Source organism: Lathamus discolor, chromosome Z (genome assembly GCF_037157495.1).
Source record: "Lathamus discolor isolate bLatDis1 chromosome Z, bLatDis1.hap1, whole genome shotgun sequence".
NCBI lineage: Eukaryota > Metazoa > Chordata > Aves > Psittaciformes > Psittacidae > Lathamus > Lathamus discolor.
In genome coordinates, this window is record NC_088909.1 from 73029277 (window position 1) to 73095782 (window position 66506).

Here is a 66506-nt window from a genome sequence, read left to right on the forward strand (position 1 = left end):
CGGTTGAATGACAGCCTTTGTTGCCTCTATCTGCTCTCTCTCTTTTCTCTCTGTCTCTCTCACATGTCTAATATGCACATGGACTCAAGGTTTTTGAAAAAATGAGAATTTAAAGTCAATACTAGATGCTACATTCTGATTACATTTGAATGTTTAAATTGACAGAATAAGACCATTGCCAGCTTTATTTTACCTGTAAATTAGAGAACGAATTTATCAAATAAGAACTAAAATAGATTTACAATATTGCTGAGAGCAATATTAAAATATTTCAGGTGTTGTCAAGAAGAATGCATGTATACATGCTAGGGCTGAGTTGATCATTCTCCTTTGCTTCTCTATTTATGTTGAGTTTTCCTTTTCCTCTGGTTATATTTCAAAATCATTCTTTGCTTGGGCTTGCAGATGCAGGCAGCGTAGCCTGGTAGGACTGGATTTGCAGTCCTGTGCTGCCAAAGGACATTGTGAGCAGATTAAGAACCAACCACCCACACAGTACACATTCAGAGGCGAGTTGCTTCAGACTGGCCCTAGTCTGCTTCTGAGGGCTGAATAATTGTTAGTGGTTGAATTATACCAGGCACAGGCCAAGTATGCATCTTCTGGTTTAGTGTCATTAAAAAGGCAGCTAATTTTGCTCCTCTGTGTCACTCTTCCATGTAAATAAAGAAGGTAAGTGGAGATGCTCAGGTATATAATTTCAGAAGTGCACTCCTGATACAAACCAAAATCCAAATCTAGATTTGTCATTTGACTTCCCTTCGGACTTCTGAAACTGACTTCAGCAAAAGTAGAATTTGGACAGTAGAGACTTAAGACCCATACCTGCTCTACACACTGCTTTTCATCTCTTTTTAAATATTTGATATTTCATTGTAGGATTGTCATTCTCTAACATTATGTTCATTACCACTCCTAAAGTCTTTCACAGCTGATTTCGTTAGGATTTTTTTTTCTTTTCCTTTACTTGGTATTTATTTTGAATTTTGTTCTTTCTTTCCTCTTCTGAACAGAAAACATGAACCCTTCAGTATCAGGCTATGTAATTGCTGTGCTTGGTGTGTACAGATCACTGTTCCAGAGCTTATCTGGTGGCTGCTGATGGTGAGTGGCCATCAGAGCATGCTGAAAGCGGCACTAGCAGAAGATTGTGAAACACTGAAGCTGCACAGACTGAGAGACCTTATAGGTTATGATCAGTTGGCACACATATCTGCAGAGGGCCTTTATGAGAATAAGCAGCTATAAGAAAAAGAAACAAAGGAAAAAGAATGAAGTGAAACAGTAGACTAGAGAAGGAAAGAGGAGGGAGGAAAACATGCAAGTTTTATGCGGGAATATGAGTACACTTAAAGAAGAGATTTCTTTGCCTCATCTCCTCTTTTCTGCTTTCCCTTCAGTATTTCTTGCTTATCATCTGTTAGAACTTTATTATATACTTAACACCAAAAAGCCAAGTGTTGGCTCTTTGCAAACTGCCCAAGGCCCTGTGTGTTCATATTTTTCCATTTGTAATACTGTTGAAGGATTAGGGACTTAGGTTTCCATGTAGCCAATACAGTAGATTTCTGATGGCCTAAACACACCACCGAGACAGTAGCTCCTCTTTAGAGATATGAAATATGTGCTACATAAGAGCCAGTGGTAAACCAGTGTAATAGAAAAGACTAATGCAAGGAGCAATATTAGGTTTTGAAGATGAATTTTAATATGGTTTAATATTATCCAGATTACATTTATGTAGTATGATGAACAATTCAGTAGTCTAAGAAATACATCTAAAAAAGTCTACTATTTTTAAAGACACAAAGGAGTATCTATCTGGTAATTACTCATAAGTGCTTTTGTTAAGGTCACAAAGACTAGAAAATGCAAAGAGTTCACCATCTAACATTTAGAAGAGCATATAAGTTCAAACTGTACCTGTAGGATATATTGAAAAATCAACATTTGCACAGCACTAGACACTTTCCACTGAAAATAAAAATAGTTTTTTCTCAACATGAATTTAAACATCACTCAGCTATGTACCAGACATTAAGGTTTCCTTTTCTCAGTCAATGACACTAAAATTTTTGACAATATCCTTTATATTGTTAATGTAAGCACACAATTAGAAATCAAGAAGGCTAATGAATAATTTGGGTCACACAACATTTCTGAATTCATATAGCTTTTTCAGATTCATTTGAAGGCATTAAATTCTGCACCTCAAGCAGAATTACGAGTTCTTCTGTGGGATTTTGATTGTGACAGTCTTAACTTCTGTGTATTCATGAAGGCCATATTCTCCCCTAGATAAAAGAGAACCAAAAGCAATATTTATGTTAATGTTTTAATATGATTTTCTGTTCTGCTTTGCAATTGGCCAGATATGTAACAAGCATGCTGGACATAGAAGACATCTGTGCAGCTAGACTGCTGCTGGAAGCATTTGGAAAAGCTACAACTGTCTCCTGAGAAAAGTGGGGAAAAGTGGGAGAGAGCAGTTTTATTTCTGTGGAGGAAATCAGGCATATGTTAGGTCTTCACAAACATGATCAAGTTACTTGCAAAGGCCTTCCTGTAATGTCAAGATTCTTCTCCAGAGTCAAAGAACAGATGCTTTATCTCAAGTAAGTGAAGGACATAATTAATCCACTATGAAATCTCACAGCCAGTAAAAACCACTAGACTCTTTCTGACATTTTATTAACATAATTCCAACTTTATGTTTTGCATGACGAAATGAAGCTTGCTTGTGTGCATAGATGTTTGACATCTGACACAGTAAAACTATTTAGTCATAGTAGATTGTTTCATAGAACAATACAATTCTATTTTTTACTACAGTACAATGTTATTCAATGCTCATTGCCATCTAACTGGATACATATGCATGCAAAACAGAAATCTGTGCTCAGACCTCTCATGCAGTGGAGAAATATTTACTGATTCTTTTCCTTTTCGAAGAGGTATTCTGTCAGCCTATGACATTCAGTAGTTTAATTCATAATGGTATTATCATTTAAAGAATGATAATTTTATTCAGAGAACTTTATTCTGGGGTTCAAAGAAGTCAATGACTTGACATACTAACTTCCTGATTATTTCAGTACAGTTATTTCACACGTATTTCTGCCTCTCTCAAAACTAATTGCCAGAAATATTCTTTCCAAGACAGACATCTATCTGGTACTAGATATTTCCTTGATCTTTAGCAGAAATATTCTTATTTGTCCACTAATTATGATTTTGAAACAAGCATTGGGAAAAACTTCATTTGCACAAAAGTTTACTTCCTTCAAAATGCACTGTTATAGACAATATTAATCTTTATGATAACCTATTATAACTTTTCTGTTATTTTCAGCAAATAAATCCCTAAAATATTTCTGCAAAAGGATGTAATTCAGAATTGATGATCTCCCAGTGTTTGGCAACCAGCAAATGCAAAACATTCCTTGCTAACAATGAACTAAATTGTGGGTGTTATTTCATTTTGATATTTTCTAAAGCTCTTAGCATTTACAGAACTCTGTCTCCCTTTAAGTCAGTGGGAGCTTTGCAATCAGGTGGAGATTGAGCCCAGGGATGAGCAAACATGAAAACCCTAGCCTTTACCTCTTGAAAAAAAGAAGAAAAACCCAACCCAAACCAAACAAAAAAAAAAAAAAAAAACAACCCCAAACCCAGAGAAAAAAAGCTCTGAATCACCTCACTTGCACATATATTTTTAATTACTTCCATTATTCTTCAGAAGTACTAAGCATTTGGCTAAACAAAAGGGGAAACTTACCATTTCGGTTTTTATGCATTGCTTAAAATATACTTTGATTTTCCTAGATGAATGGTATTTTTAACAAAGGACAGCTTGTGATTCATGTTCAAAAGAAAAAACTAAACCCAGAAGACATAATTCTACATAATGCAATGAAGATGTATCATATTAAATGTTTCATGATTTAGCACATTATGTGAAGATCAAGATGAATTCAGGTAAGACAACGCATGATTCAAATTGAAACTAGACTGAACCTGAGAGATTTGAAAGAATCTTATTAGCTTATAATTTCTGTACACTTCACCAATCTGAAAAATACAGATTATTTTTGTCATAATTTCTGGTCAACCTAGGACTTAACGTAAAAATGTTGTCACAAGACTTTTAAACTGAAAATTTAGTTTATATCAAGGATTTTTAGATGTCTAATATTTTGAAAAAGCTAGCACTGAAAGGCAATTCCACAGACTACACCCATATATAAATTTCTGCAAATCACACTTTCCATATACATTAAAAAGCTGTAAACCATAAACACAGTTTTGCATATGAGTAGGATACAAGATACTAAAATTGGTCATTTGGAAAAAGTGTGTATCAAAGTGATTTTCTTATCTGTTTCATGGAGTAATACTTTGCTTGACATTGTCTTCCACAACATGAAGCATCTAAATGCTGTATAGACTAATTTGACAAAGTATTGAAGTGGGCCTCCTGGTTATGAATGTTTAAAATTGAGTTTTGGAATTTTACTTTGTAGTTCCTATGAGTCTACATTTTAAAAACTATTTACTTACATTTCTCGTCCATTTCCTGACATCTTAAATCCTCCAAAAGTGCACTGAGCAGATATTGCACTGTAACAATTAACCCTGGAAGAACAGGAAAGTTACTTTGGACAGTATGAAACAATTTTTTAGCTTCTGAAAAATCAGTGGGTTTCTGTTGCCTGTAAAAAAAGAAAACCCTACGGTGATATTAACAAACTATTTCTGAATAATGTATTTTCAAAAGTATGTGTAGTTAAACGTTCAGAGGAACAACAGAAACTACATTTATTAGGGTTATAACAGTCATATTTTTCTGATAGTTATGATAAAATTCTCTCCTAACTAGTGCATAAGCTCTTAAACTAAAGACTAATCACAGTTACATAAATCTTCTGCAGGTACATATTCAGGAAGGTTTGTCTGGTTGTACTCAATGTTAAACCATATTAAGCATTAAACAACTGTATTGTGATTGAGAACAAAATACAATAATGAGTAAGAAAAGAATTTCATAGGGGAATTTACAGTATGAAGAGTTTTCACAGAGTGTGTATCTGCTTCTTGGCTGAGAATCACAGAATCTCTTTTTGTCTTGCAGCACTGTCAAATCAGATATTCTCTATTTCCATATCTTATAATTTCTTCTTCTGAAACCAGTCTACTCGTTTCATCAAAGGAGGTTCTACTCACAGTTGAGGATTCCTAGACAGACCATCAATCACATACCAGTAAAACTGAAAGCTACCACTTTTATTTTGATCTTTCTTGCTTTTAAAGAATACCAAGAGGTAATGAGTTCAAACAGGGGAAGTTCAGGTTAGATATGAGGAAGAAGTTCTTTACTGTGATGGTGGTGAGGCACTGGAACAGGCTGCCCAAAGAAGTGATAAATGCTCCATCCCTGGCAGTGTTTAAGGCCAGGTTGGGCAGGGCATTGGGTAACATGTTTCAGTGTGAGGCATCCCTGTCCATGGCAGGGGGGTTGGAACTAGATGATCTTAAGGTCCTTTCCAACCCTAACTATTCTATGATTCTACAAATTCTGAAGTCAAAACTTTTCCATTATTTTTTGAAAGTGTATGTTTTCAGGTCGCAGGACCTGGGTTGGAATTTGTGCTGTTTGCATATTCTTTTGGATAAAATATAGATTGGACACAGGTTTTGCATTCAAGTAAAAATTAATTGTTTTCATTCTGATGCATTCAGAAATAACTGTAGGGAAATGCAGGTGTTAGTGTCAGTGATAGCTGTTAGACTCAGTCTGCTATTCTTCCAGGCCTTCACTCTTGCATCAATTTGCCTTTCCAGGTCCATGTAGGTTGGCTTTTTCTTTTCCATTGCTGCAAATAGTTGTCCTTCTAATTGTAGTAGTTCTCCCTCACTTGTGTTTCCTTCCTTTTTTCAAAAACATTTGGTCAATCTTTTGCATCACAAGTGGATGTTCTACACACTGCAGAAAGCAATCACCACAAATTATGTACTGGGCTATCCCCAGATCCTGAATGGAAATCAAACTGGCACTGTCACTGTATTTTGTTTTGTCTCCTTTCCTTATTAGCAAGTCAATTTCCCTTTTCAGACAAAGTTTACAGGACAACTTTGTGAAGACTTACAAGAAGTTTTTATGACCAATCTGGTGGCCTTCTATGATGGGGCTACAGAACTGATGGACAAGGGTAAAGCAGTTGATGTCATCTACCTGGACTTGAGCAAAGCGTTTGACACTGTCCCGCACAACATCCTTGTCTCTAAATTGGAGAGATATCAATTTGATGGATGGACAACTCGGTGGATAAAGAACTGGCTGGATGGCCGCACACAAAGAGTTGTACTCATTGGCTCAATTACCAGCTGGAGACCAGTGACGGGTGGTGTCCCTCAGGGGTTGGTCGTGGGACCGGTCTTGTTTAACATCTTCATCGCTGACATGGACAGTGGGATTGAGTGCGCCCTCAGCAAGTTTGCCGATGACACCAATCTGTGTGGTCCGGTTGATACGCTGGAGGGAAGGGATGCCATCCAGAAGGACCTTGACACGCTTGTGAGGTGGGCTGATGCCAACCTTATGAAGTTCAACCATGACAAGTGCAAGGTCCTACACCTGGCACAGCCAGAGATTGGGCAAAGGAGAGATTCAGAGCATCCCTGCAGAGAAGGACCTGAGGGTGTTGGTCAATGAGAAAATGAACACGAGCCGGCAGTGTGCGCTCGCAGCCCAGAAAGCCAACTGTATCCTGGGCTGCATCAAAAGGAGCGTGACCAGCAGTTCGAAGGAGGTGATCCTGCCCTTCTACTCTGCTCTTGTGAGACCTCACCTGGAGTATTGTGTGCAGTTCTGGTGTCCTCAACATAAAAAGGACATGGAACTGCTGGAACGAGTCCAGAGGAGGGCCACGAGGATGATCAGGGGACTGGAGCACCTCCCGTATGAAGACAGGCTGAGGAAGTTGGGGCTGTTCAGCCTGGAGAAGAGAAGGCTGCGTGGAGACCTCATAGCAGCCTTTCAGTACCTGAAGGGGGCCTATAGGGATGCTGGGGAGGGACTCTTTGTCAGGGACTGTAGTGACAGGACGAGGGGTAATGGGTTAAAACTTAAACAGGGGAAGTTTAGATTGGAGATAAGGAGGAAATTCCTGTTAGGATGGTGAGGTACTGGAGTCGGTTGCCCAGGGGGGTTGTGAGTGCTCCATCCCTGTGAGTGCTCAAGGGCAGGTTGGATGAAGCCTTGGGTGGGATGGTTTAGTGTGAGGTGTCCCTGCCTGTGGCAGGGGGGTTGGAACTAGATGATCTTGATGTCCTTTCCAACCCTAACTATTCTGTGATTCTATGATTTAACAGTGTGTTAAGTGTGTTGAGGTAAGGGGAAGAGAGACATAAGAGGATGGTAGGATGGCATTAATCTACCTCCCTAAAGATGACAAGGAATTGAAATATAAAAATATACCACCAAAAGAGGTCTTAGAATGTCCTAGAACTACTGCCATTGGGACCTGCAGTTCTGAAGGAAGTATTATAAAAGCCACTACTTACCATACAGTTCCAGCCTGAAGAGCAGCTGCAAATGTGAGTGCCTTATCAATGTCTTTGGTAAAAACTGCTGCTGCTAAGCCATAGGTAGTATTATTTGCCCTCTTGATAACTTCATCTACGGTTTTAAACTTCATGATTTGTTGAACAGGTCCAAATATCTGTTTCAGACACATGTAAACATATGAACTGGACTAGAATAGCTTACTATTGTGAATAATGTACATTTCTAAAATATATTTCTGTCAGATTGCCCTATTCCTAAATTCATTCAGTCAAGAGTGTGCATCTCAGAACAGAGTTCTAAAAAGGATTATAAAATCACATAAAGATTTTTGTAGCATGAAACAAATCAAGATAGCCTATAGTAAACTACTAATAAATAAATAAGTAAACAAAAGATGAAAACAAATGAAAAAAAATGAAGACACCACCATAAAGGTAGTTAGCATGGAGTCACAGTGTGCTACGTATCTATGCTGCTTATCAACGAACTTGTATTGGTAAACTGCAGTTTTAGAGCTGGGAAAGATGTTCAGCTTTTCCTTCTTCTAAACTTTCTATTAGACTTTCATCTCTGCAGGTAGCTGCACACCTGGGCATGTACACCAAGTGAAACAACTAATTCTGCTTTCTATATGGGTGTTCCGAGAGGTTGTGGTGCCTCAGGCTCATCTTTCCCACTGGCGTTGCTTTTGTGTTCTCAGCCAGAGGTGCCCATGTCCACCACACAGTGCCAAGGTTGTGTAGAGCAGGGGGACATTATCACATACAATTTCTTCTGTTCCATAGATCGTGAGCTTTCCACTTTATTTTCCTGGGAAAGGTTTAGTGCTAGTTTCTAACTAGAGTTGCAGGGATTGGTTTACACTGCTCAGAGAACCATTGAACACTCCCCACTGTTCAGGCTGTGAGCTTCAGAACCCAGATATTCTTTACACTGCCTTAGCTCTCTGGGATTTCATTGTTCAATACACTCAAAATAGCATGAGGAAAGCAATTCTTGTACTGCTGACCCAGAGGAAACCAACAGATCTGCAAAGAAACATACCTCTCTCAGTTTCCTGTCTGCCTCCCAGTATTTCTCTTACTGCACTCTCCCGTTTTACAGCTCCCTCCTAATCACAATTAAATCTAGGTACTCTGCTATTCCTTTTAACTCAGCTTTTTGACTTTTGCTGAACTTGGTATGTTGAGCAGATGCGTCAGCAGTACTGATGGCTATTAAAAGCAACACCTAGATTTGTAATAATTTTGAAGGGGCTTTCTAGTATGGAGAAGTATAATGGACATCAATTGCAACACAATTGCAGCAGTTATTAACCAAGATGAATGTAAAAAAAACCCCACACAGCAGTGGCCATGACTGGACTTCAAGGCTGTGTTTACAGAACTGTTTTTCTGAATGATGTATCAGCCCTGTACTTGGAACTCTCCCCTTTTCCTTGCAAATAATCACTGGTGTCCTGGCACTGCCACCTTAATTGTGTCCAAACCCCAACTTTTGTGTCCCCTTAGCCAGTGCAAAGAATTTACAAGCTGTGCCATCAAGGTTTGCTTCTCTATTACAGGTTACTGTGTCTCTAACATGTGAGACATAGGAAATATTGGTGATGTAAATGATTTGAATCCCAACATTTCTTCTTTACTGACAGATTAAGCTGTAACCTTTGTTGGCAGGCCAGCTCCATGCTCCTGTACCTCACCACCACTGAGTTGGTGAACCAGGCATCAGAAACTAAGAAAAGCATTTTAAACACCACCATGACAGAACAAAAGATTTACTCAAAGCATTTTTATGTAGCCACTTGATCTTCTAAATGAATATTTTGTACGGAGATTTAAATGGATAGTCTCCAGTGAGAGTACAGGCTGCCAAGACTTTATTTACCTCTTCTTTGGCAATGCGCATGTCATCTGTAACGTCAGAAAAAACTGTAGGCAGGATGAAGTAACCTTTGTCTCCCCATGAACCTCCTCCACATTCCAGTTTGGCTCCTTCTTTTTTCCCACTTTCAATTAGCTCCAGGATTTTTTGAAACTGCTCCTTATCAACCTAAATGAAAAGAAATTACAGGGGTAAAACCAGCACACACAATAACAATGGTTCTTCTAACTCATTGACCAAAACCTAACAATGTTCCAGCCTTTTTAACTTACATGTGCTGAAGTGGAACAGCTGGAGAGCCCTGTAAGTATTCTTGTCACTAGCTTCTGAAAACTTTGCAGGCTTTTCTCAAATAGACCAGTAATCAGGAATTCTGACATAGGAGAATCAGCTATAGAGGGACTGATAGCCTGCTTTTCTTTAGTAGAAAAAATGAAAAAACATCTCTCAAATGACTGTTTTATACTTTTCCCAGTACTTTTGCCAACTGCAAATAGTTCATCAAAATAAAAATTGCTGAGCCTGATTCTTCAAAAATAACAGAGGGCTTGATCTAGCCAGCAAGACTCTTCTGACCTTCACTAGATATGGTAAAGTCAACAAGCAAAAGTGCTGGGTCCTGCATTTGGGCCGCAACAGCCAGATGCAATGCTACAGGCTTAGGGAAGATTGGCTGGAAAGCTGCTTCATGGAAAAGGACCTGGGTGTGATAATTGACAGCTGAACATGAGCCCTTCCAGAATTCATTGACAAAGTTCATTGACAAAATGAACAAAAGAGAATAGGGGAGCAGAAAAAGGTAGCATATCGTTTCCTCGCCTCCCCTCTCCAAATCAACCAAACAACAGTTAAGGTCTGAAGGGAAATTGTGTAAAAGATTAACACTCATGTGAAGAAAACGTTAATGGTAAAGCATGTTCAGGAAAAGCCTCTAACAGCTTTTTTTTTTTGTTTGTTTTTCTTCAATTTGTACCATTTTCATCATTCTTTTCTTCACCCTTGCAGGGTTCAGCCCTTCAAGCACTGGCTCATGAAGATACTGAGACTACTCTTAGAGACTCTCACATAGAAGCTTTTTCTCTGTGATCATACTCATCAGTCAGGAGGGTAGGCACACCTTGTTCTCTTATTCATACAATAAAAAGTTCATATTTCAGTTTAAGCAATAAGTTTTACTAGGATCAGAGAACCCAGCAATATTTTTAAAGGTTCTGAGGAATCTTGGGTGTGTATTAGACTAAACAGCTATTCAGCTAAAGCTGAGATAAAAGCTAATATTTACAAAGATCTGAATTTATAGGGATATTTATACAGAGGAGATTTTTAATTTGCAGAGCTTCCATTGTCATTTTGCTTTGAAACAGTTGCCTAATTCCATGACGAAGACATAAAATTTCTGCTGCCCTGGTGGCCAGTTATTTCTTTGGCATAAACACCTTGTAGAGAATAGAAAAATTTAGATGACACAGCTCACACTGCTGTCAGTTGTTCCTTTATTATGATTATCATTATTTTTCTTAATAATGTGTCAATTAGCACATATATGATTTTTTTTTAATTCCTGCAGGGCCCTTGGGTCTTCTTTGGTGCCCACTGTGCAAAGCATTATCTACACTTGCTGCCTGAGGCAGGTTCTGCAGAGGGCCTGTGAGCTGGAGGATAAATATGGCTTTTAGGTAGGCTTTATGACTAAGCAGCATGGTGAATATACCTGGTACAGGCTATAATTTTCTTGCTTCTAGAAAAATTATGCCAAACACAACATTTGAAGATGAAGAGATATATTTAACATAATCGCCACAAAACAATGCACCTAAATGGCATAATTACAATTTTCCATTAAATGGAATCATACCAGTTCCAGAAAAAGAAACTGTGACAACCTGTGTAAAATTTAAGATTTCTTCTAAAGCTTGCTGAGAAAAAAAAAAAGAGCTCAAGAATGGCAAATCGTGGGATTGGAAGAGAAAACAGTCTTCATGTACTTTCAAATGTTTTCATTAATGCTTTTTTTCCCATGTTTAACATTCCTTTCTTTGTTAGTAAAAGTTTACTTTCATCTCTCATTTAAACTGTTAGCATTAATTTCAAACTCAGTAAAGCCACAATAACATAAGAGTGGTTTCCTATTAATTTTATATTAGCTGCACACCAGACTGCTGGAGTTTACTTAAATCTTTCTACCCTCTGACATTTAAGTTTATTCAGCTGAACCTGTTAGCTTGTTAGCAAGATACACTGCAGGACACCAAAATACTATTTTTAAATTATCCAAAATTTGAGGGGCTTAGAATGCAGTTTTCCAATTTACTTGGTATCTTTGATTACATAAAATGACTGTGATACCTTACACGGAACACGTTACATTATGATATGTGTGGGAGTGGCTTTGTCTCCAGCCTTTGCCTTGTCTCAAATAGAATTCCTTTATTCTGCGACAATCATATATGTGCATAATTGCTCTGCCAAGAAAGTATATACTCTCTAGTACAGACTGATACAGGAAAGAGACTCTAGATGGAAACAAATTAAACAATGCTCTAATGTGATCCACTGAATCCACAGAATTGTGATAGCTGTGCTTTTTAATATTGCATTTTAGCATTTATTTAATGGGGAAGCTGTTGGTATAACCTTTCAACATAAACAGCAAAAAGTAAAAAAGTTATGCATTTTAATTGTGTAATATTCTGTAATTGTCAGCACTGTAGTGAAGCACTAACACTTTGAAAAGGGGAAAAAGACAGTATTAAATTTTATTTCCTCAAGCTACTCACAGTGGCCGTATTTGAATATAGTGTTAGGAATTTCTGACATGGGTGACCATGCTTGCACTTTAATAGCTGTTGCACTGTAACTTTCTCAGAGCATTTCAGTTCTATATAATTGTTCCCATTCCCTAATAAAAGCAACTAGAAGAGAGAAAGAAATTTCATCCGTAGGCCTATGATAGTGTCACAGGAAGCCATGTCTTGTGTTTCATCCTCTTGGTCTTCCAGACTAATCACTAGATGACTGCACTTACCTTGAAGCTAATGCAACAATAGGCATAGAAGTAGATTAAACTGTGCCGTCACATCACAATTATATTAGAAACACATCACATTACTTACTTGAGGGCCTTGCTGTACACCAGGCAACAGAGGATTTCCAAGAGTATACTTCTTTGCTCGTTCAATGCTTCGTCGAACAAACTCGTCATAAATAGGCTCTTCCACAAAAATCCTAGATCCTGCTATACAACACTGTCCCTGGTGGTAGAACACACCAATATGTGCAAATTCCACAGCGGCATCCACTGCAAAGAAATGCAGAGTTCATCAGATTGTAAACTTGACTGGTCATAAATTCCTTGCAAACCATTGTCACTCCATCACTTTTCCCTTTTCAGCGCTTCCTATTTTTATGGTGCTGTAACACAGATAGTCATCCATTTACTTTTGTCCAAAACTGCTTTTAGTAAGAGTAGCATGGTGCACCTAGGGAAACACACATTCAGCTGCTCTTTGTGAAATGTAGATTCAACTTTATTTATCTTATTAGCAGTGCCAAGAGGAGTATTTAACTAGATAGTTAATAAACCTGTATAACATCTATCTAGCTGCTTTTGGTTCTGCATTCATGTTCTATTCGGGTGGACAGGTTGTCAGAGATTCATATCCATTCATGAGCCACCAATTTTTGGTGTCAGTCTAACTTAAAACTACAGTGTGACCAGAAAGCCTTAAAAATTACTGCTTCATTAAACATATACATATGATTTATTAACAAAGAAAAAAAAAAAAACACGTGGTAATTGCAAAAGTAGTAGTTTTATATAACAAAAATATTACTAACAGTCTGCATCCGCAAATATAATGTTAGGACTTTTTCCTCCAAGCTCCAATGTAACTCTTTTGAGATTGCTTTTTCCTGCTGCTTCTTTAATCAGCTTGCCAACCTAAAAGGTATGGAGAAGACAGATTTATCTCAAAAATTTTGTTATGACCTCAATAACAGTTCTCTGAGTTCCTCAAAAGTGAAAATCAGTTCACAGTTGTCTACTATCCCAGTAACTGTATAAATAAATAAATAAATAAAAAATAAAATAAGAGAGTACAGCTAATTTGTGGTTTATGCACCAGGAATACTTCCTAGAAGAGTCAGGGTGCAGGTGACTTGCAGTCTGTGAATCAGTAATGCTTGCTAGAATAGTTTTCCCCTAGACACACTTGCGTTAACTACCAAAGATGTCTGATGCTTTTTTGGTTATCCACCATTCTACTTGCTTGTATCTGTAATATGAGTAGGCACTGATTTCTGCTTTGCCAGTTGCTCCTATTAGGTTGAAAGTCCTCTGGTTTATACATGGGAAAGCCCTTTGATGCACAAAGTATATGAGAGAAAAAGCAGATATCTACACTGCCTGCATGGCCAAATCTTCCTTATTCCAGAATGTCCCTTAAAGGAAAGAAGAAGAAATGAACATTGTGAGGCAGAACCCCTACCCTGCTTCTTTCCATTGATGACGTAATTAAAGCAAATACCTAATATGAATTGTCCTGGTAAAACTATGAAGGGAAAACATGCTTGTAGCCCTTGTGGTTTTGGTCTGTAACTGCTCATGTGGCAAACATCAGATATTTTCCTCCATCTGCCAGCCTTCCTGCCTTAATTTCTCACTGCTAAATTTCACTGTCTTTGGTGAACAGGAACATCACTGAAGTGTATGATTACACCCTCTGGTCCACCTGCCTTTGGAGGTGCAGGGGGCACTGGGAATTGCAGTTGTTACTGTCCATTGGAAACATCTGTAAGTTATTTCTCAGGTATCAGGTTTTGGGGTTATTGTCTTTTCCCTTTACTTCAGAGCTAAAGGTTTCTAAATGTAAACACAGCTCTTGCACTCAGTGTGTACTGACCCTTGACATGAGACCACGATATTTATCATTGGAGTGTATATCAGACAGGAGACCAGTTGGCAGCTCTAAAATCAGTTATTTCGGAGTTAAGGTTAGGGGAAATTAACAGTGACCTTTCTTTCAGTTATTAAACTGATACATATTCAAAATCATTTCCAAGACCACCCAGCTGATAATTAGGATCACTCAAATACCAAAAAGCCATCACCTCACCTAGGTGCGTGCAACAATGAGATTTCTGAAGTACTCTCCTACCATTCTGTTTTCATTAAAATTAAAGAGAACAGACCACAGACTGTTTCACTCTTTGCATTTTAAGAAATAATTATTCTTAAAAAAAAAAAAAAGCAAACAAAAAGTTATGAAGAAGTGGTGGGGTTTTTTTTTTGTTGTTTGTTTTTTGTTTTTTTTTTTAAAGGACAAGACTTAAACTAGCTTTGGTACATTATAAGCTGTTGTATCTCATGGATTGCCTTTATTTGAAGGCCTTTCCTGAAATAAAAACATTGTTTAAATGTGTTTGAAGTTAGTAATAACCAACAAGTCATTAAACAGACTTTGTTTAACAAATCAGCAGCCAAAAGAAAACGAAAAGTTAAAACAGTTACATAGAACAATGTAGACATTAAATCATTACTGGCAGAGGGGCATATTTCCTACATATAGTCTCTTGCTGTCATTATAGTACCTCTGTAGAGCCTGTGAAAGCTACTTTATCTACATCCATGTGGTGAGAAATTGCTGCTCCAGCGGTGGGTCCAAAGCCTGGCACAATGTTCACAACTCCAGGTGGAAATCCAGCCTGAGTTGGAAGAGAGAACACTGTAAATTTTAGGAAGGATAATAACAGAACGAACTTCTCTCATATAATCTTCCCTTTCCAGTTCTCTATTCAGCTTTTCTTAGTCATACAGTTATTCTTAACCCTAGAGCCCCAAATGTGTTTATTCTCACCCGATTTCTGCCCTCTTTCCCTCACTTGACTTTTGAGCTATTGAACTAGATCTTTTTTAAAAAGCAGAACATTTCATTTTAGTTCTTTTTAGCGCCATTGCCAAGGAATAAATTTATTTTTATTTTGCTCTTCCAGTCAAACATTGAAGTAAAACAAGATTGTTTAATTTCATGTCTGTTTCATCAAAGCTATTTGAATCATCCTGTGTGATTGCTAACTTCTGCTCATTATCCCTCATTCTATGTAACTTAATGACCTGCCAACTTACACTGAAATTCTATCAAGAATAATGATGGAAACAGTATTTCAAATTCCATGCCCTTTCTTCTTCCTCTGAACATGGTTTGAAAGTAGAGTGGGCAACATGATCATCTGAAGAACAGAAGAGGCAGATAGGCTACAACCATGAAAAAACTGGCTGAGATATGGACAGTTCAGTAGCTTACCTTTTTATTTTTTTTTTTGTTTTTGTTTAAAAAAGGCTTTTTCTATGAGCCACCAATTCTGTGTTTGCCATGTTCCATTCATAAGCAAATTAAGTTACCTTCTTTCAAGAACTTGTCAGGCAAACTTCTGCTGGTGTGTGAACTGGGGCAGGATTTCTTGGCTTATGAAGCAGCTATGGATCTCAATGGCACTCAGAGACCAAGTTTAGAATTAGAAGGCCAAAAGGATGTATTTCCTGTGTTATCACTTAAATGAGTCTCTTTTTAACATTAATCAGGACTTTGGAATTACGTGCAGAGGTTCCATTTACATTTAGAAAATGGTGGATTTGAGCCAGGGAATTAAAGTTCCTCAATTTCATGTAAGCTAAGAATCATCTTGCCTTTTACTAAGAATGTTCTAGTGTTATACCAATCACTACCACTCTGTAACTCTTTAACTATGCATACAGGATGATCACATTCCCCCTTATGAGCTCTCTTTTCAGGAAATCAGACTATCAAAACAAATATTTAGTCCAGCTTGGAGCAGAATTGAGTTACTTTCCCTGTGAAGTTGCTTTTTCAGAGAAATAAACTTTCTTATACATACTATTAAAAATAGATATTTCTGATATTTCTTTTAAAGCAATTCTTCCTCCCCAGTATTATCTAACACCATTTACTATATGATGCAATAACAAGGAGGACATGACTCCTTCCTGATAATCATTTAGTTTCTGTAAAATATTAACACATAACTGGTCAGTATGCTCTGCTGAATCATTGTTTTGAAGCAGAATCATAAAATATGCCAAGTCATTTCCATTAACTCTGTTCAAAGTTACTGCACTGGTGATTATTGACATATGTGCTGACTCTTCAAACATGTTAGATTACAGTTGTTGATTTTATTGGGAAGCAAGATAGCTAAACTATTTAAATGTTCTTCTTTGGGTATTTGCTAGGCTGGGCATAATAGTCAATGAAACTTTGGAGACACTGTAGAAACTACCACACTCCTTGTGTTCAAGAGCATAGAGTGTATTTGCCCAGTTTCTGTGTGAAGAGAGTTCACAAGTTTGGCGTCGGGCCCTAGTTCAATTTTACAGCTCCCTGTTAATAATAAACCTGGGTGGGAAAAGTTTGTTCAATAAAAAAAAAAAAAAAAGGAACAAGAAAAAAAAAAAGCTGTACAAACAGGTCCTTTTCTGTGATAACTATGTTAATAAAGTCAGTGCCACCCACCTCTAAGTACTCTGCTCTTGACTGTTTGCTTTTGACTCTGAAAGGTACCATGCTTTTGTAATACAAATATGTTTGCTAAGGAATGGAGTTTACTAAACTGTGATTGTGAGGGTTTTTTTGTGTGTGTGAACTAGGCTGAAAGATATGCATGCTTTTGCCCTGGGTTGGCTTCACTGGTTTACACTAGGGTAAGTTCCATAGTACAAGGCTAGACACGCAAGAAGTGCTTGCAGAGGACAGCCTAGCTTATATTACCTCTGTGGCATTTCAGCTGCAGTATACGCTTACATTTCTGAGAAGAGCAAAAAAATCTGTTGTTGAAGACTTACCTCTTTAATTAAGGATCCCATGTAAAGGGCAGTCAGTGGAGTCTGTTCTGCTGGTTTGACAACCACTGTATTTCCACAACAAAGAGCAGGGGCGATCTTCCAGATGAACATAACCAATGGGAAGTTCCACTGAAAGACAGATGAGAAGGTATATCCTATTTCTAATACATCACCAAAATGCCTTTGCTTTTTCTATGATAATAGTGCAAATTGTCAACTGGGTCATTGAACACTTTGTTGTACTCTTTTCAGAAAGAAGATTTTGTGAAAAAGCAACTGGCAAGCCATGCCATACAAAGACCAGTGATTTTGGCATATGTTAGTCCAGGGGATCCAAGGTCTTAGTTAAAACCTCATAAACAATGCGCGTTCTCCTCTAACAAAGCTTTATAGAAAGGTGCTGGATTAGAGGTGTAATTGGGAGCTTTGCTATCTTAAATGATCACATCACTCATCAATCCAGTTTTCTAAAGGAGATAAATAATGAGTAATAATGCTGCCCCTGCCCTCTTTCCTGCAGGTTTCACTGGCAATTCCCTTTTGAGGACAGTACAGCCAGACTGCAGAGAAATGGACTCCTTCGGGCTGCATATTCAGCAGTACAAGGGACAACGTGGCTGAGTGGAAAATGGGTTGTCCTTTTCAGAATGTTTTTGACGGTGTTGGAAGCACTGAGCCCATGAGCCTCAGTACAAAAGACACAGTAGACTTACCTTTATGAAAGTGGCGGAAAAGGCAGTTAACAGTTGACTATTATGTCAGAAAGGCTTGGAATAGTTTACATGCAACTGTTCTTTATCTATTTCCTTACGTCATTTCAGTCTCACCCCACCCCAAAAAATAAGAGGAGAACAAGTGACACAGAGTAAGATATCACAGGGTTTTCTGGATCATCATCATTAGAGTGGAACTGAATGTGTGAAAGGGAAAAAGAAATGATGAGTTAGCAGAAGTGTTTTGCAGCATTCACATATTCCTCAAAGTTTTGGGTTTATGTAAAAACATCCAGCTTAGTGGATTGACAATTCAGTGGAGAAAAAATAAAGATATGCTTGGAAGTACTTGAACATCTTTTAAGTGAAGCTCGTGTTTGTACTAACTGCTTATAATTCTTGGATGCAATTTTATTTTGAAGTGGTCACATCTAGTGTTTAATGTAATTTAACATATCTTGACTTTGAGTGCTTTATTTAAAATATCTTGTGTCTGACCTACAAGAGAATCTAAACCAGCAGAATCCCAAGCTCTCTAAGATGCTGGATCCAAACATATTCCACTGATGGTCTCTAAATCAGTGTGGTGGTCTAAAGGGATAACAAATCTGCAAGCTCAACTGAAAGACATCAAGAATATGTGTGGGACCCACGTCTGAGCAAACCTGATAGACAAGATGACTATTTCAGAATCTGGTAAACTGCTGAGCAGGTCAGGTCAGGTTGCTCACACCTACAAAGAGGTGTGTGGATTAGGTGTACCTCGTGTATATAAGCATTTTCACAGCAACCCACTGAAGCTGTGTAGACCTCACAAAAAAAACGTTAATTTAAAAGTTGAGTTCCTCGGTGTTTTGGATGTTCAGACTCAGGCAGGACTTTTGAATCTTTGCTTAAAAGAAGTGTCTTCAAAACTGGGAATTCAGACTCTCCAAGCAGGAGCTTAGGAGCATATGGTTCAGTATCACTGTGCTTATTGGACACATTCTTTTGTCTGGATGCAGTTCAAAGCAGAGTGGATATTCCAGGTCCTAAAGAGCTTTTTTGCTTATAGGTTGTAACTGCTACCCTCTCCTACTTGTTTGTTTCTAGTTCTTTCCTTTCCAACAAATCACAATTCTTCTTTCAAACTAATCCATCAGTCAAAATTTTGAGGTTGAATTTCCCTCCATATACACGGAGGAAAGAGACAAAGCTGGACAAGACTGATCCATTAAAATCTTTATGTTGCAGAATTTGGTGAGTACTCAGGATATCCTTTGTCTTTCAGGACCTGAAAATTTCTGATTGACAATGTTTCAGAAATGCAATTACATAGATAATATTCTGACAGCATTTCTATTTGTAACACGAACATTTGTCTTTCGCATAAATAACTCCAACTTACAGGAATAATTTGGCCACACACACCAATAGGCTCATGTCTTGTAAATGTAAAAAAGTCTCCGTCTGGGGGGAAGAAGAAATAAATTAGACATTCAGACAAAGTATTTGTGAGAAACAGTTAAATCAGAAAGAAGATAAAGTTGGATACCAAACTTGGCTGGAAACAATTTTACTTATAAACGGTATTTTCAAAATCTTAACTGTGCAAAAAAAACCCCCAACCATAAAGTACATCTGAATTCAATATCTACTTTCTTCCTGGCTCCAAGGTTTGATTCTGCCAGTCTGACTGAATTTTTGCAGTGATAATTGTGGTTCTCAGTGTGGTATGCACAGCACTCCAATGAACATTCTTCATTTCTTTTATCACATTTTGGGGGGGGGAGGGGAGGGGGGAAGTGCTCTTTTAAAAGCTACTTGCAGTCCTGGGTACATATCAGACTTTTTAATACTAGCTGTTGGCTTATATAAAATTCATCAAGAATAAAATTCTCATTGATTCAAATAAACGTGTTTCAGTAAGCCTAGTATAGAGATCTACGTGATGCAAAAAATTGGGAGTATTTATCACTCTGTTTTTTCTTAATTCCTTCTTTATTACCATTCTTCTTTTTGTCCTTCTGAGAGAAGGCAGTTAGAAACAATGTTTTCATAGAGCTACTTAATAGGAGAGGGAATGGAATGAAATTTCAGCTAGATAAAGGAATAGTTTCCTGATTCCTGCCTCTTCGGATGCTTCTTAATACATTATCCAGTAGCTGAAACAAATATCAGTTTGTTCTAATTTTAGCTTTATTAAGCAAATACCTGGTTTTAATTACTGTACCACTGCATAAACTACACACTGCTATGCAAAAGTAACCTACTAGACTTCTTAGATGTATGTACACACAAAAACCTTCTGGTGAATAATCAGTACTTATCAGTCAGTGGTGCAATAAATAAATAAATGTGAATAACTGCACTAAATGTTTAAAATTAGGTATGTGCTAAATCTTAAATAATCTATATGAAGAAGGAAAATATTTTCCATTTGATTATTATTTTTTTTTTGGTATTGCACAACTTTAGAAAAAGGCAGTTTTTCACAGATCATAGAATCATAGAATAGTTAAGGTTGGAAAGGACCTTAAGATCATCTAGTTCCAACCCCCCTGCCACGGACAGGTTCACCTCACACTAAACCACGCCACCCAAGAATGTGTCCAACCTGGTTTTGAACACATCTGGTTTCAGTTCTGTACTTTTGTTATCTCAAAACTACTCACCCATTGGTACAGTACGCCCATGGATTTTATCAGCCCAGCCTGCACAGTAGCGTAATGTTTTGACACAGGCACCTAAATCCATTAGATAGGCAGTGGAAAAGAGTTTCCCACCATCAATGGCTTCCATTGTCTGCAGACAACAGCAATTACAAAGTTAATATCAAATGTTGATAATGGTTCTCATGCTTGTACTTTGTCATTTAGATTTCAGTTTTTGAGCTCAAAGGTTTTCAGTGTTAGCACAGACATTTAGATTAGTTGCCATCTGCAGGATACATAGCATTTGAAAGACCCAAGGTAGACATTTACAAATGAGAAATTTTCATGATGTTTCATTCACATTTATAATGATGAGATGTTCCTAAAAAACCAGTAACATTTCCCACACCTGAATCAGTTATTCTGTTATAGTTTATACTGAACATTCTACAAGCGTAGATGAAAAGGTCAGCTAGGAGTGCTGACCTCAGCCTGTGCGCACTGACACCCAAAGTACACACTAGTTTCCTGAAAAGAACTGGCACATTAATTTAGGATCCTGTGCTGCATAATTATCAAGGAACATCTTTCTAGATGCTTAATAAATGCATGATTAGCAACTCACATGAGCAGGAAGACTCAAATAATGGGATAAAATACCTTGAATGCATGTTGAGTGTTTGATGTGCAAGAGAAAGTTCTGAGCTATCAAGAGCACTTAACCAGGAAAAATTCATTATGAAAAATAAATACTTGTAGAGAAGAGACTCTCTTTTATTGACTATCTACTGACTGAGTAAACTAACTGATATTATTTGCATCTAGGCCTGACTCTCCAGGATCATCATGCCAGGGAGATATAAGCCTTTAGAATAATAATCAGACAATATTCATTCAACATATAACTTTTCAGCTGACCAATTCTGTTCCACCCACAGAGACACCAGAACTAAATAGGGTTGATTTCCAGCCAAATCTAGGGAGTATGGTTTGGATTAGTGGCTTTTCAATACCCCTAATTTTGGGGACATATAGTTAAATACCATGTGCAGTTCTGAAAGAATGTTAACAACTTATTGACACTGCTAGAATTTTTTTTCTCAAGTTTTCTAGCACACAGACACTGGAGACATTCATCTTTGTTAACAATTTTTTAGGAACAGATTGTTCCTACTCAGTAGGAAAACCCCAAACTATAATTGCAAGATCTAATCAGATCTTAGAAATATTTTCTTTTCTAAATTTGTTATATTTTATGTCTGAGGGTTTTCTTAACATTTTAGGCTGAGTCTACAGGCTGATCCTGCAATTACAGTGTTTCACCAACAAACTCCTCTGTGAAGTCTGTAGTTTTAGTTAACTGGAAACAATGCAGATATCATATTTGTGAAGAGAACAGAACAAACAGAGAAGTCTGAGATGCTTGATAGTTTTTAACAACAAGGAACTGATTAAATGAGATACACCCTTGACATTCCAGGCAATATGTTTGGTACTGCTTTTTTCTGTTTGGACATGGGAGAAAATTCTTCCCTTTTCTCAAACTTATGAACATTATATCTTTGAACATCACAACAGACTGAAACCTAGGAAAAAAAATCTCAGTGGCTCTTTGACTTTTTCTTCCAGTAGCCTGCCTATAAGGTTGGATAGCCTCTGGAGTTTCAGGAGAGACGTCTTATACATACCTTACTACATGAAACACTGAAATGGAATGATTTTGATCCTGACCAGATGCACAAACTCAGGAAAATACCTTTGCAATGAGCTTTAGGGTTCTGTTTTGACCTCTATTGTTTGCAAGCCTATTTGCTATTCTGTAGTAGTAGTTCTACGTTTAGGATAAGTTGTGAGTGGAGAAAATCTCTCTTCATTTTGATGAAGTCTGAAAAATATTTCATTCAAACACACCTCATTTAGAAGGGGAAAGTAGTCAACAATATGAGTAAGGTGTAGGAAATAAAACAAAGTCACTAAAATAAAAACTTAGGAGGGGCCCAGGAGAAGAGCTCTCTCAAAAGATTTTCTCTTTCAACTCCAGTATATTTAGCATTGCTAGGAATATATGTTCTAGCCACCCAGGTTTTCTCCTGAGAAACTAGGTGATTATTAGTCTTATCAAGGTGACGAGTTTCGTTTAAAGAAATAACTCTGTTGAAGAAAAATGTAAATTGGAAAGCTGCAGACTTTGGAATTGAAGAACATAACCTTAATTTCTTTGAATTTTCATCTTTATTTTAAAAACCTGTTTGGAACACATGCAAGTATCTTTCTATCCTACAGCCCATAAAGACAATAGAATGGGCAATAGATTTTTGCAGATTTTACATCTTTTGAAAGTTTTAATTTTTGAGTTTATCAGTGGTGCAATTTGTTGTTAACAGCTAAATGCTTCAAACTGTGACTAGACAAGTCAGTATAATGATCCTGAAGGCTGGGCACTCTCTTAAATTTTTGACACTGTTGGCAGAAAACCAAGTTTCATCTTCAAAGAGTGCTTGAAGTACCAACGAGATCACCTTAATGGTCGCATCATATGTGGGGTTTCAAACAAGGGTGAGGGGAACACTACACTATCAACTTGCTGTTGATTTCTATTTTAAATTTTCTTTCTTCCATAATGCACAATCAGTAGGTGGTGGTGCTATATCTCGTGTGTCTGCTGTTAAGAATGGCAAAATGGCCAATACACAGTAATCGGTAAAGACAGGACATCACTCCTCACCACCCATGTTCTTCCTACTAGAAAATAATCCATTGCTGCCTTTGGTTCCAGTTAAGGCTTTCTGCTCACTGCCAGTTGCAAGCAGGAGTTAATAAAGGGCCGATGATAACAAAATGTGTGGCCTTGGAAATCAAAATTTCTCCTAGTCCTGACCTATACCATCTGAAAATGCTGAGTCAGGCTTCGAGTTCAGGCCTTAGTTCAGCCTTTGGTTTGGGTGTGTTAAACACGCAGTCCATGTTAATGTGTCTTTAAGAATTAATAATTGAACTTGCATCAGTTGTAGGCGGCTAAAATATCTTGAAGTTAATCAAATACTCAAGTAATTTTTGGATGTGGGGTGCTAATAGACCAGAGTGTAAACCAATTTAATGAGGTCCATTTACAACAGAGATGAAAAACAAGTACTGAGACAGCCCGACTCCAAGGATTTAGCAGTTATGCTTGCTTATATCTTCTTTAAGAATCAGACATAGGCTTTTCTCCCAGTCTTTTTGTTCATGTATCATACTCACAGCTAAAATCAGCCGATCTCTTTCAACTAAGTCAGCTAGTTTATTCAAGAGTCTTCCTCGCTCTGAAGCATCCATTGTACGCCAGGGTGACCCAAGCTCAAAAGCTTTTCTAGCTGCTTTAACAGCCTTGTCTACATCTGCCTGTGGGGAAAACAGAGAAACTTTTATAATCAATAATTGATTCTGTCACCACTCTTGTTGGTTGTTACATGTGCAAGGTGTTTTGCAAGATAAATAAGAGACACTAACACCAATCTAAAAAAAATAATAGTACAATAATATTAACTATCTGGGTTATTTTCTTTCAAACACTTTTGCTATCATTTCAGCAATGCGAAGATGTATGAAAATCAGATGGGTTCTCAAAGCTTCTAAAATAAAAACACATTAAGGATCTTTATTTTTAAAATTTAGATTTTCAAATCATGTACTTGCTAGTGTCTGTAATCAGGGATATACCCACCAATTACACAGCTGATCAAATCTTTTCTATGCACAAAGATACCCAAATCTGCAAGTTAAATATTTAAGTACTCAGCTTTACCTAAAGGTGGTGGTGTGATGAAGACCAGGTTAGAAAAATCTGTTCTTTAGGATGATTCATAAACCAAACACCAGTTTCCGATTGAGGAAAACAAATCAATGCATTTGGTTTAGCAAGCTTTAAGGAATGTTTTATTTAAAATAATTTAAACAATTGACTAATTGATGAGGTTTAAAAGGTAAGACTACGTATTTCAAAGTCTAAGCATGGTCTTTGCAATGAGCAAGCTAATGTGTCCTTTCATTAATATTTTTTATAGCTTAATTTATGATTTGCCATTTGGATTTTGCTACAGAAGGAAAATCTACAATGAATAATATAAAATGCTTTTCTGTGCAAGTCTATTTCAGGAAACAAAAAACCCCAAACAGTTAAACATCTTTTGAGAAAAGGCTTTTAGTACTTCGAAAAATTCAATATTTCACAGTTCCTGTAATTTCTTTTTTTCCCAGAAAAAAATTTACACAAAAAGGAGGTTTATTCTTTTTTTTTTTTTTTGTTGGAAATTTAAAACAGATCTGAAAGTAAAAAAAAAAAAAAAAAAAAAGAGGAAACTATACATGGCACATTTCTGTGAGCAATTTCTATGCATTGTGTGAAGGATTTGTTTTGAACTTTTTTTGTACAGCTGGTTGTTAGAATGTCCTCCAGGGAAATCACTATAAAAGTTGAATAAGTCAGCAAATTTGACAAAGTCAGCACCAAAGTTGGTTGTGCTAATTGTGAACCAGATCTTGAATCTTTAACTGATTCTGTAGCCAACAACTAATTTTTTAAAGCCAGGTATGGGGTAAGTGGCTTAGAAAGTCCAGCACAGACCTGCTAGGCAGGAGAGGTCCACAGAACTTCCCAGAATTCTTTCCAGAAGTCTGGGAAAAGATAGTAAAGTTCTCCACAAATTGTCCAAAAACCCCCTACAGAATCACAAATAGGTTCTCCACAAATAGTAATAGTCATTACCATTGGGTAAAACCGACCAGTCACATACATCAGGATGCTGCAATAGTTGCTGCAATCTATGAGATTAAAAAGAATTTCTTTTCTTCAGAATCTATCACAGTGTTGTGAAATACCTCATCACCTATCAGTGACCCAGAAAAGTGCATTCGATTGATATTTATTTCATTCAACTATTTTCTCATTTCTTTTTATCATAAGAATTCTACAGCTTTGCAATCTGTCTTTGGAGGATATGCCTTGGCCTTTGCTGGAAAAGAACAAGGGAAATCTGAGAATGATGCAAATTAAGACTTGATATAGTGCCATGTGTTCTTTGTACTACAAATATAGAAATAATTAAAACCAATAAAAATAATATAAAACTAATATAGGCCTCTGAATGAAAATAAAGAAAAAAAAATATGTTCTTCAACTGTATGAAAATTAATTTGGGCACATCTACACCATGAGTTTAAAACTTGATAACTCCTTTCAGAGCTAATTTAGACTTTTTGCAGAAGTACATTTACTTTACGTCCCACTGACCATTTGTTGAGCTACTTTATTATTACTAGGGGCCTTCAGGATTAGCAAATGGAGCTTGAAAGAGCCACCAAACTGAAAAGAAAACAGTTCCCACCCACATATGCGCCTGTGTTTTCTAATCTCCACTTGCTTTTTTAAATACCATTGCAAGGCAGTGTACAACTTTTTGTCAACCCCATTGTACACACAAATTAAATTCCTCAAATCTCTTGGTCATTATCTAAAGACTAGGCTCTAGAATATTAGGTTCACAATGACTGTGTAATTTACTAGATTTGTACATTTCACTTGGCAATTTAGTTAATAGCAGTTGTCATTACACATTAGTTTGCAAAATTATTGGATAGAAAGCAAACCTGTGTGTCGAACAGTATTATCTCTTTATTTACAGAGTTGTTAGATTGCTTGTAAGGAATGAAGGTTACAAAAGTTCTGAATGGTACGTGAACAACATTGTAGGTCATGAGTAATTTAATTTGAGGATGATCAAATATCAGTCCAACTTGATTTGCAATGTAGTTTGGTTTTGAATGCTGAACAGAGAAGAGGCAGAAGAAATATCATTTTGTATCAAAACTACATACAGTTCTAGTGGGATATGAGTCAACAATTTTTATAGCCCACTGCTTAAAATTCATCAATTCATCATGCCGTAAAGAAACCATTTTTGGTAGAATTGCTGTCTATGTGACAGTTTACTTTCAGTTTCAGGTATTTTTAGAGCCATGTTCAATACATTTTTCGCAGAGCCAAATATTTGAAGGGGCAATACTGAGAAGATCATCTTTATAGAGCCTGTGTGGGAAAATGTATTTTTTTATATTTCTTTATATTTTCATCTATAATAAAAGCCTTATTTAAATATGTAATGAACACTGTGTAAGGAAAAGCCATGAAAATATAACAAAAAACTCCAGCTAAATTATTAGATGTCACTGATAAAATATAAAAAAGCATAAATATTATTAAAAATATTAACAAAAAATATTTATTCAGAACTTTCCTTTTGTGATAAAATCTTAAAAGTAAAACAGTTTTTCAGTGTCTGTTTACAAGTAATACTAAAGCTTAGTAAAAAAGCTAAGAATTCCGTCTGCAGGAGAAGGCATATGGTATGAAGTAGGTACATCTCTGAGGCTATGCTTTACATCAACACAGGTAGTCTCTTGCCTTCTTGCTTTTAAGATGCAAAATTAAATTTAAAGCTAGGGTTAAGATCAAGAAATAAAACTTTACCTTGTCACCTTCTTCAACTTCACAGATTTTCTCTTCATTTGCAGGGTTAAAGACTTCAAATTTTTTGCCACTGACCGAATCATGCCACTCATTGTTTATAAATATCTGCAGAGGAAGAAATAGTGCAACAATAATAGTAACATATACATAGCTATTGTCTGTTACCCGTTTTAATGAATAAATTTGTATTTCGTAGCTGAGAGCTGCCTGATTTATACTTACCTGAATTAAAAATTGAATAGCTGGTTTTTATGGTATTCTGAAGAGATGAGAAATCATATACACACTTAACAAGAAACATCTTTTTAAAATTGGTTCCCTTTGGAAAGGCAAACTTCATCTCTCTATGTGATATCTTCACTTTGTTTTATATCATAAAAAGATACTGCTATAACAGTAGCCTTCTCCTCTCAAACTGAAGTCTGTGATGTACAGGGGAGGTACAGCCCTTAATATTCTACCTAAGACTACATTGGTTTCCAATGTTCATAGGGTTAGTAACGATGGACAGCATTTCTGCTATGTGCCCCAGTAGAAGTAAACCAAATTCTTGGGCTTACTACATAAAATACATGTAGTATATTGGAGAACTATTTTATTAAGCTTTGTTTTGATATCTATTTACTCCTTCCTGCCAAAAAAGAAAATCCCAACAAAAAATAGCCATTTTTTTTAAATTAAAGTCAAGACTAAAAAAATCTAAGCACTGTCACTGCTACAATTAGTATGGCTATTTTCTGTTTAAGAAGTTCCTAACCATTTGATGTTATTCATTATTTATTCAGTAATTTCTATCAATAGCCTGATTACCTCCAATTTAATGGTCAGAGCTTTCAAATCTTTTGTAAACATGACATTGGTGAAACTTTCCTGCCTCCTACTCAACTTTTAGGCATAAATGCAAACATACACCTTTTATTCTGACTATTACTTCCAATGTCTGGCTGTTATTATTTGAACTGCAATGGGTATTACATCGAATTAATATAACTTGTGTCCATTTTAATAGTTTTTCACACTTGATTCCAACTCTAAGGGTCTCTGCTATATCTCTACATTTATTTCCCTCAGCAGACACTACCACTTCTGATTTTCCATCCTTCCAAACATCATTAAAACCCTTTTACTAATCTGTTGCCTTTAAGCGGAACATCCATATACCAGAAAAATGAGGCCATCATATATGGCTTATTTAACTGTTTTATCCTGACTTTGCTTGACAGGGACTGGAAAAAGACCAACTTTAAACCCAAGAAAATCACATAAAAATTGTGTTTTCCTTAATCTTGCTATAAAATCCTGTATTTTTATTAATGTCTTTCTATTACAACCATCATAGAGTACCAAACATATAGCTAGCAACTGAGAAGCACAAAAGAACAAATAATGCACAGCAACCACAGCTTACACACAAGTTTTCCCAACAGCAGTGAAACTGATACCCACAGTTCATTTGATGTGTGTAAGGAACTGTGTCCTTATTCAAAGCTCAAACTTTATGCTGACTGAAAGCACATTGTATACTGAATTTACTCTGCATGGCAGGAACAAATACCATCAACTCTTGATTGTAACATTGCTGGTGCACTTAGAGGAGACCTAAACAAAGCAAGGTGGGCATTTTTGATTCCCATAGTGAGCTTTTACGATCCATAACCTTTTGTGGTTTAATAACCCCAGAAATTCAAACATAGTCCCCTGTGTATGGGAATAAGTAATTGACAAAGGTACTGTTACAGCTGAATATACAATTAAATGTTTGAAATCCTTATGAAGTCTACACTACATCCGAGTCATACAAGAATACTTTCTCCAGAGACAGCACAAAATTCCCACTATGTCTGCTTTATTTTTACTACTAATTTTGTTGTCTGTTTAACATGTCACTTTCCTTCTCTTTCAAGCTCTCATTTCCTGATTTCAGTTGTGCTATATACCCCTTAAAAATATGTCCAAAGAGTGCTTCAGGAGTGAGCAGTCCTCTGTGTCTCTAGGTTTTTGGTTACTGAATAAGACTGTTGATGAAATCTGTAGAAATTAGACTGATTTTCCAGCTGTTCCAGAAAAATCAATATGTTTCAAACATGTAGGGAAAATATCAGAAAGAGACAGAAAGAAATATTTAATTGGAAAAATCTGATGTATGGCGCAGATGTTGAAAAAAGAAGTCTGTGCTGCTACCATGTGTTATGTAGGCTGTTTTTTAAAGTGGGTATGATAAAGTATGAAGTCCAATGTTAAAGGTACCTGTCGTCCTCTGTCTAACCATCTCTGCAATTTCTGGGTTTGGGTCATTGCTGAATGGGGGTTACCTCCCCCAGGCTGCCCTGCCAGTGCCTGAGCCCACCTTCCTGCTACTGTTCGCCTGGTGCTTTCTCTTTTTGCTCTTTCCTAGTGCTGATGAGATCTTGATCATGCTTGGCATCAAGAGCATGGAAGGCTCTGACTGACTGTATCAGGTATTTTGAGCTCAAACTGTGCTGATTTTTAGGGTCATGGCATCTTGCCCCACCTACAGTCACTGGAGCTTAGCTGTGAGGCCAACAAGCAGAAAAAATGTGGTATTTTTTCCTCTTGATTAGGATAAAAGACCTACTGTTGCTGTTCAGAGTAACAGGAACATTTAAATAGAAAACTAGAAAATAATTTGTGGCAGGCAAATCAAAGCAAATAATGGTTGATTCAGGACAGGACAAAATCAGGACACCAAAACTGCAGGACAAATTTTCTTTGTCGCCCTGATCTGGGATTAAAAATTTACCACCACAACCATATTTATTATGAAAATATGACAGCTTTCAGTATCAAAATTACTTACACTGACTGTTGTTAATTATTGCTTAATTGTTTGGTAATAACTATTAACATTAATAAAAATGTTATCTCTAAAGATATGTGATAACATTTTTTTATTAATATATTCCTGTGTTTCAGCTTGCTTCCATATGAGTACCATGAGTAGGGTGTCACTGCTTCCTCCAGCCATCAGGACTGACCAGAAAACTCTTGATTTAACAAAAGCTGTCAGGGAAATAAATATGTAGGTCCCTGAAGATTTCAGATATATGATGAAGCTGATCATAGGAACATCCACAGAAAATTCTGACTATTGTGAAAGGGCAAAGACAGCAGTTAAATGGTTAATATGACAAAGCCATCTTTAGTAACTAGCTTCATTGCCAAGAAGAGAGACAAAGTAAAAGGTAAATATTAACATAACACTGCTATGGTGTTACAGTATGCCAAATTCATATCTGCCTGAGAAAGGAATTATAGCAAAACATACCATTTTTGGAAGATTTTAAAGTATTTGTTTAAATACTGCATTTATTGCACCAGCCAATGTCACCCATAATATTAGTTTAGAATATCTTTCTTATTAATGTTTCTAATACCATTCCCATCCAAAACATAACCTTATTATATTAAATATATACACATCTTTGTATCAAGACTATATAAATCAAACTATCCAGATGTCTTTCATAAGTTAGATCACAGTCTTATATATGCAGGTATGAAAGACAGGAAAGATATGGAAAAAGTTGAAAGTCTCCATGTAAACTGTGTTACATACATTGCAGGCAGCTGCGCTCATAGATGTGCATTCAGCCATGCCCATTTAATGCTGTGGAGCATGTACAGTATTTTGTCTGTCAGTCAGAACTCCACTGGAAACTTAACATTTTCTTCTGCTTGTTTGTCATACAGAAATGCAAAAGACCCCTTTTGAGTGATCAATACTGTGAAAAGTCTGTAGGGGCTTTCAAGCCTCTGTTTCTGTAGCAATGCCTTAAAAGTGTGTTTAAAGAAGAAAATACTTAATTTCTGATGTTGCATGAACCCATATTCAGCACCTGTCAATAAAATTGCCAGAGAATTTTTACTTAATTCACTATTATTGTTATAAACTGTAATCCATGCTACAGAGATGTAGTCAAGGAAAGCAATAGAACTGTCCAAAATGTGGACTATCCCACATCCAGCTGCAAAAAGCAGCTTTATGAATACAGAAATGTTTAAGCTATATTCTCTTTAGATATCATACACTCTTCTAAACTTGTGGTACAAGAAAATGTGTAACTTCTTCCCACCACAAATCTGCCCCATGATAGTCTATAACTCTTTCTATGATAAAGTTTTTCTTGACAATGCTCTCCAAATGAGCCCTGCTGCCTGCTTCACAGAGTCAAAAGCCATTACCAAATTTTAACGGCTGCTTGGTTGCTCAGCTGACTGCTAACAAGCTTTCTAGTGCAAACAGTGAACAAGGGAATGACCCAACCAATGTTTTCTTAGAGGCCAGGAACAGTGAAGAGACACCAGGGCTGGAGCTAGGCTCCTGCATGCTGGAAGCAATTCAACATCACTCAGGTGAAGTGGTTGTTGGCACCTATTCACACCTGCTCTTACAGATCATGACAGTCATTCAGGTATTCTTGAGTTTGATAATGGCAGTAATTCTTACAGTTAGATCTAAACCTAAAGGAGATTTGTAGCCCAAGAGGAGGCTCGTTTCATGTGCTATAAGTTCTGATTTACTCATCCAAAATATGTCATGAAGTCTCACTGTGTATTTTAGGCAATACAGTTAAAATACGTGAAATTATTTAAGGAACTACTAATGACTGACATTTTAAGCTTTAAACAGGTATATCAATATAGAATACCTGCTATGAAATATCTTTTTTTCCTAGGTTTTTACTTAAGAAAAGTTGATACTTAGCTAATATTTCATGTAACTTCCTCCTTCCTCCCCCCCAATTTTTGTTTGTGAAGCTAGTGATTGCATCATATGCGATACTCAGCTACAATATTTCTTCACTCAAAGTGTGAACCTTTCCACATTTTCTGATATTCCACGTGCAACTTGGTGAAAGAATGTGCTGCTGTTTTCTCCTCCTCATATAATTTGACAAGCCTAATGATTAACTGATCTGAGTTTCTCTGATTAAAGGAGCACCATAGGGCTTAGTGCATGTAAAAGCATTATGATAGAAATCATTTGCCAAACAATCATTGTCTAATTCCTCAGTGTTGACTAAGTAAAATATTTACTAGTACATTTTTAGCCAGCTGCCAACACTCATTCAGTTCAATTCAGTGCATCAGAATATCTTTAAAGGAGATTCAGAGATGAAACTACTTTAAGATCACTTTGTTGTTCAACATCCAAGCCATTTTATCTGTTTAAAATGCATTTAATTTAATTATTGAAACTCAAATTACCTGAAGAGTGCTTAGTTTTGTGCTATATGTGAAAGGAATAATCTAAAACATACATACAGATATGGAAATCTATAGATCCATGGAGATGTGGAAATACTTTGTTAAATGATGTCTGTAAAGGCCCAGAATGACACTCCCCCTCATGGAAAATAAAATATCAAGAGTGTTGAGTAAAGGGGAATGCCTTTGGAAAATCTCCTGTAGATCTTTCTTCAGATTAGTGTATACTGGCTGTTGTTATGTAGTGGTAGAAAAAATGAAAACTGAGTTTCCGAAACTGACATCTGCTGATGTCCAACGTGGTTCAGACAGAAAGGTTAATACATCAGCAGTAATTACATCTTCCTTCATCTTGATCCCTTCAACGTAAGCAGCCAAAACAATCCCACACCCCACATTCTAACTTGTATGAGACAAGAGAGGAACAGGATGGGTAAGAAGTTGAGAGTGGAAAGGCTATGAAATTGTGAGATGACTGCTCAAAGTGGGTGTGTTGGATTTGATCACTTGCAAGTAGACCCTTCTGCAAAAAAGTGCATTGCATTTCTACACAGTTACACATTGTATGCAATTTTTAAGAAAACTGTATTTATAAAAAATTGTATCTATTGTGAAGACAAAAGGAACATGCACTTGCTATGTGACACTATCAATTGCATACTATAGATTTTTCAGCTGGCAGTCTTGTGGCTGATTGTCATATTAATGTAATAGGCTTTTGCTAACTACATGTTTTAGAAGGATAGAAATGTTTGCAGGAATTTATGTCTTCATGTTTAGTTACATCAGAATTCTGATGTGGCACTTTGTTCATATGAGTTGCTTTCCTTTGGAAAAATATGAAAGTCAAATAGCGCTGTAGTTTTTGGAACGTCACTGTGACCTAGGTATGACTCAGGTACTAAGGAATATTCTCTGAATTAAGCTATTTTTTTATTATTTATTTAAAAGACAGGAAGAGCAGTAGAGACCTATCACATGGCAGAACTACATAGCTTCCCTAGCCTGTTAAATATTTACAAAGTAAGATCCTGTGTGATTTATTCATGAAAGACATGCTTTGAAATCTGGTTAGGTTTTTCCCATGAAAAAAGTAGGACAGAATGGAATTCTAAAGGACTAATCTAGATTATCCCTGAACACCTTGCCTTTGGGAAAGAAAATAAGCAGTGATTCTAGTAAACAAAATTTATTTCCATTGCAATGTTAATGAGAAAAACAAATGAACAGTAACTGAGGAGTCACAAAAGAGAAGAGTTCCAGTCTGATCAATTGTTCTACCTAAAACATTCAGAGGGCAGAGTTTCAGCATTTTCTGCCAACAGTTTGATTGAAGTTCTTGCAGATATCTGCATACTGTGATATAAACCAGGCAAAATGCCTTTTCAAGCTAGGAACACAAGTCTGGATTCAGACCTTCTTTATCTGTGTATTTCTAACTGCGTATGGGAAGAATTTGCTATTATAAAAACTTCATGGTAATACTGAATAATTAGTGATGGTAGACTTTATCTGTTTTATTGATAGCTACTTGTTTAAGCTGAAAACCAGATTCAGTATCTCTAGAAAAAAAAGTGTGAGTGGAATGCATTTTATTTTAGTTTCATTTTCACACATCCCTTTCTACATAAGCTTATTTGGTATAATGATTTAGATCTGATTGTAAAACAATGCCACACACTAACATTTTAATTTGTTCTCACTGTCAGAAAAGTAAGAAAATAATAGAAACTTTTCCTTCTTTGATCCCTTTATACTTTCTAGGAAACTTTTCACTGCAGAAAGTTTGTTTCAGGAGAAAAACAACACACACCCCAAGTGAAATATGAAATGATTCTATTACACTTGAATGCTTTCTGAAATGTTAGGTTAAAAAGATCATTGCTAACATGCATAATATCAGAAGCAGGTTAAAATAAACATTTTAAGCACTGATTTACCACTGCTTCCATGGTTCATATAAGGTTGAAATGCGCACATCCTACTGTCTGAGCCGAATGCATAAGAAAAATTAAGAAACATAAACACTACTAACCTTGGTGTACTTAATTTTCAGATCTTTGATTGGCTCTGGCAGTGCTGGCAAAACTGGAGCATGGTTGCTGTCTGAACCTTGCTTCTTCATATTTTCAGTTGAGGAGTCTGAGGACGTTCCTGAAACACAGGTGAAATAAGGTATGAGGGAAGTGAAGTGATTTTTGTCCCGACTGAGCTCCTAGCTTTATTTGTGCTTTTTTATATGTATCCAGCTATGGCATATTTGCATGCAAGAATATGATTGGATGAAAGGACTCATTGCAAAGAGAAAGTGACACTACTTATTTTAAGACCAAAAGCAACAGCACTTTCCCCGAGATGAGACCTTGATGAAGCAAACGTTGCTAAAACAATCTGCTTAGCCAGACACTACAGATTCTTACTGGGGAGCACAGTTTAAGGCCTCCTCATCTTACCTGTAAAATTGTTTTCTCTCAGCAGGCAAGTCCCCAGATTTTAAGTGAAGTTCTTCATGTACTTCAAGGCAGCTCTGAAGGTAAAGACAGGCTTCTTAGCTCTGGAAACAAACTAAGCCTTTCTCATTGCAGAGTTGGCAAGAATAATTCCCAGAGCTGGAAAGCATTCACTAAAAAAACAAGCCAACTTAGGTTACACTTTCACACTTTAATATGTGCAGAGTACTTTATAATTCCTGTAATTAATACTTGCTTCATAGATAGCAAGATAAGGGATGACTATGGTGACACAAAATCCTTAATGTTTTTCAAGAAATGTGAAGGTAGGAAGAAATTGTAAAATCTGAGTCTGTTGTCTTTCAAAACAAATTATTTAGAAGATAGGACTTTTCTATCCAGGGTGGAACCTGGTCACACATGCCCAGTTCTAACCATTAAATGAGAAATATGTCTCTGGTGTTGACAAATCACTTATAAGGGACAAGAAACTACTTTTTTTCACTAAGTCCTACCTTTTCTTATGAAAGGTATCACAGAACAAACTGGGACTGAATTAGCTTTTTTTTTTTTTTATATGCCAAGCTTCTGATACATGCATAATGGATTTGTGCCATAGAAATACAGAAATGCGCTTATTGCTTTCATTGAGACTACACAGATCTTTTAAAAACTCACTGTTTTCAATTAATTCATGTATCAGGCATCATCTAAACTATCGGGCAATGGAGGCTGTGTTGCTTTTAACTCATGATGATATAGGACATATCACAAGATTAATTTTACAATGCATGTTACATGTAACATACTGTTCGAATTAAAAAGCATGTTTTAATTATAATTGATTTTTGTGTGTGTGTGTGAGTTTAGACGTATGGTTGGAGCAACAATTTCTGGCCTTTAGAGTAGTCAAAGTAATTTCTGGATAAGACAGAATTCTATTCTCATGATAGTTGTCTCTCAGTGAAATGTAAGGAGCCATGTGGACATGAACAAGTTTCAGTCATTCAATCTGTCATATGAATGAAGAAGGGCACCCCTTCCTATTACTGTAACACCACGATACCCAAAATTACCAGCTCAGTTGCTTCCTTTAGGATGCATCCTTCAGTGGTTAGGCCTCAGCTGTCTGGTTCAAAATATAACAGTGTCAAATGGTATATTTGAAAGTTTTGTGAACAGCACTTTCACACTTTAGCATTTTGTTACGTTTGCCTGCCTCAGATAATGTCTTTGAGTTTCATGAAAAAAGGCAATGCCTAAATACAGTTTGTTCACTTTTATTTGGAGTATAGCTTTTCACATAGCAATTGTCATTTTCATTTTTTCTTCCCTTTTTTTTAATTTACATGTAATTTTCTGATTTAGACACTGAAGTCTACTCTAATAATCCTCCTGCCACTCATTTCTCCATTAACTCACAAAGAGTTTACCTCTAGTTAATACACCTGTTAATTGCTCAGATTTGTTTAACTCTAAACAGAATTTAGCTGGAGCTGAAAGATAGAGATCAGTGGAATTGTCTGGTTTCAAGCAAAACAAAACCTCTTTCTCCCAAGCAGGAGTGTTCTAAATACATGCTCATATTTAGGAACCATTGCATTCCAGATTCTGCTTTTCACTTTTTTTTTTTTTTTTTTTAATTATTAAGCTAGAAGGGAATTATGACTATTTCTTCAGAAAATAATGGCATTTACCCTGTTCCTATGACTATCCTGACAGCCTGAAATCTGCTTAGATGAGGTACTATCCTAGACGAAATGTTTAAACTTTTCCAAACATGTTGGTAATCATTGTTTTATATTCCAAACTCATTTATTTAACACACACTTTACCTTTTTATTTTCCTTGCTGTTTCCTTCTTTCACTCTTGGAGTGCATGAATCACCTTCACTACCACACTTTCCTGTGAGTCCTTTCTTTCCTCTTTAAACCCTGTGTATTGTTAAAAGGTCTCATTTCTTAAAAAGATTACTAGCTATCTTGAGCAATCGGCTCATCCAATCTGCTTGTCAGGCCTTGTCTGCTGAGACTTGCTCCAACAATTACCATTCCTGTCAATAACTCCTTTAACTTCTCTGTGTTCTCATATCTATGAATGCCTGGCTCCCCTCCCTTTTTCTAGGAAATTCTAACTATTGCTTAGGCTAGCTGTTTGTGACCATCCCAATTGTTTCTTATCCAGTAGCTTTCCTATTCACTTTCAGCCTAGGATTCATTTAGTCTAGCCTAGAAATTCTTTCCTTTTCCTTATGTCCCATGTTCCCATTTATTACTGTTTCTCGCTATTTTCTCTCTGTTACTTTTTTCCCCATCCTGCATCACTAATGTTACACATTTAACCTAAATAAAGATGCATTCCAGTCTTGTTAATATTTTCTTGGAAAATTTTAGATGTTATCTAGTTTTTTCCTTTCTTCAGGTCGATGATTTGATTGCTACTTGTTTTCTTTTCACTGCTAAAGAATGAATCTTAGCTTCTTGTTCTCTCACCTTGGAGAACTACATGATATATTATGTGACTATATGATAGTGTTCTTCACATTTTAATGCATAACATTTTTCCTACTTTAAGCCTACTGAATTCCCTATTAAATACAAGATCAAAAAGGAAAAAAATGAAATGTTTTTCACTATGCAAGTTATAATTAAGCTGTGGGATGCCTTGCTGCATGACATTGGTGGCACTAAAACACAAGATTGAGGGCTGAATGAACTTTGTCATTGTGGCAGTAAGTTGAATGAAAGTTTTGTGCTACAAGAAGCTGTAAATCATTCTTTCAAGTGTTTCTTCACAAAGATTGATTTAAAAAAAAAAAAAAAGCTAACCAAATACAGCATTCCAGAGCACATGTAACCTTTCTCCTTAGATGTGATCATGCAGTGGATTATTGCCAATGCTGTCAATATTTGCTTTCTGATTGGTTCATTGTAGTCTAGGTCTATATCGTTATGATTCATTTCAGCCCCATATTCATTACATGAGATGCAATTTAATAGCCAGCTGCCCAAAGACGAAAGCAGAGCTTTTAATTGGGCTAGCTGGCAATCCACCTAATGAAACCAGCATGTCACAAGAACCAGCCAGAGATAACCTGTGACTGGATTGTCTTTCCTAAATGCAGTACTAGCATAATTGGAAATGCTTGTTTTTTCTTAGCTGCCCTGAGATGTCAGTTCGGGAGACTCCTATAAATCCTATGTCACCTTACCAGGGTCGGATCAGTGGTTTCAAAACACTTGATGGCTCTTGATGATTATGTCAAAGAAAACAACATGACCAGAAGAGTTATGATTCTACTTGTTACTTTTATGTTGGTGTATGCTGTGTTAATGCAGTCTGAAAGCCAAATAGCTGTTACAGAAATTCTCCTTCCTGCATTTAATAGAGAAATATTTACTTTATGTCACAGAAGAAGATTATTCTGATAGCATAGACTTATGTCTTATACAGAAATTACTTTGACTTTTCTAAAGGCTAGAAACAGTTGGGTTGCTTTGGTTTGTTTTTTTTTTTTTCTTTGAATGGCTGCCAAACTATGTTCCCAGTTCCCACAGTCTGTGTGTCTCCATTCTCCAGAAATAAGGGACAGGTGACTTACTCGTTGTACAACACTGAGATTACAATCACAGTAGTAAGAAATTCTGGTCCACAGGTTCCTACAGGAAGCAGGCCTTGTCTTCAAAAAACATATTTAATCATTAAAGATATCTAACTATTATCTTGTACTAGACATGCTCAAAGCTATTCAGATCTGATAAGACTGCATATATTTAGCTTGGACCATCTCAAATGTAGGACAGTTCAAGTATTGTATTACAGGTAAACAGAGAGTAAGATGTTCTCTGCTTTTGTTTGTTGTCATTTACAACTTTGGGAATGTATAAATTATGTATCTTTGGTACTTGGTGATCTATCAAAATCACTCCTTGAACTCCGTAACAATTAAGCCTTCTAGAAATGCCATAACCACTTAAGTAACTTTGAAAAATTTTAAATTGCTCTTAATTAGAAACACTTCAGGTGCATAATCTTCCATGGTGATTGAGAATGCTGTTATCCAAATTTCTCTGGAACAAGAGATGAACAGAATAAGCTGCTTTGCTCCACAGTTTGGTAGCTGGGTTGTATCATCTCTGTTGAATTTAGACAGAGTTTTTAATGATGAAGTACATGTTTACACTTTATAAAAAGTTATAATAAAAAAATCACTTGAAAAATCTTGATTGAGACGTCACTGCTACTGAAAATCCTGATTATCTGAACCACTTCCTTCAAACACAGTTGTACAAAGAGTTAATTATTCAGTCATTCTTACAGATCCCCTACTAGTACTGACAGAAACAGGCATTAAGTTAAAAGTGGAAGATGTAAGTGTTAAAAGCACCAGAATTATAAAATTTCTGTGAGGTGTAAACTTGTGGAGTGAAGCAGCTGACATGCGTAACCCTTTATTTGAGTCTGAAATTTGAACTCAGTAAAAAATCTTTCCCTTTTCCTACATGGCTAATAACAATGTATAAAGAAATGTCCCAGAAGAATTTTCTTCAAAATACTTCCACAAACAAGTCTGAACATACATTGTTATACTAGCTACTGTTTAGCTGATTCATGCAAGAACCTTTGCACCAGTAATAGCCAGGTTTAACTTTTGTTGATTCACTCTAATAAGGGCAGAGCAGAGCAGGAAGCAGAAAAATTTGTGTTACTAATCTTGGTATCAAAAGATATTGAATAACTTCTTGATATCGGTGTTTGGTATGACTGTGGATGCTGCCATGATGCTTATTATCTGCTGAATCTGTAATGACGCTTTTGTCCCAAGACACTTTCTGCAGGGAGGGAAAAATAACTGTTTCCCCTGTTCCTACATAGAAGCCTGTGCAACCAAAGCAGGATCTTTCATTTACACACTGCTCTACTTGCTAGTGGAGCAAGATAATTTCTTCTGCTTTCGTACGAAGATCAGGCACTCCCTGATCAACTGTAGGCTGAACACACAACTTTGCAGAAATATTTCATCTTAATTTCGCCTTCTTACCAGAAATCTTTTCACAACAGAGAACAGAGTATGACAACAGAACTAGAGAGAGCAGAGGACTCGGAAAGGAAGCTTGGGGCTCAGAATGGTAAGACCAAACTCCCTACTCATTGTTGCATGGACAGCAGTGTAAAACACAAAAGGTGTACCAAGGTTAATTTGTAAACTCTGCAAAGCAAGTTTGGTGAAGAAAACCTGTCAAAATCCACCTTTAGAAAACCAGCCATACTTCCATTCACTGACTTTGATGTGGTGAGACAACATGGTTATGTCATGATCAGCCCAATGGAATAGGGCTGATTTGTATCACACCCATACAACTATCTATGACTGAGGAATTCGCCACAGATAGTGGTTAGAAACAGGGTATTTTAAAGTACAGATCCTCTCACCCCAAAGGAGGTATCTAAAACGGCTCAGTATCCTAGTAAATTGAACAGTACTCATATGTGTATAAGTATTGTTCGTGGCTATAGAGGAAATCTACTCACCTGCCTCTGATACAAATACCGTACTAGAGATAGGTACCGCCAGCTGAGATGACCTCATTTTGTTTTTTAATTCCACCACAGAAAGAGGGTTTCCTATCTATCATTTGTGAACTCTTATATTGCTCTGGATTGTAAATAAAGTTTAATAATATCCTTCTGTGGAGAGCAGTGCCTCAGAAGATAAACACGAAGAGTCTTAGTTCTGTGAAAGATTGACTGGAAGCCCAGGAATATTTATTTAAAATCTGTCTCAGTTTATCTGAAGCAAAATGCTTTATTAGAAACATGTACACCAGTTTAAAATTGCACTTCTGCAAAGTATTTGACGCAGTCCAGGACAGCATCGTTGTCTCTAATTGGAGAGGAATGGATTTAATAGACGGACCACATGGTGGACAAGGAATTGGCTAGATAGTCACACTGAAAGTGTTGTGGTCAAATGCTTTATGCCCAAGTGGAGACCAGGGATGAGTGGAATTCCTCAGGGATTGGTATTGGGACCAGCATTATTCAACATTTTTGTCAGCGATATGAACAGCGGGATTGAGTGTGCCCTCAGCAAGTTTGCCAATGACACCAAGCTGTGTGGTGTAATTGACACGCTGGAGGGAAGGGATGCCATCCAAAGGGACCTTGCCAGGTTTGAGAGGCAGGTCAATGACAACCTCATGAAGCTGAACAAGGCCAAGTGCAAAGTCCTAGCCTGGGTTAGGGAGATCCAAAGCACAAATCCAGGCTGGACAGAGAATGGATTGAGAGCAGCCCTGAGGGGAAGGACTTGAGGGTGCTGGTTGAAAAGAAGCTCAACATGAGCCAGCAGCGTGCACTTGCAGCCCAGAAAGCCAGCCATATGTTGGGCTGCATCAAAAGGACTGTGACCAGCAGGTCAAGGGAGGTGATTTTCTGTTACTCTCCTCTCATAAGATCCCATATGCTGTACTGCATCCAGCTCTGGGGCCCCCAGGAAAAGAGAGATGTGGACCTGCTTGAGTGGGTCCTGAAGAGGGTCATGAAGATAATCAGGGGGATGGAGCACCTTTCCTGTGAAGCCAGGCTGAGAGAGTTGGAGTTGTTCAGCCTGGAGAGAAGAAGGATCTAAGACCTTGTAGCAGCCTTCTAGTCACTAAAGGGGGCCTACAAGAAATCTGGAGAGGGACTTTATACAAGGTCGTGTAGTGACAGGACAATGTGTAATGGCTTTAAACTGAAAAAGGGTAGTTTTAGATAGATATAAGGAAGAAATTCTTTATTGTAAGTGTGGTGAGGCACTAGAAGAGGTTGCCCAGAGAAGCTGTAGCTGCCCCATCCTTGGAAATATAAGGCCAGGTTGGATGAGGCTTTGAGCAATCTGATCTAGTAGGAGATGTTCCTGTCCAAGACAGGGGATTGGAACTAGATGATCTTAAGGTCCTTTCCAACCCAAACCTTTCTATGATTCTCCAGTTCTATGATAATTCTATGATAACAGAGATATTTTTAGAAAACTCATTGCTCTTTCTGCTACATGGACATCTGCTCTTTGTGGTCTATATTTTCTGTAGCATTGCTTTATATACTGTGTACTGATTGTGGGGACAGATGTTTTCTTTTTGTAAATAGGGCAATTTGCATATAAAATAATGACAAAAACACAATCATTAAAATAACATCAAAGAAAAAATAACGGAAATCTTAAAAGAACTATATATATTGTGGGAAAATGAGAGAGAGAGAGCAGTGTTTAAAGAATTATCAACACAATTTTTCAAAACAGCTATAGAACCTATTACAGCCACAGGAAGCAATTTTCTGTGCAATACAAATTAAAAAACTGAACAGTAGTTATTTCAGCATTGCAGCAGTTACAAGAATATTTTGTAACATGTGATATATTCCTTTTCCTTAAATTGAAATGACTTGGTTTTCTTTCCTTTTGAATTCATCATAAAAAAAATCAGACAAAATTAAAAGGGATGATAGTTATTGTGCAGAAGGCAATAAAAAAATAACCCAATAAAAAGAACTCATTATAGTCTGATGCATCAAAATCTTTCCTGTATTTCTGGAGAAGAATGAAATTCACACAAAACTTGGATAAACCATACTAAATAATGTAACTGTGACTTGTAAAGGCCTGTATCTGCATTGTATTTCACTTTTACCAATAGAATTTTTTCTATTCTATTGATTCCTCTCTATTATTCAATCATGACATTAAGTATTTGCAAAATTAAGGCAATTGAAACAGTCTATTCATAAATTAGCAACTGATAAAAGTAAGTTTTTCACTCAGTCTAAGCTAGTTTTCATATCAACAGGATATTATTTAATTAAAACATTAATAATGGTCTATTGCTTTTTTAAAAGTTAATGGACATTTATATTTCTTTTGCAATACTGCTTTCAGAAAATTGGAAAGAATATCTGGGCTGCAAAAATGAGAACTGGTAAATGAACAGTATTATCACAACATCTTAGTTAATAAATGAGTACAGTTTTGTTATCTATAGCTTCAGTCAGCAGCATAGAATAACTTTTGTATTTAGAATATCTTTTTGTAATACTGTTATTCTTGTCTCTGTTCTCTAATTCAGAAGTGTAACATTAAGACTCATTTTGCATGAGTCAGAACAACAAATCTGTTCCTGTTTTTCCTGTTAAAAATTAAACTAAAATTTTTTTAAACACTTTTTTCAATACACAGGTCAAATGAGAGCTAGTAATAAGTAACAAAATAGTTTGAAGTTTCCTCTAATAATTGTTATGAATAAGGAGGTAGATTTTATGCCACAGGTCATAGATAAAAGCTCTTATCAGTGAACATGATGAATAATTTGACGCAAATCAATAGAGTTCATGCAAGCGCAAAACTAGTCAGGGTTAGATCAGAATCAGACCTAACACTAGTTATTAACCTACATTGTTAGCAACAATTACTGCCAAATAATTTTCAGCATTTCCTTCACGAACTTTTGCTTCAAAGCCAAGATTTAGACAGCCTTGATTGATTTTACATAATTACTATATGTGCTTTATACGCCTGTGTGTAGTGACCGTATTCTTCGGTTATGAAAGCCTCACGTGTGAAAATAATACTCTTTCTACTTTTAAAGTTTCAAAGAGTATCCAAAAAAGTTATTGTACAGCTATAAAGAAAATAAAAAGTCAGAAGTATATTTAATCTACCTTGTTTTGATATATAAAAATAGTTTTCTGAATGTATATTTCTTAATTTCCTTATATCAGTCTTTATTATTCTTAATGTTAGTATTTGACATTAATAAGCATAACTACTGTGTTTTTGAAAGATTTATTTTTATAGTTTTCAGTGAAGGATTTATTAGGCCTTGAGATCTGCACTGTGAAAATAAGGAAAAATCTTCTAACTTGGGAGCCATTGTGCCTTTTCCATACATCATGGTAGTAAACTGCTGGAACATGATTTGAAATTTGCTAGAAGAACTCACAACCATACCTACTGAAGTTATAATTATACTGATGTAAAACTAATATGAAATCAATAAGAGTTCATTTGTGTCATTCTGCACCACCCCTTCCCCAACTTGCTTTTACCATGATTATTCCCAGAAAGTTCCTACAGAGTTGGCTAAAACCACCCATACAGGTAAGGAATCTTGGGGTAAAAAAAACCCTCAACTTTATAATATCTGAAGTGGAATGAGAAATACTAAAATAAGAAAAAAACAAAAACTGACTCAGCACAGTGATTCACCACACAACATTTTCAAGTCAACTGTTATGCTTTTTTCCCTGCATTGTAATGCCAGTGGAGAATTTTGATGGATTTCCAGCTCCTTTATTTCCCAACTCTTTAGTTTAACTTAAACAAACAAACAACCAACATGAAGCAAGACCCCTCTTTGTTTGCAAATTTCAGGGAAGTTTCTGTGGATTCTGTCAGAGACTGGTATTTCTAATGAGAAGTGGACTTTAACCAGATTGTAGATCTATGCATACATGTGCTCTGGGGCTCTAGGACTCAGAATTAAATCCCAATGTAGAATAAAACTTTTTCAGAAAGTTATGAAGGGTCTCTGTTTTCCTGTTGGTACAATCTACTTGCCTTTTAAGGTAATTAGTAAGATGACATTTTCTCCTGTCCTCTGGCTTATATCTTAGTTTCAAATTTAGATAGTGAGTTGGCCACATTAGTTTGCCATTTGTAATCCCCATTTTTGTCTACTTTGTAATGGTTATAATCCAATTCTCATTTGTTTGTTGATAGACAATCAAATACATACTAGTGTATGTATGCTACTCATTAGCACCACTGGTAAGTGAGAATTAACAGCTGAAACACTCAACTACGATTTTCAAAATGATGATGGGATCAGTCTAGCTTCCACTGCATGTAGTCAAGAGCTTTCCCATTACCTTGGAAAGAAGTGGTTTCAAGTCCTGTGTACCATTGAATTAAACAATTGCATTTAAAAAGCAATATGTGGTGTGACAAATTCAAAGTATATTAGTAATTTCTGTAAGATTCCTCAAATTTAGGATTTAAAAAGATAACATCTTAGTACAAGAAATCAGATAAATAACATGTACTCTGGCAACTAATTTCCTGCTTTGTTAAAGAGACATGTTATCAAGCAGATTTACAAATGTAAACTCAGTAACAATAAATCTGGAAGGAGCCATGCTTACAGCATATAGTGTGTGATATTATTCACTTTTCATCAAAAATTAGAAGTATTTTTATTGATGTGCTACATCTGTGTGCATTTGTACATGTATGTAGATTATAGTGGGTACTGATAAAACTGGATCCACTTTTGGGGACTGTTTCAAGAAATATGCTTCATGTCCCTTCTAGGAAGAAAACTAGAAAAAAAGCCACCAAAAAATCCCCTTTCTCTATGGAGCAAGACTGTTTGACCTGGGAACAGTGTAGTCCAATTAAAATGTATCAGTACTTAACTAATTTATAGGAATTCTGAGAAAAGATGGCTGCAAATATTTTTAGGTTGTTAACATAAATTCTTAGAAAATGGGAACAACAATTTGAAACAACTTTTCTTCCTCCTTTTTTTTTTTTTGTGTTTGTGTATTTATGTCAGAGAAATATGGAGAATGTTCTGTTTCTCCTTCCATAAATGCATTAAACAATGAAAAGTATGCTTCAGTCTCAACTTCATTTTGTTTGATTTCACTTAACTTTAGGCTAATACTTCAAAGCTTACTCTGGTCATCAGTGGAACCACTCCACTGGAAATCTATATAATTAAGAATGCAAATAAAAACCTTTTTTTACACCATTTGCGTGTAACATCATCTGACTGCTGCTGCCAAAGTGTCCTAAGAGAAGAAACAAATTCAGATTTTTAAAACAAGCCTTTGAGGAGTTTAATACCTTTTTAAAGTTTTAAAATAAAATGAGGTCTATTTTCATTTATTAGCGTCATTTATTATCTTCACTTATTAGCTAGAAAAGTAATTTAAGAAACACCTTGGTTCTGTCACTTCATGTAATTAGGGATACAAGAGCTGAGAACATCAGGGCTTATTATTGCCAGGAAAAATCAGTACATGTTTATAACATTCTACTGCATTTTTCAACATCCTTGTTTATCAAATACGTATACTCTGACGTACTGCTTTGGTAATGAGAATGTTAAATTCTATACACAATAATTATGCTTATACTAAGTAGTCAAATATTTCTATGAATTACACATTACCTGGATAATAACCCAAAGTTGTATTCTGTGATGGTGATAATAGTAAACTAAAATTTACCTGGAGATCAGCAGGGTGTGGAGAAAGCAAAGATGAGTCAAAGACAGGAGACAGTGGTCGAAGTTAGAGTTAGTATCTATTCCTTATAACTTTTTCCCTGAAAAACAAGTTACATATGGCTTAAGTTATAAATTCTGTTTGAAAAATAAAAATATTGCTACTCTTTCTTGTTTAGTTAGCTTGCCAAACTTCACTGACACAGACGCTTTGCAGGATGTGGGAGACAGTAATTAATCTTCCACAACCAACATAAATTCACAGTTGTTTTGCTCAGGATAGGCTTTGCATAAAACTATTCCTTTCCTAACTTTGCCAGGAAAGATTTACAATTTCAAAACTAAGTAAAATTCTGACATTATCTAGAGGTTTCACCCTGAATTTTGTATTAATTCAGCATAGGTAAATATAAAACCTTCTACAAAACCAGAAGGTAAAAAATGAGACAGATTGAAGGGAGAAGCAAAGGATAAAAAAGAGACTGTCAAACTATGTATGAGCTAAAACTCATAACACTAATGAAGGTAAAGGAAAGGTTTATGACATAAAGAATTAGTTACAGTGGACTAAAATATGAATTGGAATCAAAAAGCATTGTCTATATAAAACTATTTAAGCAAGATGAGAAAGCATAAACAAAATCCCCAGGAAAGGAGCTCAATAGGTAATTTTGGTTACTTAGCTTACACTCTGAGTATTTTCCCATTATAGATTGACAATGGCTGAATCCTTTAAACATTTTGGTGAGAGCACAAGCAGGCAATTCACATTCTCTTTCAGTGTATAAGTGTCCATACCTCTGTGATGTGTCTTTTGAAGAGAAATATTTGGAAAGACGCTGGAAAATTTGTTAGTTGCTTGGAGCTGGATTTTGAACTGCTTCAAACGAATTTTTAAACCCAGTTTTCTTCCATTTTGCTCTAATCAGTTAATCACTGTAGTTGGGGCCACACAGGAGCCCTAGGTCTTCTGTCTAACATTGAAACTTCACACTTTCTCTTTCATGGCTCTTTAATAACTCTGCTCTTCCTGTGTCTTGTTTTAAATCTACTACAAGTGTAAGTGGTAGATCTGGCAGCTAAAATATGCTGTGCACTGGAGTATGTTCCATTTTGTTCTTGTCTCACGGGCAGCTGATTCAACTGCAGTATCAGGATGGAATTACTGTCTGTGAATCATTATGCTTTGTGGCCTTTTTTTCACAAGACTTCTCTTTTTCAGTCTTTCATCAGTACTAGATCTTTCAGCCTCCAGTTTGCCAACAATATCCATGTGGCTGATTTCTTGTCAGAAAATTAAATAGAAAATACTAATTAAAAAGAAAGTTGTAATAATTGTGTCATACCTATGCAATATCTGTTTAATACCTTCCCAGAATTTTAAGTTCTTAGAAAGAGAAACTTATCTTGGTTGTGATGTGCCCTGCATTGCCAAGGACACTTAATTAATAGTGAAAGAGTATACAGCCATATTTCTGTGAAAAGCAGAGAAAAATCTACTCAGGATCATTCTTGGAAAAACTGTAGAATATCTGTACTCTCAAGAGAAATTACATGAGATTCAAGTGCTGTAATTTACAATGAAGAGGAAGAGCAATTGTAAGATAAGAGAAGGTTCATCTATCTAGAAGACTTGTGCAAGTTCATATTAAGCCAAAGAATTATTCAGATGTCAGTTTGCAAATAATTTAATTGATATATTTAGTACTTACAGTTCAGAAACTTTCTGTTTGGAGAACCTTATTTTCAGTTTACTAACACAATTAAGAATATTTAATTATAAACAGTGTTTGGATTGAAGGATAATCAATGTAAGAACCTCTGAAAGACAAAGTGAGCAAGTTGTTTTGACTATAGGCTCATGATTTATATTCCAATTTTTTTCTCCTTGGGACAGCAGGGAAAACAAACTCTTTCAGAAGAACATTTTGTTCGATTGGACCATAGTGTCTTGTCTGGGTTAGTGTAGCTCCAGCTGTGCAAATAATGCATTTAAATGCATGTCAACAACAAATCTACTAATTTTTGTGGTGGGTTTTGTTTTGCTTTTTGTTTTTTAATGTGTGTAGAGGAGTAGCTGTTTGGCCGTGCTACCTCTCTGGAAACTGCAAAAAGGAAACCTTAGGTAATGAAGTTTTGATAAGGCCTTTCATGTCCATTCCCTTTTTGTGCTATCCAGTCCCCAATTTTGTCATGAACTGAAGTGTAGAGTTAGTAAAGTAATATACATTAATAATGTATTGTTAAGGCTATGTACTTTTGTACAAGATTTTGTTGTTCAGTTTCAAAAAAGACCACAAAAAAATTTTCTTAAAATAAGTCATGGCAATTCATTTTGGAAAAGTTTTTAGAATTCCAAACACATGAGAATGTCATAACTTCACAATTGTCTCCAAATCAAAATTCTCAGATTTCTTTTCATTTTCCACCAAACATGAACACAAAATAAGAAAATCTGCTTGCTTTGATCTAAAAGGATAGCACTTCTTAGTGCTTCAAACTCTCTTTACAGGTTTTGGAGTAATTATTAGTGCTAATAGAAGTTAGAAACCAAGTCAGATTAAATTCATCTACTCAAGTTCAGGCTTGAGCTATATGCTAACAATCAAGAAAAAATACTAACCTGAGTACACACATGTTGTCAAATAGGTTTGTGCATGTAGCTGGACAACCAATATAGAAAATTCAGCATAAATATTCATGATAAAAAATGCCTTGCCTGATGGTGAGCACTTGCAGAAACAGAGACTCTATGTAATGCCATGCAGTGGATTAAAAACAAAGCGTCTGTGAAAAGATTTGTCAGCATTCAAACAAGGGAAAGATACTTTGGGTGGGTCACTCCATTGCAGTAAGAATCTGTTTGCTTTTCATCCTAAGAATTTCAGGTGTCTCTCTCCATGATTAAAATACAAAACCACTGAAATATTTCTGGGTAAAAGATTAATATTTTTTTCTTATAGATTTTTATAGTATGTTTAGATGTATTTATTAGCAATCTTGCATATGACCAATGCATTTTAAAGTATTTCTTAGTCTGAGTTCTAGTTCTGAGATGAATTTTAGCACTGTATCAAATTAAAAAGTGTCATTGTTTCAAGTGTCAGAGTACCAAGTTTATCTATTTTTTTATTTTTCTCAATCTATCTATGTGTCTCTCAAGAATAAGGAAAAATCAACTGCAAAAACCAGTTGATAACACACGATAAACTGTCATTACACCAAAATGTTTTGCACCAGATTTTAGTAACACAGTTGTTAATCCTCTTGAAGCAGTGTTTCTTAAAAGATAATTCCTAAACTATTGACCTTATGCTTTTGTAATATTTCAGGTTAGATAACCACATGTGTGAGCAGCTACATGCCCCTAACACCCCTAGGATACAGCCACCACTGCAGTAACTATGCATTTTAAAAGTTACTTTGCTGTTGGTTCTGTAACTGTTCATTATCTGTTCTTGCATTCTGCAGCTTTGACAAAGTCTTGTACTCAGTATAGCTGAAACTCAGCTTGCTGTGGAAACTCTGTCCAGACTAAATTTCATAAATACCAGTGAATCAAAACCACTCAGACTGCGGATTCCTCTTTGCGTTACATGGCAATATTCCAGTCATTTTACTCAGTTTGTGACAAATACTTGCCCTAGTTTATTAGTAGTTTATTAGCTACTAAAGTAATTCTTCTCAGGCCACTGCACTATCTTTCTCCTGCTCTTGCCATGCCAGTATCTATGTTGATGGAGGACAGGGGTTTTGTGTGCATTGCGCTGAAAAGTGTGCTGTTACAGGCAGTGAGAATTTTCAGGGCTTGCATACCAGTCTGGCATGGGGAAAATAAGGAATGACAGAAACTATTGTTCTACTCTGCTGCATGTAGGGGAATAAATATGTTTACTCTTGTAAATCACCAGTATTTTTTCTACATGCGCAATTATTTTGTGCCTTTCTAAAGGTATGCACTTTCTAGAGATTTGTTGGATAGACATTATATTTAGTTACTTTTACTGTTTTACTCTAATATTTCACTTTCTGATTAAACAATGGTTTCATGTGTGAGTTCATATCTGTTTTATGGCTTACGGAAGATGCTTCAGCATCTATGTAGAAATAGAACTGATATAAACCCAGATGTCAGAACTGTGTAGAATTATTATTATCTACTGTATAGATTTATAGTGTTCTGGGTTTTTATTAAATCATATATTTATGCCTTTTTCTTATGCAATCCTTCCATTCTGGTCTATAATGCTTATAGAAAGAAAATGACTGTGTAAACTAAAAAGTCTTTATTGTCAGTACTGAAACAGAGGTGTACTATGGGTTCTTTTAATTCCATGGAAAAAGAAAGTATTTTTTCACTTGTGGTATAAAATGCACCAGCACCCATCACTGCATTTTTGTATGATGATATAAAGAAAAGATCAAACAGTGGATCATTATAAGGGCCAAATCTATCTCTTATCACTGAATCTAATGCAGTTTGCACATAATTGTACAAAAATCAATATATTAACCATAAACTGTAAAATATCCCCATACTTGGTGCAACATCTCCTTATTTGGTCTTATGTTTATTCTGTCTAGGTAGAAATTCCCTTACATACCCCAAAAGAAGCTGTCAAAAATGTCTTTTTTTAGGGGATATTATCTTCTTCAGTGCTTTAACATTCTTGCAAGTTCTGATAATCATGCTTGTACTTTATCTTTTCTTAGACATTTCTTTTCTGCCCCATTAGTCTAATGTTTTCTTTGTCATGATGTTTTTGGCAGAAAGGAGATTAATTTTTCTAACATATGTAATGACATTTTAATTGCAGTACTTCTAATGCCTCTCTTCCCTTTTTTTCAAGCAGATTTTTCATTCTGTTTGTTGGATATCAGATTTCAAAAAAAAAAAAAATTGGAATTGTTTTCATTTCAAAGCATATTTACATTACCATTGCTAATTAATGGATAAATTATTAGCACTAATTACTGCCACACATCTTCATATGCATGCAGGCACAAACATGCAAAACTAGCAATTTAATGTAACTATTGCTGTGACTTTGGCTGTTCATAGTCCATGAATCTTACACAGTTCTTTCTGAAGGCCTAAACTTTATTTATGTATTTACATGTATATATAAACATACAAGAACACACAGACAGGCATATATATTTGCATTGCACAGTTATACCTGTCTTTTCTGAGCATGCATTTAATCCATAGAGTACCATATGTAGTCATTCAAAAACGCAAGGCCTTACCTGTACAATCAGGACTTGATTTCTTAGATCTGTTATATTTCACTTCCACAGCACACTCTGCCCTAAGGTCTGTAATCAGCACTACAGTGAGAATGCCAGGCATGACCTCTCTATATATTCACAATTCAGCAATAACAAGTAAATACTTAGATTCTAACTTCAGTTCCATATTTATCATGTGATAATTCTCATAGAAAGAGATCCTTCAAGCAAACACTTAATCTGCATTGAATTGGGAGTGATCTTGATGATACACTTGGGAAAAAAAAGGAGCTTATTGTACAACACAGCAGATGAAAATACCCACAGCCATTGCACGTACCACTCATTCTGTTAACCATGTAATATACATTGTCATTTTGACGTGTAGACTATTTCTCTTCCACTATCACCTCGATGTCAATCCAATTCACTCATTCTTGCCAATGAGGAAATAAAAAAAAAAAAAAGCAAACATGGGAGGATTATTATCCTAGATCTGCATTTGCAGAACATTTTAAAGCCAGTTATGTTAACCATTGAGAAGATATTAGTCTAGATAAGAGAATCCCCACTGGTTTTCTGTCTCCCTTTTAGACAATGAAATCACATAGTTGTGTCTGTGCCTCTCTGTTTTGGATTGTTCTATCTTAACACACAACAGATTGAGGGCTGCCTACTATTCCTAATTAACTCAAGTTAAACTAATGAGAGAGAAAGAGCTGAGGGAGTGCCAAAAAGAGAAAAGAGATCATGAGTTGGAAGAGATTGAATTACAACTTAAAGGGGATGGAGAAAGGAAAAAAAAAAAAAAGGAAAGAGGAAGGGAGTGGAGGTGCAGACACAGTTAGGCTGCAAAGTAAGGGAAAAGAAGGGTGTGAGAACAGATTTGTCTTTCATTTCCAAGAAAAGGCAAAGATGCCTTATGAAAACACCAAAGAAATACAACCAGTCCAACACTCTGCTGAAGTTAGATTCTTGCTTCTTGTTAGGAAACGCTTCAGCACCCTCTGAAGAACAGCTCAGATTCCAAAATTCAGATATTGCTCTGCCATCAGCAGCTTTCTCTGGCATGTACCCACAATTTATTGATTAATTTTTGCCAAGAAAATACCATATAAACTATTCCTGGAAGAACGACTCTGTACTTTCTAAACTTCACAAAAAATCCCAGGGAAGTGACAAGTTTTTTTGTACCATACCAAGCAAATTAAATGTAGTTTTCCTTATGCTAGCAGTTAGAAATAGGCACACATGCACAAAGAGGAAGGTAGAGTTGAATAATCATGGTGTAAAATAATGTGTTATTTTCTCAGTTAGGAATAGAATAACTTCTAGATTCTATGTTTGTCCATAAGAAGTTTTCACTCTTTTACTATTCTCATTTTTTTTGTCTGTAGACATCGTTACATAGAACATAGTGCAACACATTTTTTGATAGACTTTCTTTGGAAGATTTCTCATGTAAAAACATGAAGCTGAATCTGTAGTGCTCTTAAATACATTCAGTGCTATCCTGATTCTGCTCTCACACTGCAGTTACCAGTAGGATAGTTGCTGGATTTGGTAGGACAACTTATAGCAAAATGGCAGTGACCAACTTTAATGTAGAGCAAGTATGAAATAAGAGTTGAGTTTCAAGGGTGAGCATACTGTGCATAATGTCATGTTCAGAAGGGTATGTTTTCGCCCCAGCCCCAGGAGAAGACTCTGGTCAACAATCTTACATTTCCGTGCCTGTAGTCTCCTGTTTCCACGTGAAGAGGTGGGGTTGGGAGCCTGGTGGATCACAGCAATGTGTTTGCTGTGGTTTCAACTGAGGCTGTAGGGCTCGCCACAAGTGAGACTTAAGCTCGTCAAACCATGTCACCACTCCACATTCAGGATGGATAGGAGTAAAGAGGGGTGGTATAAGCTAGGGAAACATAGGAGAAGTGGATGTAGAAGTGGAGAGCTGGTGATGACAGATAGAAGGGCAGGCTGGGTGGAATCACTGGGAGTCAGGTTGAAAGAAAATGGTGTCAGACCAAAGCAGAGCAAGGGGGAGAATGAGTCAAACCTTCATGCTAGGGAAATGAAAGAAATGTTGACAAAGCAACAAGTGAATAGGTGGGAGAGACAGAAAATAGCAGGGCTGGATGAGGAGGAATTTCTGTAGGCAGCATGTGGTGGAGGGAGGGAGAGAAAGGAGTGCATTGGGAGAGGCAAAGGCTGGGAGTATAGCCTGGCCTCTAACACCCTCAAGCCAAAACCAGAAGCTTTTGTTGGACTCCGTGCCTACATGTGCCTGCACATAGATATATATGCATGCATGCATGTACTTTCTTGCTTATCTCCCATGGCCAGGGTTGGGGTTAATAAAAGCCCTGGCTGGTTTAACAAAAGCCAACGGGATGTGACAGGTAAGCAGGAAGAAAATAGCTGGCTTACTTTGGCTGGCTGTAGTTACTTGCGTCTAACAAGGACAGCTCGTCGCCAGGCTCTGTGCAGATGAAATGAAGCGATGGGCTGAAGCAGGGCAAAGGAGGCGCCGTGTCCTGACAGGCCGAGGTGTGACCTGAAGAATCCTAACCACCCTGGACATCTTCAGGACAGCAAGGGGAGGGATGATGGGAAGGCAGGGTGCTGGCACACAGCCCCAGCTTGGGACCAGGGGAGGAGGTGAAGAGGGAGGGCAAGAAAGGGGGCCTTGCAACACCTTGTTTTAGACTGAGCACAAAACCAAGTTTAATCATAAGCTCAGCCAGAAGGACACAGAAATTTGCAACAAAGTGTTTTCTTTTTCCAAGGATATTTTTTTGAGACATCCATTACACAAAGGGAAAAAATAACTTAAAAAATTCTCACATCTTTATCTCATTAACAACAGAGGAGGGTTTATTTGGGGGAGAGGCGTATGTGCTGTATGACAGGGGTGCAAACATTAGCTTTCAAAATGCATTCAGCAGCATAACCAAATAATACACAGCCTGACTTCTGGACCCTAGGTATACGAGCACCTGTATCTTAGCAATCACTAAGTGACTTTGGGCATTCAAAGGTATTAGCATACATCATTGTCAAACTGTTGCAAGATAGGACTGCAACAGATCAGAAGATGAACATGCTGTGGACCATATATTTCTACAGTTATGAAAATATTTCTTTTGTGGATATACTTGTATATCTGGGTCCACATGGGATAATTTACGTACCTACAAATGTACCTCACTTGAAAACTTTAAGGAGAAGCTGTTGACTTACACTTAAGGATAAACGATTTTAACCTGTGCCTTAGTCTAGCTGTTTGTCAAAAGAAAAAAGAAAAAGGAAAATGTGAGTTTCAATTTAAAATCATAAACAATGAAATGATTATTCTGGTTCCTATTAAACAGCTCTTCCCATGGGAACTACAAGCTAACTGCTATTAGGGTTTAGAAGCAAGCAAAGAGGTCTGGGGAAATAGGGCGGATGTGTTTTGCATCTCCCACTACTGTAATTTCCTAAAATAAGAATAATATAAAAAAAAAAAAAAGGTAAATGATTACTAGAAAGAAAAAGAAGTCTGTATACTAGAGTTCATTACCCTTAGCAATGTAAAACTGATAGAATAAACTTTTGTTCTGAGCAGGATAAATTTGACTTTCATCTTACAGTGACATTTCAAAAATAGAAGAGTAAGTCATAATACTGGGTAGGTTTAGGCTGCTGCATTTCACTGTGTAAATCTACACTAGGGATTAGCATTTCACAGAAGCCATATTATGGTTAACATACAGTGCTGCCTGGAGTTAAAGGCAGTCAGCTGGGTGCAGGAAGCCAAGAAGTCAACTGTTTTACTATTTTTAAGACAAAAAAAAGGAGAACAGTTGGGCCTCTATTTTTGCCAGTTTTAACGATCAGACCCTTCTGTATTGCACCTATGTGCACACATAAGCAAATGTGAAAGATCAAATTTATGAAGATCTATATTTGCTTATCTTTCTGAAATGGGTCTTCTACAGTGTATAATGACTTTTTTCCTTTATCAGTGATTTTTGTGCGTGTTCGTAAATCCAGATGGATATTGTATGTCACCTAAAACATTGCATTCGTGAGAAAACAGAAGAAAAAGGGAAAAGTGATAACACCTTGGCTGAAGTCCCAGCGTACACTGTCAAAACTGCAGAAAACTGACATTAAATCTGTTATATATATACTTTATGCTATATATTTACACAAAGATAATGCAGACAGCCCCGTCTCACTAGACTAGACTAGTGTTTAACTCTCCTTTGACTGAGTGAAGCTGTACAGACAGCTCTAACCATGGGTATTCTGGCAGAAAAAGCAGCTAGAAATGTAGGTTTATAACTGCTGTGAGACTTTGGAAACTAGAGTGCCATAGGATTAGGCATAAAGTATTTGATCTCTCCAGTTTTCAGGAAGGTTGTATGTGTGGTATCTTCATGGGTCAAGGTCAGGGAGCACAAAGGACTGGGGATATAAGGAAAAGATACAGCCTGAAATTGTACCTTGAGCCTGTCTTTGCTGGAATGCCTTGCTAAAATGAGGTTTAAAGTAGCTTGTCCTTTTCCAAACTGAACTAGTAATAGGAATGACTGCAGAAAAATAACAATTATCTTTTTGAGAACAAAATGTTTTCCAAAACATATAGGTGAAAAAAAACCCCACCAAAATACAAAGTCATTCCATGTAAAAAAGAGAGAGAGGAAAAAAAAAGGGGGGGAAAAAAAAAAAGGTGCATTTTTGGTGTAATCTTATAAAAAAAAAAAAAGAATTTTTTTCATCACATTGTAAATAAATGACAAATTACATTCAGATAAATTATATGTGCTGAAATCAAATAAGCTACATGAGCTAAAAACTTGCTATTAATCACACCTGTAACATGAATTCTAATGAGTAATATAGAATTATTCATTCTTCCCCTTTATATCAAAGTATTTAAAATTTGTATGATTATCTTTAAGTTACTAAAACTGTGTTTTGAGAAGAAGGGTTCAAAGTCAAGTTATTAATGTTTTCTGCATAGTACTTGTGATAGACTTCTTGGGCAAATCATTTCAGAGCTAGGTTTTTCTTTCAAAAGGCCATACATAATCTGAGCGCATTAAAATTATTAACAAAATTTAATCCCAAAACCCCCCATCATAACAAAACCCCACTTTCAACATGTATCCTACTGAGCAGCAAGCAAAGCTCCATAGATACCGTGATTACACAGCAACCACATTAACGCTGGATTTTACATTTTACTAAAAAAAGCATTGTTCTGAAACCTCTGCCTGTTGGAACCCAGTGAGTGTCTATGAGGAGGCATGTTACTGAGAATTCAGAAAGCATGCCAAAAAATCACTGTGAGAAGCATGCACTATCCAATTTAGTGTTTTATAACTTATGAGGCTATGCAGACAACAAATCTAAACTTTATTTAAAAAAATGAAGATGGCATGGAAAACTGTATCTTCTATTTTGGGTTAATAGATTTGGATCAGAAGAGATTCCATTTTGCTGCCACAGATCATGTTTTGTTTTCAACGAATCTTAGAACTGTAGAATACTGGGTTGGAAGAGACCTCAAGGACTGTCTGATCCAACTTTTCTTGATAAAGCATGATCTAGATTAAATGTCCCAGCAGTCCAGCTGCATTTTAACAGCATCAAACACTAGGGAATCCAGCACTTCCCAGGAGATTATTTAAGTGGCTGTTAGTTTTTGTTGTGAAAAATTTCCTCTTGTGTACAACCAGAATCTCTCCAGGAGTAACTTGTGCCCATTATCCCTCTCCCTTTCCATGTGAATCCTTGTAAAAAGACAGTCTCCATCTTCTTTGTAGCCACTTTTTAAATACTGGAATAAACCAAGTGGTTTCCTACAACTGTGTGCTAGCAGGAATTTCCGAAAGCTGTTGCTTTGACAGTTTTTGTCATAAAAGGTTGTTTAGCACAGACATTAGTGCTCAGGCAGTTGTGAACACACCATATCAGCCAGCCACCCTAGCAGCCACTTCTAGAAATTATGTACAACTTGCATAAATTATATCAGCATTTGTCTGTATTGTGATTACCCTACCCACTTGTATATGTGTGGCTTACCTGAATGATCCAGCATTTGGCAGCCCATCTCCAGGTTTTAGGTCTGTTCATTGCATGTAAGCCCTTCCCATATCTTTCTTTTTCTAGTCTTGGAACATGGAAAGCTCCAATATAGTTATCAAAACTCAATGTAGACTTCTGCCTGAAGTCAATGTCATAACAACTTTACATCAGCACAACTCAATGAGTTTAATCACATGACTTTCAAACTACTCCAGCAGTTCAACAAGGTCTGACTGTTATAACAAGAAGGGATTTACACTTTGGGAGTGCTTTTTTGCTATTTGGATTGCACGGTTTTTACAGTTTGCAAATATTTTAACACCTTTTGTGTCTCATAGAATAGTTAGGGTTGGAAAGGACCTCAAGATCATCTAGTTCCAACCCCCCCGCCATGGGCAGGGACACCTCACACTAAACCATCCCACGCAAGGCTTCATCCAGCCTGGCCTTGAACACCGCCAGGGATGGAGCACTCACAACTCTCCATTAAGCTCCAGTGTGGATTCCTGAAAAACATTAATGTGTTGTAATATTATGCTCACAAAAGCTGAGTATCTCCCAGTAGATGGCAATGCACTCTTGCAGAGTGGAAGCAGTATGTTAACATATGGAGAAATTGTCCTATTACTCATCACCTTTTGACTCAACCATTTGCATATCAGTGGAGAATGAAGCACTGTTGACACTTAATAAGACCATCAATAATGGTCTTCATTCTGTTGTAAAATGTAGTAGCAGTTGTCAATTCCGGCCAAAAGGAGCCTCGTGACTTCAGAAAAGTTCATCCTCTAAATGGTGTCTGGCATGACTGATTCTATAAGTTTGTCATTTATTATGGGCCTATTTTAGGCATTTCCATGTCGATGGCAGTGAAACAATGTATGTAATTTTGGAGGAGATGCAACAATTGCAGTATACTACCATTATTAAATATTTTTTTTTTTTTACAAACAGGCCTCTTGAAATGAGCTACTACATGTCTGTTGCAGCTTGGTGAGAAAGTATGCATTTTATCGTATGTATTCTGCATAAAATGTGCTGTTACTGTAAAAAAAAATCAACAAAAATAATGCATGAGTCTTTGCCAGTTGTTGGAAAACTAATACAGCAGACAATTTAGTGGGAAATGCTTTAGTCACTGTGCTCTTTTTACATGTGCCTTTGCAGCTGAAAAGAACAGCACCAGAGCATTCAGGAAAATAGCTGAGTTTTACAAAGTTCCAGATACTAAAGGAGTAGAGAATGAAGACCCTGAGGTGCAGCACTGTTCAGACTGCTGCAGCATATGGGACAACAGGTTGTCTCTGAATAACAGGTTGAACAACAGGGCCAACAGATTGTCTCTGAAGAGTGTGATTCACTGGGAATCCCAGAATAGGTTTGCCTGGGGAATTGGAATTGCTTGGGGAAGGTGGGATCTGTCTCTCCTTCTATCTGGAAGTGTTTGCGTTAATTACTGTCTTAAAGTAGTGCCTTGCAGTTTGCTGTTTCTGACTTCTTTATTGTTAAGAATAAAGGAGTTAACTGTGAAGGATGTATTTGCACCTTGTCATGGTTGAATTGGAGCTGACCAAGCTGTGCAAAGATTGTAAAGAATCACATGATGATTTATCCTCTATTTCTTCACACAAAAGAACCATGCCTTTTTTCAAGGGTTGCCTTTTTAATTCTTGCTACCTTTGAAGATAGCAGTGTATCTGAATAAAAAACCCTTTTCTGTTGCTGTTTTTTCCGGTGGATGACTACCTGCAATAAACCTGAAGAAGAGCTTCCGCTGGGCAAAGAGATTCAATTTAGCTGACTGTTTAGTTATTCTTTTGGGTGTTTTCTTTATTATCATTATAAACCCTCCTGTTTCACTGTGTTTCAGACTTTCGCAAAGACAGATGCTTTATCAGAAAAGTTTCACTTCAGTATGACAGCTCAAATCAGCTCTTTTCTGCATTAAACAAACTTCTTCACTGAAAGATGTTTTGCTGCTTTTAGGGGACGTGTGAACTGAATTAATACTAAGTCCCAAAGATTTTAAAACAGTATACTTAGCTGAAATACTTAGCTGACATAAAATGCTCTTTGCTAGACATTTTAATATGTTGTTCTTCATAATAAAATCTCATTCTCAAAAGTACTGTAGATATTCAATGATATTGCTTCACTCCTGATTGAAGTATCAACAGCAGATTTTTGGTATATACATGATTAATCCTCTCTACTTCTTGTATTATGTTTTCTCTCAAATGGCATTTATGAGCTATTAAAGCATTAAAGCAGCCTATCTTTATTATAAATATATTTATCCCTAAATCCTGATAAATTAAGAGTGTCTACTATGAACATTACATAACAGATTATTAGAAAACGTTTAGCAAAAGTTCAGTCTTTGGCTTCTTACCCACTCAATATTTCCATTTATAAAAATTTATTGAATTCAAAACCTAACTTTCATGGCTGAATTCCCTCAAATCTTACCAAGTTACTCAAAGGATTGTAGTAGCAAATAGTCTTATATCACCAATTCATTACCATTCATATTGTACTTTGACCGTTTGAAAAGCTATGAGCACGTTAGGATTTATCAGGGAAGTATTTGTAAACAGTCTCTCTTGGAATAAAGGAAAACAAAGTAATTTATGGCTCAACTCTCATTTAATTTACATCCATGCTTACCAAATTCAGGCTAACAGTGGAATCATTCCAATATATAGCATGTGTAATCAGGATTACGCCCTTAGGCTTTGTGGTAATGGTAGTAGATGTGGTTGGATTTATTTGCTACATTATCAAAAGTTCTTTGGTCAGATTCCCATGCATTAATAATCAGTTAAATATTTTTACCTTTATCTGAGAAAATTCTTGCAGTTTACATTTCTTTTAATAGATATTGGTAGCACTTTTCAGATGGAATCTGAGGTGACATCTCACTCCAATAATGACTTTTTTCTTTTTTCAAAGGACTGTGCTTAATAGATGTAAATGTTTTTCTTGTGAGGCTACATCTGTCTTTCCTAAAATACTTCTATTTTCCTACTACGAGTATTATTACTTTCATTAACACTCTAGATATTCTAACAGTAGGTCAAACAAAGAAAGCTTAGTATTTATTCTATTATTCCTGGTTACCTTTCGTTGTAGAAGCATGTCAAGTATGTAGTGGTTTTACTTATTTTACTGTAGACCAGCAAAAACTTGTTAGCATGTGTGTGCATTTCTACTATTGGTGGGTGACCAAAGAGTTTTCAAATTGTCACTAGTCCTTGAAAAAACAGATTCAAAATAGCAAAGGAAAAAAATACTGGTTTTGTTTTAGAATTGTTAATACAAAATAGAAATAAAAACACATGCCAAAGTAGAAGTTAACTACATTTTAGCAAATTGTTTACCATTTACACAACTTGACCAGAGATAAGCTCCCCTTTTTTTACATCCAATGGCATGACTAAGAAGTCAATTTGGAGTCATGTAGAACACAATTTAGAATGAAGAACTATTGCAGAAAAATTAAGAATGCTTGATTTACTCTGCGTTTTAATATCGTACTTAAAAATTGAACTATTCCAGTTTCTGTACAGTAAATATTGTTTAAGCAAGGTTTGCACATACCTTCTTTAACTAGTTAGAGATTGGCGAAGGTTTGATAAGAGTCGGACAGTGATTAATTAGGAAAATGAATTTATAACTTTAATTTAATATTAAAATATAGTAAAATCATTAACAAACTCATCTACTTTAACTGACTTTGCTTGCTTCTGCTTAAGTTGTTCAACAGTTGAGTTTAGTTCCTAGAAACCACATTTTTCTCCAAGTTTAAATATACTTTAAAATTACTTATCAATTTAATGTGAAGCTTGCAGCATCACAATTCTGTTTTTTGATTTCTACACACTACACCACACAGTTAAAAAATTCCATTATGTAATTGCTTCATGAGAAAAACAACTTTTATTTCATATTTTGCTATCAGAATGTCTTATGCTTTCCTTCTTCAAAATTCCTTTTTATACACATTTGGGGCAATTTTATGCCAATAATACATAACTGTATTACAAGTCTTATTTCATTTTTTTTAAATTTGTATACCCAAGTGAGGTTTTAAGGTATCTTGTTTTCAATTTTACCATGGGTATGAAATTAATAACTTTTGTGTTTACTGATAATTTTTCTTCTCTATTATGTCTTTTTGAGACCTACATTCTTAATAAGGGATTGCATTCTTAAATATTTCTTTCTTCTTTTAAAAAATTTGTACTCTTTTTCATATTAAAAAACCCCACAAGGTAGAAGATTTAGAATAAAAATGCATTCACTGGACTGCTGAATCTTGAAAAAGCCCTGAAACAAGGAATTCGAGTGATGCTGCCACTGTTCATTTCCTTCTCCTATACAAACTATTTTGAGTTCTTTACAAGAGTGAATGAAAGCAATCTGCTTGTTTTCACCAAGGTAATCCTGGATGCCATTTAATTATTGCTGGTTATTTGTGGAATACTGCAGACAGGATTTGATCTATTATATACTGATCAACTTATTTAGACTCTTTTGTGTTAAGCTTTATTAATTTGTATTGGTAAGTTAATAAGTTTTCTTAACTAGGTTTGCATTTACAGGACCTAACTCCTTATCTCATTAGATTTCATTGTCATAGTTTCTTTTCCATTCTTTTACTAAAGTTTCTTTGTTTTTCAGTATTGTTAAATTGAAATTCATTCAGTTAACCAAGTTAGTGCAACGAGTGGACATGAAATGATCTAATACGAACAATCTAAAACTACAAATTCTGCTCATAAGAAGAGAGATTTCTGAATGAACACTAGTTTAATAAAAGTTTTCAAATTAATGTGAAAACCACTGCAACCAAAGATTGCCATTCTCAGTAAAAAAACCCAAGTTGGCTGTTAAACCAAATTCTTGCATAGATTTTTAAGCATATGCTTGCATAGAAAACAAAAGTTTGCGTCTTAGGTAACCAAGCAGCTTCTATAAATGCATCATTGCAATTAAATAGGTAATAAATATTTGCTATATCAAGTGCAAGATTTTGAAATGCCTGCAAGCCATTTTTTTGAGAAAGGTATCTGAGGAATACAGGCCAAGTACCAACATTATATAAGGGCAAAATGTTTATTTTGTAAGAAAAAAAAAAAAGAGTAAAAAAGAAAAAAGAAAGCCAGTAGGAAAAAAAAAAAAGAAAAAAAAAAGGAAAAGGAAAAAAAAAGGTGAAAAAAGGAAAAAAAATAAAAATTAAGGGATTCTGCAGGCAACCTTGTTTTTCATTAAACTGTATTTCTAAACTGCCTTTGTACTAAGGCAAGTAATACATTATAGCCCACAGGCTTTCAATTTCATTAGAAAGTAAGGGTAAAATTCATTTAAAGTCCAGATTTTCTGAATGTGTGTAAATAGAAAACTGACAGTGGCTTACCTGACCAAGGGCCAGGAGACAGTAAAGATATAGAAGACCAGCTTCCTATGTCCCATGTCCACCCACCCAGCCACTGCTATAACCCGAAGAGTAAAATATTAGCTAGTTCTTCTATCTCCTTGGGCTCAGGCGAGAGGGCAGGAGGAAGGCAGGGAAGGGAAGGCTGGGCTGCTGGGCCCTGGCAGGGAAGCAGAGGGTGGCCAAGGTGCAGCAGATGGTGGTTGTGCCTCCTTTGACTTCCAGAGCCAGAAGCTCACACAAGGATAGGATGAGAACACAGTGCACTCATGACCTCAGCCACACAGCCAGACACTGGTCACCTGCTGCAAGGACAGAAAGTTACATCATCAAGTTTGGCAGAGCACCTGGGCAGGGGTTGCGCATGGTGAGCAGTGGTGGCTGCTCTGCAGTTACCTTACCTTTTGCAGCCATAGGTATGGAATGGGACAGGATCAGACCATGGCATGCTCCTGTCCTCAGCCATTTGGGCAGAGAGTTTCACTGCCACCAAAAAGGACACAAAGCTAAGTCATGGAGTCTGGTAGAGCCCTGGGCAGGGGCTGCCCATGGTTGGTCAGTGTGGCTGCTGTGCAGTTTGTTACCCTTCTTTTTGCAGACACAGGCCTGGACAGCAAATGGACAGGACCATGGAGTGCTCCTGTCCTCACACACACACAGACAGAGAGACTGGATAATCAGCTTCTTTTCATACTGTTGAGAAGAATGAGGACATCCGCAGTAACATTACACAGTTGAAAATTTAACTACCTGAACTATGCAGATGCAAACAAGGCCAGGACCAGACCATAGCACACCTGTGCCCTTCTCTCCTTAGCCACTCAGCCAGAGATTTCTGTAGCGTTCAGTAAAACCATTGACTCAAGGACAAGGAAACACAGCCAGGGTCAGCCTGCACCCTTCCGTGTTCCCAAGGGCACCTGTAGGCTCCCCACAGCCATGGACAAGGGGAGTTCTGCACCATTCACCCTCCCTGCATGAAACTGACCTGAAATAAAATTTTCTGATTCAGGAACCATTTGCTGATCCTTCTGGTTTGTGTGGTCTTTGGAGGCAAATCTGAGCCTCTTCCTTATTATCATACAATTATAGAATGTTTTAGGTTGGAATGGACCTTCCAGTACAACCCCTCTGCCATGGGCAGGGGCACCTTCTGTTAGACCAGGTTGCTCAAAGCCTCATCCAGCCTGGCCTTGAACACTTCCAGCGGTGGGGCAGCCACAGCTTCTTTGGGCAACCTGTGCCAGTGCCTCACCACCCTCATAGTGAAGAACTTCTTCCTAATATCTAAATGTACTTCCTTGCAGTCCCTCTTGTCTTATCACTGCTTACCTGTATAAAAAGTCCTTCTCCAGATTTCTTGTAGGCCCCTTTAGGTACTTAAAGGTTGCTATAGGGACTCGCTGGAACCTCCTCTTCTCCAGGATGAACAAGCTCAGCTATCTCAGTCTGTCTTCACAGGAGAGGTGCTCCAGCCTTCTGATCATCCTCATGGTCTCCTCTGGACTTGCTCAAGCAGATCCATGTTATTCTTATATTGGGGGCCACAGAGCTGGAGGCAGTACTGCAGGTGGGGTCTCATGAGAGTGGAGTACAGAGGAGAATCACATCCCTTGACCTGCTGGTCACACTCCGTTTGATACAGGCCAGCATGCTGTTGGCTTTCTGGGCTGCAGGAGCACACTGCTGGCTCACGTTCAGTTTTCATCCATCAATACCCTCAAGTCCTTCTCCGCATTGCTGCTTTCAATCCACTTATCTCCCAGAGTTTGTCCAGATATAAGTAGGTAGTTTTGATTATTGTTCCGAGCCCTCCCTGAAGCAAGAAACTGTATGGATTTCTGATGTTTCTCATTCCAGTAGGAAACACTTGCATATTTTTACAAGCTGTATAGGTCAGCAGTAGCATCAGCACGTGAAAGAACTGTATTCTATTTCCTTTGAAATTCAGCATGGATTGACCACTTAAATCAGTTCACAAGTCAGTATATTAGAGAATGTTTTCTAAAATAATAACATCCTTTTATATCATCCCTATTCTGCTAGGAAGTTTTCAGAAGTTCTAGAAGCTTTAAAGTACCCAGATGGTTGTCAACTACATTTTGATTATATTCTTGCAACAGCTATGCCGTATTAAAAAATGTAGGAGGAAAGTCAACAGAAAAACTTGGCTATATGGACATGAGCAGAAGTGTGGTTTAACTGGCACGTCAAACTGGCATCATAGTTTATTTCTGCCACTATAGTTCAATGGCACAGTTAGCCTACCATGTGTAAGTATACAGTGAGTAAGTAAAGTGTTCAAATTCCCAGACTGATTTAATTTTTAATTTTATTTAGTAGCTGTGGTAGAGTTCCTCATAGGTCCTTAATATCAGGTATTTAAGATCACTGAGTATGGAAATTTTGTTTTGTTAATAAAAGCCTCATGTACATTGGTATTCAACATAGGAAAAAAAAAAGATCCAACACTGTGAAAGAGTAATTTTTTATTTTTATTTCTTTTTTGTGATCTTGGAATCCCAGGAGAGACAAAGTTGAATGGGTGTTCAGTTCCTCCATACCCTTAGCCTGTTGTTACTGAAATCTTTCATTCTGGGGTACTAAAACCTCTCGTCTCTGCAATATGCAGGTACTTCTCTTCACAATTCCTTGCCTCAGACACATAAACACCACATAAGAAAGATAGTTTGTGAAGTCCTGAAAGTTTTTTGAGCTCAGGCTACCATACTTTTTGTTGCCTTTAATTTGGAAGATTATTGTTTAACTGCTTTAACACTCATTTTCTATTCAACATTGAAGATTAAAGTGGAGTGAGATTAAAGTGAAATGAGAAAACTAATATCTACCATCAAACACAATAAGAAACAAACTGGCAGTTACAAGTTATAGCTCTTTGTGCTCTTCACCATTTTTCCAGTCTAAAGTGCTTCTATCATGCTTTACACAGATGCTTGTAGCAATGCCCCTGAATGTTGTTTGCTCTAGGATTCACTAAGACAGAGAGGGAGTAAGGGGACTGTCCAGTCATTGACAAAAGTTCCTACACAACTTGTCCATCAGACCAGCACACCTCTTGTTTTTGTGCTTATGCCTTTAATTTAGTTTAAAACTGCCAGTTTTTCACCATGGCAAGAACCTCACCTTTATAAGGAGCCATGACAGATGAGACCATGAAGGATGCAATGAAGAGACACTGCTTCCAAGGAAAGGTTCAGTCTGGATTCTGATTTCTTGGGCACCAGACTGAGCATGCTCTAGAAAAAGAAGCCTGAGGGGAATTTTTGTCAGCTACGTTTTCTCATTGCTTTTAAGGGTATTATTGTATTTCTAGGCTGTTGGAACACTCTTTTCTAGAAATTCAGAATGGATATGAACTAACTGGCAGCTATTGAAGGTATTTTATATCCTTCCTGTAGAAGTGTCAATTTTGCTATGTATACGTTGAGATTTTGTCTGAAAGTCTTTCTTTGGTCATTCATAGGTGCTTACTGTGGTGGTCATTATTATACCTGCATGGGAAATGTTTAGAACCCTATTTAAGACTATGCAGAAACTGCAGAACTGTAAAGCTGCTTCTTTGTGTTATGTAGCTTAAACACTACCTTTACTTAGGAGCAATATCTGGAAATCATGCTTTTAGCCAGATTTTCAC

The 66506-nt window shown here is 36.6% G+C and overlaps 1 protein-coding gene across 1 annotated transcript; it reads right to left on the reverse strand.

Annotated features, from left to right (window-relative positions):
• Window positions 1-1685: 1685 nt before the first annotated feature.
• On the reverse strand, window positions 1686-34608 carry ALDH1A1 (aldehyde dehydrogenase 1 family member A1). The gene is made up of 13 exons (XM_065662753.1): window positions 34422-34608; window positions 27158-27262; window positions 23893-24033; window positions 20674-20803; window positions 19407-19468; window positions 17307-17435; window positions 15038-15151; window positions 13286-13388; window positions 12562-12746; window positions 9452-9616; window positions 7564-7721; window positions 4561-4635; window positions 1686-2294 (listed from the first exon to the last, which is right to left on the reverse strand). The coding sequence occupies exons 1-13, from the start codon at window positions 34509-34511 to the stop codon at window positions 2222-2224; spliced, it is 1530 nt and encodes a 509-aa protein (XP_065518825.1). The 5' UTR covers window positions 34512-34608; the 3' UTR covers window positions 1686-2221.
• Between the last annotated feature and the right edge of the window lie 31898 nt (window positions 34609-66506).

Bases quoted from the DNA above. Each gene is read 5' to 3' on its own strand.
- ALDH1A1 (XM_065662753.1), bottom strand. From the start codon at position 34,511: ATGAAGAAGCAAGGTTCAGACAGCAACCATGCTCCAGTTTTGCCAGCA. The intron at 15,152-17,306 runs GTAAGTCTTCAA...CTTCCAACTCAG, and splicing joins TGGGATCCTTAATTAAAGAG to GCTGGATTTCCACCTGGAGT. The intron at 7,722-9,451 runs GTAAATAAAGTC...TGTCTGAAACAG, and splicing joins TGCGCATTGCCAAAGAAGAG to ATATTTGGACCTGTTCAACA.